This window comes from Malaclemys terrapin, chromosome 6 (assembly GCF_027887155.1).
Source record: "Malaclemys terrapin pileata isolate rMalTer1 chromosome 6, rMalTer1.hap1, whole genome shotgun sequence".
In the NCBI taxonomy this organism is placed as follows: Eukaryota; Metazoa; Chordata; order Testudines; family Emydidae; genus Malaclemys; species Malaclemys terrapin.
This window is the reverse complement of record NC_071510.1, coordinates 17,103,310-17,175,398: the sequence shown is the minus strand read 5'-3', so window position 1 is coordinate 17,175,398 and position 72,089 is coordinate 17,103,310. Positions and strand designations below refer to the sequence as shown.

The 72,089-nt window shown below is 43.3% G+C and overlaps 1 long non-coding RNA gene across 1 annotated transcript; it reads right to left on the bottom strand.

Annotated features, from left to right (window-relative positions):
• Positions 1–16,003: 16,003 nt before the first annotated feature.
• Positions 16,004–55,595, bottom strand: LOC128839751 (uncharacterized). Its single transcript, XR_008445518.1, has 3 exons — positions 55,472–55,595; positions 18,897–19,002; positions 16,004–16,677 (listed from the first exon to the last, which is right to left on the bottom strand). It is a non-coding gene; the product is annotated as an uncharacterized LOC128839751 (long non-coding RNA).
• Between the last annotated feature and the right edge of the window lie 16,494 nt (positions 55,596–72,089).

Here is a 72,089-nt window from a genome sequence, read left to right as displayed (position 1 = left end):
AAAGATTAGAGTAGTGGGAGGCTAAAGGTAGAAAAATGGGATTGGGTTACAATTAAATGGAAAGTCCTGCATCCAGATAGAAGAAATGTAAAGCACTGATCCTATGGGAACATCCAAGCAGCCACCTACATCTCAGTAAAGCAAACTTATTTTATCTTTTTTTTTTTAAAAAAAATACTGCCCTTATATTGATCAGGAAAGCAGGCACTTCATGCTTCAGGGGAATCAGAGAATTTAGATTCAGAGGAGGAGAAGGAGGCAGTTCAGAGTTGGATCCAGCTCCCATTGAAATCCATGGGAATCTTTCCATTAAGTTCAGTGATGATGAACTCAGTTCCATGAAAGGATCCTTATTTTTGCAAGTGACCTTCTCTATGAAAAAAAACTGAGAATAATGGACTGAATAATGGACATAATGTATATGAATGTAGATAAATAGACAGACAGATATTTCCATGAATGTATATTAGGACCCGAAACAAGAGCTGGTCAGAGAAACTTCAGTGGAACCATATTCCATTCGAACATGCATTTCCAGCAAAACTGAAATGCTTCACAAAATGGGTCTATTTAAACAGAATTTTGTGTTGCACATTTTCAGAATGAACTGTTTCAATCTTTTGTTTTGAAATGGCTTTTCATTTATATTTTGTATTATATATATGAATGTCATACAACATTTTTAAAAACTCAAAATCAAAAGAAATGTTTTGAACAGCCTGTAAAGAATTTCCCCTTCCCCCCACCAAAAAGACCTTCCTTAGGGGAGAATTTCAAATGTTTTGGTTTTCGCTCTGATTCAGGGCAAAGCCAAATTTTGAAATCTCAAAATCCTTCACAAAATGGAATTTCTGGCCTCCACTCAGCTAACACAAACACGTGAAAGTCTTGCTAAAGATGCAGAAAGATTTTTGGGGAGGGAAACGGTGATCTCTCTGTTCTTCCCTTATGATATAACCTTTGATCATGAAGCTTGATCCTGCCTTTATCTTCAATATGAGTTTCCTCTATGTGAACTGATGGATGGGTTGGAGCCATTATTTAAATAATCAATCTTCATTTAATCCACTGTGCACTTGGAATCTTTTCATGCTTTCTGATTTGTCTCTCTACTGATTTATTCATGAGTATGTTTACCCCAATAGAACCTCTGGGCCCAATCCTGCAATCTTTGTGCATCCAGCATGGCCAGTGCAGAGCCACCATCATTCCTGTAGAAACTCAGGGCAATGGAGCACACAGCGGCTCCACCCCATTCATGTTAAGCAATGTTCATTTGGGGTGGGAGGGAACCAAAAAATTTCATTACTAGAAAGTATAAAACATCAGATGTGGTTCTAATCTCACAATGGAGTAAATCAGAGAGAACTCAATTTGAATCAATGAAAATAGAACAGTGTAAAGCCAGAATGAAATCAAAATTGGGCCTAATCTGCCTACTCTTAAAATGTGTTTTAAAATCTCCTCACATCCAGTAAGGTTAAATTAGCGAATTAAAAATATTTTATAATATTTTTGGATTTCAAACTTATAAATCACACACACATATACACACAAAGCTGGAAACAGAATAAAAGAGCTAAAGGTTTGAACAATATTAAACCATTAGCCTATCATCAGGGATATACAAAATGCATATTCATGTAGTAGATAATATTTTGGTGAATAGATTAGCAGGTGGAGATAGATGCTGGCTTTCATATTTAATTTTCACTCTTTTTCAAATGAAACAATAAACTCATATCTATTCAGGCTGCTTAGACTAGATTTCAGTTGCATTTGAATAGATGCAAATATTGACATCCTCGGTAAGCTTTGACTGAAACTTGGGCTGAAACTTAAAAGGACATCATTAATTTTGAAATCTAGTCATTTTTTAAAAATAAATTCAAAGTAGTTTCAGATACAACACCTACTTATATTGTAAGTCATTGTGGGCAGGGACTATTTTTAATAGATAAATAAATAGTATTAGTAATAATATGCCTGACCCTGAATCCTCCTAGCAATTTTTGTCATTTATAACCACATTCTCCTCCTCCCACTTTTTAAAGATATTTTTTCTCCCTAAAAAAAACAACAAAGGAAACTGACTACAGGAGAAACAGTGAAACTGACAATATACAACATCCAGTTGAACGCACAACACTAACAAACTGAACGAAAGAAAAAATATTGTTTCTCCAATCCCTTTAATTTCTAGGTCAGATTAGTCATTACCTGTAAAATAGTAGGCAAAATTTTTTTTCAGATAGAAGTGTGATTTTTACATTAGTGGTATCCCTTTAATTGTATATTCTATGACCAACTCCAGTGCAAACAGTTGTAGACTGCAGTGGTTACTATAAAACCATATATGATTTGACAATCATTTCATGGAAGATCAAGGAGAAGATGTAAATTATAATCAACTTTGGAGCAAGGATAAGATTTGTAGAATAGAAACATACAGAAGAATTAAATGTTAATTCAGAATGACCATGAGACATTAGAACAGTGGGCTTGATACAGCTAAGGGAAATTCAGTAGAAATAAATGTGAAATCACACACCTAACCATTGAGAATAAACATCCTGGATATAAATTAAAGGATGACTGTGTGAAAAGCAATATATCCAAGAAAAGTTTTAGGAGTGACAGGATTTATGGGCTGGATGTGGACTACATCTGAGATGGGCTGATAATTTCATAAATTGTTATAAATACTAGGGCCAATCTAGATGTTAGAATACCCTAGTGGAAATGGTGGCTAAGAAGGACAACCAAAGATGGACCAATTCCTCACCATCTACATTTACTGGTAAATCCCTTTCCTTATATCAGCTTTGTGCTTTTTAGACTGTAAACCTTCAGGACAGATATTTTCTAGGGCTGTCAAGTGATTACAAAAAATTAATTGCGATTAATCACGCTGTTAATAATAGAATACCATTTATCTTAATATTTTTGGATGTTTTCTACATTTTCAAATATATTGATTTCAATTACAACACAGAATATAAAGTGTACTGTGCTCATTTTATATTTATTTTTATTATAAATATTTGCACTGTAAAAACAAAATAGTATTTTTCAATTCACCTAATACAAGTACTGTAGTGCAATCTCTATCATGAAAGTTGAACTTACAAATGTAGAATTATGTAAAAAAAAACAAACAAACCTGCATTCAAAAATAAAACAATGTAAAACTTTAGAGCCTACAAGTCCAATCAGTCCTACTTCTTGTTCAGCCAATTGCTCAGACAAACAAGTGTGTTTACATTTGCAGAAGATAATGCAGCCTGTTTCTTGTTTACAATGTCACCTGAAAGTGAGAACAGGCATTTGTCTGGCACTGTTGTCACTGGCGTCACAAGATATTTACATGCCAGATTTACATGCCACCATTCCAGAGAGCATTCCTCTATGCTAGGAAGAGATGGGATCCACCTAAAAAAGAGAGGGAAGAGCATTTTCACAGGCAGCCTTGCTAAGCTAGTGAGGAGGGCTTTAAACTAGGTTCACTGGGGGACGGTGACCTAAATCCAGAGGTAAGTGGGCAAGTGGGATACCGGGAGGAAACACAAGGAGGAGGGTGCAACAGGGGAGGCCACCTTATTCTTACAGAGAAAGTAGGGAAATCGGCTATCTTAGGTGCCTGTACATGAATGCAAGAAGCCTGGGAAACAAGTGGGAAGAATAGGAAGTCCGGGCACAGTCAAGGAACTATGATGTGATTGGAATAACAGAGACTTGGTGGGGTAACTCACATGATTGAAGCACTGTCACAGATAGGTATAAACTGTTCAGGAAGGACAGGCTGGGGAGAAAAGGTGGAGGAGTTGCACTGTATAAGAGAGAAGTATGATTGCTCAGAGCTCCAGTATGAAACTGGAGAAAATCCTGTTGAGAGTCTTTGGGTTAAATTTAGAGATGAGAGCAACAAGGGTGCTTTTGTGGTGGGCATCTGCTATAGACCACCAGACCAGCAGGATGAGGTAGATGGCGCTTTCTTTGGACAACTAACAGAAGTTTCCAGATCACATGCCTTGGTTCTCATGGGGGACTTCAATCACCCTGACATCTGCTGGGAGAGAAATACAGCAGTGCACAGAAAATCCAAGAAGTTTTTGGAGAGTGTTGGGGACAACTTCCTGGTGCAAGTGCTGGAGAAACCAACCAAGAGGCCATGCTTCTCTTGACCTGCTGCTCACAAACAGGGAAGAATCATAGACTCATAGAATCATAGAATATCAGGGTTGGAAGGGACCTCAGGAGGTCATCTAGTCCAACCCCCTGCTCAAAGCAAGACCAGAATTGGTAGGGGAAGTAGAAGTGGGTGGCAACCTGGGCAGCAGTGATCATGAGATGGTCAAGTTCAGGATCCTGACAAAAGGAAGAAAGGAGAGCAGCAGAATATGGACCCTGGACTTCAGAAAAACTGACTGACTCCCTCAGGGAACTGATGGGCAGGATCCCCTTGGAAACTAATATGAGGGGGAAAGGAGTCCAGGAGAGCTGACTGTATTTTAAAGCCTTATTGAGGGCGCAGGAAGAAACCATCCCAATGTGCAGAAAGAATAGCAAATATGGCAGGCAACCAGCTTGGCTTAACAGAGAAATCTTCAGTGAGCTTAAACACAAAAAGGAAGCTTACAAGAAGTGGAAACTTGGACAGATGACTAGGGAGGAGTATAAAAATATTGCTCAATCATGCAGGGGTGTAATCAGGAAGGCCAAAGCACAACTGGAGTTGCAGCAGCAAGGGATGTTAAGGGTAACAAGAAGGGTTTCTACCAGTATGTTAGCAACAAGAAGGTGGTAAGGAAAATTGTGGGACCCTTACTGAATGGGGGAGGCAACCTAGTGACAGATGATGTGGAAAAAGCAGAAGTACTCAATGCTTTTTTTGCCACGGTCTTCACAGACAAGGTGAGCTCCACACTGCTGTCCTGGGCAACACAGTATGGGGAGGAGGTGAGCAGCCCTCGGTGGTGAAAGAACAGGTTAAGGACTATTTAGAAAAGCTGGACATGCACAAATCCATGGGTCCAGATCTAATGCATCCGAGGGTGCTGAGGGAGTTGGCTGTTGTGATTGCAGAGCCATTGGCCATTATCTTTGAAAACTCGTGGTGATCAGGGGAGGTCCCTGACAATTGGAAAAAGGCAAATGTAGTGTCAATCTTTAAAAAAGGGAAAAAGGAGAATCTGGGGAACTACAGACTGGTCAGCCTCACTTCAGTCCCCGGCAAAATCATGGAGCAGGTCCTCAAGGAATTTGAAGCTCTTGGAGGAGAAGATGATGATCAGGAATGGTCAACATGGATTCACCAAAGACAAGTCATGCCTGACCAACCTGATTCCTTCTATGATGAGATAACTGGCTCTGTGGATATGGGGGAGGAGGTGGATGTGATATATCTTGACTTTAGCAAAGCTTTTGATATGGTCTCCCACAGTATTCTTGCCAGCAAGTTAAAAAGTATGGATTGTATGAATGTACTATAAGGTGGATAGAAAGCTGGCTAGATTGTCAGGCTCAATGGGTACTGATCAAGGGCTTGATGTCTAGTTGGCAGCCAGTATCAAGCAGAGTGCCCCAGGTGTCTGTCTTGGGGTCGGTTTTGTTCAAGATCTTAATTAATTATCTGGATGATGGGATGGATTGTACCCTCAGCAAGTTCACGGATGACACTAAGCTCGGGGGAGAGGTAGATATGCTGGAGGTAGGGATAGGGTCCAGAGTGACCTAGACAAATTGGAGGATTGGGCCAAAAGAAATCTGATGAGGTTCAACAAGGACAAGTGGAGAGTCCTGCACTTAGGACAGAAGAATCCCATGCACTGCTACAGGCTGGGGACCGACTGGCTAAGTGGCAGTTCTGCAGAAAAGGACCTGGGGATTACAGTGGATGAGAAGCTGGATATGAGTCAACAGTGTGCCCTTGTTGCGAAGAAGGCTAACGGCATATTGGGCTGCATTAGTAGGAGCATTGCCAGCAGATCAAGAGAAATAATTATTCCCCTCTATTCAGCCCTGGTGAGGCCACATCTGGAGTATTGAATCCAGTTTTCGACCCCCCACTACTGAAAGGATGTGGACAAATTGGAGTGAGTCCAGAGGAGGGCAACAATAAGGATTTGGGTGCTGCGGCACATAACTTTGGAGGAAAGGTTGAGGGAACTGGGCTTATTTGTTCTGCAGAAGAGAAGAGTGAGGGGGGATTTGATAGCAGCCTTCAACTACCTGAAGGGGGGGGTCCAAAGAGGATGGAGCTAGGCTGTTCTCAGTGGTGGCAGATGACAGAACCAGAAGCAGTGATCTCAAGTTGCAGTGGGGGAGGTCTAGGTTGGATATTAAGAAAAACTATTTCACTAGGAGGGTGGTGAAGCACTGGAATGGGTTACCTAGGGAGGTGGTAGAATCTCCATCCTTAGAGGTTTTTAAGGCCCAACTTGACAAAGCCCTGGCTGGGATAATTTAGTTGGGGTTGGGTCCTGCTTTGAGCAGGGGCTTGGACTAGAAGACCTCCTGAGGTCTCTTCCAACTCTAATCTTCTATGATTCTATGCTGATGACAGGTTCAGCTAGATAACCATACAAAGCAGTGCAGACTGACGCATGTTCATTTTCATCATTTGAGTCAGATGCCACCAGCAGAAGGTTGATTTTCTTTTTTGGTGGTTTGGGTTCTGTAGTTTCCGCATCGGAGTGTTGCTCTTTTAAGACTTCTGAAAGCAAGCTCCACACCTCCATCCCTCTCAGATTTTGGAAGGCAGTTCAGCTTCCTAAACCTTGGGTTGAGTGCTGTAGCTATCTTTAGAAATCTCACACTGGTATCTTCTTAGAATTTTGTCAAATTTGCTGTGAAAGTGTTCTTAAAATGAACAACATGTGCACGCAGTATTCAAGATGTGGGCGTACCTTGGATTTATATAGAGGCAATATGATATTTTCTGTCTTATTATCTATCCCTTTCTTAATGATTCCCAACATTCTGTTTGCTTTTTTGACTGCTGCTGCATATTGAGTGGATGTTTTCAGAGAACTATCCACAGTGACTCCAAGATCTCTTTCTTGAGTGGTAACAGCTAATTTAGACCCCATCATTTTATATGTATAGTTGGGATTAGGTTTTCCAATGTTCATTACTTTGCATTTATCAACACTGAATTTCAACTGCCATTTTGTAGCCCAGTCAACCAGTTTTCGAAGATCCTTTTTAGTTTTTCACAGTCTGCCTGGGATTTAACTTTCTTGAGTAGTTTTGTATCATCTGCCAGTTTTGCCACCTCACTGTTTATCCTTTTTCCATATCATTTATGAATATGTTGAATAGAAGTGGCCCCTGTACAGACCCATGGGGGACACCACTATTTACCTCTCCCCATTCTGAAGGCTGTCCATTTATTCCTACCCTTTGTTTCCTATCTTTTAACCAGTTACCAATCCATAAGAGGACTTTTCCTGTTATCCCATGACAACTTACCTTGCTTAAGAGCCTTTGGTGAGGGAACTTGTCAAAGGCTTTTTTAAAATCTAAGTACACTATATCCACTGGATCCCCCTTGTCTACATACTTGCTGACCCCCTCAAAGAATTCTAGTAGATTGATGAGGCATGATTTCCCTTTACAAAAACCCTGTTGACTCTTCCCCAACATATTAGGTTCATCTATATGTCTGACAATTTTGTTCTTTACTATAATTTCAACCAGTTTGCCCGGTACTGAAATCAGGCTTTTACCAGCCTGTAATTGCCAGGATCACCTCTGGAGCCCTTTTTAAAAATTGGCGTCACATTAGCTATCGTCCAGTCCCTTAGTACAGAAGCTGATTTAAATGATAGGTAACAGACAACAGTTAGTAGCTCTGCAATTTCACATTTGAAATTTGGGTGAACAGCATCTGGTCCTGGTGACTTATTACTGTTTAGTTTATCTATTTCTTCCAAATCCTCCTCTAATGACACCTCAATGTGGGACAGTTCCTCAGATTTGTCACCTAAAAATAATGGATCAGGTTTGGGAATCTTCCTCACTTCCTCAGCCATGAAGACAGATGCAAACAATTCATTTAGTTTCTTGCAATGGCCTTATCGTCCTTGAGTACTTCTTTAGTAACTTGATCGTCCAGTAGCCCCACTGGTTGTTTAGCAGGCTTCCTGCTTCTGATATACTTAAACATTTTTTGCTATTACTTTCTGAGTCTTTGGCTAGTTGTTCTTGAAATCCTTTTTTGGCCTTCCTAATTATATTTTTACACTTCATTTGCCAGAGTTTATGTTCCTTTCTATTTTCCTCACTAGGATTTAACTTCCTTTTTTTTTTTTTTTTTTATATTTATTTTTAAAAGGATGCCTTTTTGCCTCTCACTGCTTCTTTTACTTTGTTGTTTAGCCAGAGTGGTCCTTTCTTGATTCTCTTACTATGTTTATTTTTAATTTAAGTTCAGCCTCTATTATGGTGTCTTTAAAAAGTTTTCAAGCAGCTTGCAGGGATTTCACTCTTGGTGCTGTACCTTTTAATTTCTGGTTAACTAACCTCCCCATTTTTGTGTAAGTTCCCCTTCTGAAATTAAATGCTATTGTGTTGGGCTGCTGCGGAGTTTTCCCTCTCACAGGGATGTAAAATTTAATTATATTATAGTCACTATTATCAAGCAATCCAGCTATATTCACCTCTTGGACTCGATCCTGTGCTCCACTTAGGACTAAATCAAAAATTGCCTCTCCTTTTGTGGGTTACAGGACTAGCTGCTCTAAGAAGCAGTCATTTAAGGTGTCAAGAAACTTTATGTCTGCATCCTGTCCTGAGGTGACATGTACCCAGTCAATATGGTGATAGTTGAAATCCCCCATTATTATTGAGTTTTTTATTTTAATAGCCTCTCTAATCTCCAAGCATTTCACAGTCACTATAACCATCCTGGTCAGGTGGTCGGTAATATATGCCTACTGCTACATTCTTATTATTAGAGCATCGAATTACTACCCATAGAGATTCTGTGGTACAGTTTGGTCCATTTAAGATTTTTACTTCATTTGATTCTTCTCTTTCACATATAGTGCCTCTCCCACACCAGAACTACCTGTTCTGTCCTTCCGATATATTTTGTACCCTGGTATTACTGTGTCCCATTGATTATCGTCTTTCCACCAAGTTTCTGTGATGCCTATTATATCAATATCCTCATTTAATATGAGGCACTCTAGTTCACCCATCTTATTATTTAGACTTTTATTATTGGGTCTTTTTTCATTTGACTGTTTCCTCATCTGATCCTACCTGTATTTTATCATCTTCCATCCTCTCCTCCTTACTCGGACATAGGGGAGGATCTATTAAGAGAGATTCTCTAAGGGATGTCGCTGTCCAAACCATGTGCTCCTCCACCCCTATCGGCTTTCCCCCAGCCCTTAGTTTAAAAACTGCTCTATGATCTTTTTAATTTTAAGTGCCTGAAATCTGGTTTCATTTTGGTTTAGGTGGAGCCCATCCTTCCTGTATAGTCTCCCCCTTTCACAAAAGTTTTCCCAGTTCCTAATAAATCTAAACCTCTCTTCCCTACACCATTATCTCAATATCATCCATGCATTGAGACCCTGCAGTGCTGCCTGTCTAACTGACCCTGTATGTGGAACTGAAAGAATTTCACAGAATGCTACCATGGAGGTCCTGGACTTCAATCTCTTACCTAACAGCCTAAATTTGGCCTCCAGGACCAATCTCCTATCCTTCCCTATGTGATTGGTACCTACATGTACCATGACCAGCAGCTCCCCCCCATCCCCCAGCACTACACATAAATCTATCTAGATGTCTCAAGAGATCCACAACCTTCGCACCATGCAGGCAAGTCACCATGTGGTTCTCCCGGTCATTGCAAACCCAGCTATTTATGTTTCTAATGATCAAATCACCCATTACTAATACCTGTCTCTACCTAATAACTGGAGTTCCCTCCCTCTGAGAGGTATCCTCAGTGCGAGAGAATAGTATAACATCATCTGGAAGGAGGATCCCAACTATGTGATCATTTCCGTCTGCTTCAGTTAGATGTTCTCCTTCTCTGAGGCTTTCATCCTTCTCAACAGCACAGAGGCTGTCACATCAGGGGTGGGACCGTTCTACGGTGTCTCGGAAAGTTTCATCTATGTACTTCTCTGTGTCCCTTAGCTCCTCCAGTTCAGCCACTCTGGTTTGCAAAGCCTGTACACGGTCTCTGAGGGCCAGGAGCTCCTTGCACCGATGCACACATACGCCACCTGCCCAAAGGGCAGGTAATCATATATGCTGCATTGGGTGCAATAAACTGGATAGCCCCCACTCTATTGCTGGACTTCTGCCTGCATTCTCTGTTAGCTCCTGAAGCTGGTTCCTTTGTTGTTGTTTTGTTTTTATCAGGGGCTGTTTTTGGCTTTAGGTTTAAGAAGGTTAAGGAATGTTAAGTGTATGTAGCCCCCCCACACACACTCCTCCTGTAAACTCCCTGCAAAACTCCTCTGTTAGCCACTCCTGGTCGCTAGCTCCTCTGGTTGCTTAGGAGCAGACTTTCTAAAGCCCTGGTCTTCCTGAGTAGCCCTGCCCCATGGTTAAGGGCTGATGGGGTGCTTAAGGGCTTAGGGATCAAAGCCTTGTTAAGAAGCTCTCAGGCTTACCTAGCAGGCCACTAGGCTCAGCACACAGTCCCCCAAACAAACAGACCATAGGGTATATGTCAGTCAAGCAGCAAGCACACCACAAACACGCACACATTACAGGCAACAAACTTACCCCAAGGGTCACGTAATCGCTCCTCCTCCACCTGGGGAACTCCCTCACAAAACTCCCCGCAAACCTCGTGTTAAGTGACTTATGATCTATCTAGCTTAGGGTTTTATACTGCTTCCATCACTATAGTATCTGAGCACCTCTGACCTTGAATTGGGTTCAGCTTGCGTGAGCTGCCTTTCATCTAAGAGCTGATTTCTTGTAGGCATTCTGACATCTCAGTGGCCGTGGTTGCAGCAGTGGCGAATGAGCTGTGTGACCGAGTGTCACTGGCTTACTGTTGGAAGCTATGCATTGTTATTGCATGCCTGGCTGTCCTTGAGTTCCTCAGGCCCAATTTCCAAAGGGCCCTTCTCCCAGCCCAGAAAGGTGCCCAGTGATCATTTTCACGCGCGGGTACAGTGCAAACGTTCATGACATTCTTTTTGTTTAAAAGACAAAGTTCTAAATGATCCCATTGAAAGATTTGTAAAACCACCCCAAATAGGACTAGTCAAGAAGGTGGAGGTGCCACTTGCTTTAGCTCAGACCTTGCCGCTGCTTTATATCCCCCTGCATCCCACACCAGCTCCCAGCCAAAGGCTCCATCATTAGCACATTCCCACTGTCTTTCTTCCCCAGCTCCCTCCACCAGCACCCAGGCAGATTGACTCCACCTCCCAGCTTAATCTCCTCCCTGGCCCCCACCACAGTGCTGCCTTCCCCCACCATCACCAGCAGGTGTGAGGGAAGTCTTACCCATACAAGGGAGGAGTGTCACAATTTGTGCCTCATCTCCATTACTTCCATATAGCTGGAAGCTCTGTGGACAGACGAGACTGTGAAGAGCCCTCTGCATCGCTAGCTACTGGCAGAGTCTCATTCCCCTTGATGTTGCCATGCACTGCTCCCAGCCTGAGAAGAATTTTGCCCTAAATCTGAGTAACTCCTAGGACAAATATAATGATAACCAGAAACACTGAGCCGTGCTAGTCCTGGTTTTATGGATCCCTGTAAATTGGTAGCCATTAGTGCTGCAGTAAAGCACTCACACAGAGAGGAATGAGTTTTGATTAAAAATGTTTCTTCTCCAGGAATACTAAGATTGGGAAAGTGCAATGAAAGTGAAAGGCAGGTTTTACTCTTGCAGACTGACAGTAAATCATTTTGAATTACATGCACCACGTGTACACTTGCTACAATTTTTACACCCTCAGTTTGCTCCATCAGCAAGTGCAAGTCCAGTGCTGCACCTGTCACTGATCCCCACATGCGGAGTTGTCATATGGAGAAAGAGCGTATATTTTTCTGTCATAGGGATCAACTCTCAAAATTAAATCTAGGAGGAAGGACTAAAACCAGAGCGTCTCTGGTAAAGAAGCAGTAAGGATACTGAAAGCTATTGACTCAGGTCACTTTGAATAATGAAATCATTTTAAAGATCAAGCTTAATTACTTACAAATTTGACATTTTTTTTTACCTTTCAGATTGGAGTCTTTAATGAGGAGCAAACTGAGAAGGGACAAGGATAATGTGTGATGAAAAATTAGGTTTATCTCTGAAACCAGCAGGGACATTTCAGAGATGCTAACAGAAATCTCAGTATTGAGCTAATAACACATTTAACTCTCACCTCTTCTCTCTCTTTTTCTTCCATATTTTGCTGTGGGTCCTTAATGCCTTTGGCCCATTGTTAATAAAAATACTTCATACTACACAGGAAGTGGGCATAAGGCACCGGTGAGCAGGGAAGTGGACAGGTCCTGGACTCTGCCCCCATCCCATGTTCCAGAACACTTCACATTCCCCATGGAGCAAGCAGGAAGCTGGCTTTGTATTGTGATTCTCTGTGTACTGCCCCTTCCTTAGACTAGATTGCAAGGTACAAATCCCACCCATGGCTCTTTCCATCCCAGTATCTCAAAGCTCTGCTTTATATATTTACAAACATTAATGAATGTAGTTTCCCAATAATGAGCTGGGGAGCATCATCATCTACATTTTATAAATGGAGAAACTGAGGCACAAAAAGTAACTGGCCTGCCCAAAGTCCTTCATAGCTTTCCTTATTTCATGTCTTTGTACCATAGCCACAAGAGTTCCCTTCCTCTCAACAGTTTCATGGAAGACTGTCTTTAAAATGATGCTGAAGAACAGCAGGTCACTTTATAATAGGGGTATTTTAATTACAGTGTAATTACATTGCAGTTACAGTGTAAGTCCACTGTGGCTTTGTTTTCTGGCCTGCAATTACCACTAAATCTTACAAGCAGAAAGTAATTATCAGACTGATATTTATTACTTAAGAACCCTTCAATGTTCTTAACACATATATTATCAGAATCCAGGTTTATTAACTACATTGTATTTACTTTTACTAGAAGTTCATGACATGAACTTATATGAATTAGTGGTAATTACATATATCAAAAAGCATAACCACAGCGTCATTATGGTGTAATTATAATAAATATATGGTAGTTACATTGTGGCTAGATTGCAAAGTATAACCAAACAGGATATTGTTTTCACTATCACCAACCTGTCTAGCCCTCTCATAGAGTGTTATGAGAATTAACAAGTTAGGGTCACACATTGGTACATGCTCGAATGACTGCATGTAGAAAGCATTCTCCTGGAACTCTGCACCATGCGGAGCTAAAAAAACATGTACAAAAAATCGACTAGCCCTAATTATAACATCTATTAATAATTTATTAATCTTTTATAAAATTATTTAGAGTGTGTCCTTACTATAAACAAAGTGAGACAATGAATGCTTACTCAGATATAGAAAGGGAGCTGTATGCAGGGCGATGAAAATGGCTTCATGGCTGTAGGTTGTTTATTAATTATTAATGTAGGCTGTTCAGCAGAAAAAGGAAGTTAAGGTATGTCTTCACTGAATTTTAACCCAAGCTCTTGCCCACACACAGTTCACACATTAAAAACTCCAATCTGGGTTTGGAGGTGTTTTAAACCTGGACTACCTTGCACACTGCTTTATCTCAGGCTGGAACCCATCCACTTTGCAGTGAGGATGCAGGCTAAATAACTCAAGTACTGTTAGTCCTCCAATGCCCTTCCCACAATTCCCCTGAAGGACTGACAAGTTCTCCCACAATTGACTGGGAAAGAGTCCTAGAGTATCACAACTCAGTGAACTCTTGGATACGTCCCGGATGCACACAGGCAAGTGCAGAAGCATTGAGGACACAGTAACCCAGGTAGGGCTTTGCAATGGGAATGCTTATACCCAGGCTAACCCAAATGTCAATCACTCCGGGTAACTCTGCAATGAAGATATATCCTTTGTTTAATTCCTTTTGCTTTACTTTTGTGTCCCACAAGGAGTTCGGGAACCATTTATAATATTAAAACCTGTTAAGTCCTGGAGAGTGGATGATCAGCAGCAAGTTCCAATTTGAACAACTTCTTTCCAGAAAACCCCAAAGTCTTCCCAATTAGGAGATATATATATTGCAATCTGAAACTTGGCCTAGTTGTCCTGAACGTCTGCAAATCTTTCAGAGAATTTAGGCCAACCTTCAAGCAAACACCTGATAATTTGTGAAAAACATATGTAAAACTAAGTTTTGATCTGAAGCTCAGCTAAACTTTGGTGTTTCAGCTGAAATGCTGTCTGAATGATACCCTATAAGCTGAAACTCTCAAACTTCATACACTGGTAGTCCTAACAAGGAAATGCAGGTTCATTGTCCCATGAAATCACAACAGAAATACATTGCATAAACCTTCAAAGACACAGCCCAATGGCAATTTAACAGGAATGAAATTTAGATTTGTTTAAACAACTTTTTCTGACTTTGAGGAAGCCGTGCAATTGTCACCCTTAGATTGTCCGGAAATTTTTCACTTGGAAGAATTGATGCAACTTCATATTTTTAAATAAAAAAGAAAGCCATACAATTTATATCTCTGGAGGAAACTTGATGGAGGCACGTTTATCACCTTACCCAATGATACCAATGTCAAATGATGAATAATGCCTGAAGTGACAGTGCCATTTACATTCATTCACTCTATGCTGGGAGCATCTTCAGAAGCTCCAATTTTCAAATTACCTCATTATCTTTAGTACATCATTTGTTATTGATGTCACATTATGAAACAGACCACCGCTGAAGGTCCTGTACAAGCTAGGAGCAGGGAAAAAACAACTGCTATTAAGGATTATTGGTGCATTTTTAGTATGGCAAAATATTTCAGCAGACTTCACTGTAAATTGCACATTAAGGTTCAAAAATGTTTCATCTGGAGGAAGAATGATCTCCTCCCGGGTTTTAACACTGCATTCCCCTCCTCCAAGATCTAGATTCAGTGTTATCTAACCTGGTACAAGAGTAATTTATGGTAAACACTTTCTCAGCAGCTGGAGTAAAGTAGACTATTGGAGGTGTATTCCACTAATCAAGATTCAGATCACATTAACAGTGTAACAGGGTGTTGAAGAAAAAAACAGTATAGTCAATCAATTACCTGCATGTGCAGTACAGTATATTAAAGACAGCCTCAAGCATTCACTTAAAGATGCTAGCATGGCTGCTGAGTTGACGCTTGGGAATTCCTCGCAACTGATCAAACCAAGTGGAGAAGTGTAATCAGTAAGGGAACAGACACCTTTGAAAAGAACCTACTGGAGAAACTCAGATGTGAAAAAGCTTGCTTATTATTAATCCAGACAGGCTAGATCAGGGATCGGCAACCTTTGGCATGCGGCCCGCCAGGGTAAGCCCCCTGATGGGCCGGGCCGGTTTGTTTACCTGCTGTGTCCACAGGTTCTGCCGATCATGGCTCCCACTGGCCGCGGTTCACCATCCCAGGCCAATGGGGGCTGCGGGAAGTGGCACGGGCTGAGGGATGTGCTAGCCGCGGCTTCCCACCACCCCCATTGGCCTGGAGAGGCAAACCGTGGCCAGTGGGAGCCAGGATCAGCCGAACCTGTGGACGCGGCAGGTAAACAAACAGGCCTGGCCCACCCGGGGGCTTACCCCGGCAGGCCGTGTGCCAAAGATTGCCAATCCCTGGGCTAGATTCACGTTCCCTACTTCCATCACATTACTGTTCTGCTTTCCTAAATAACGAGGGGAAATGATGATCATCATGCTCCAGCAATTCCTTAATGAATCAGTTCCACTCCTTAAATCAAATACCAATAAGAACAATTCAGAAAACCAAATCCTCACTTTTTACATTTCTGTTTATTACTCAGTTCAGTGAAAACATAGCAGAACAGGGGTTCTCAGACATCCTCATGGGAAGTGCATCTTAACAGAGAAAGATCATCTTGCAGACACAATCAGTGCTTTCCATCCTCAGTAGAGCCTGAAGGCTGCACTCAAGATCAGTCCCCACTGTGCAAACACATAGCAAGGGACTTTCATTGCACCAGAAAGCTTAATATCTAAATAGGTCAGACAAACAAACAAAGCATTGGAGGGGAGAAAGAAGCATAGAGAACTGAAGTGACTTGCCCAGGTTCACATCGGAGATTAGTGGCAGGGTTGGGAATAGAACTAAGGTCTCCTGAGTCCTACTGCAGTGTTCTTTCCAGTAGGCCACACTCCCTCTCTGTTGCAAGGATTCCATGAGCTTTTGCTGCCCCATAGATTTCCTATTTCTATTCCCACACACCTGGATCATCTCACCCTACTTTCCTAATGTAGGCCCAGAATTGGGGTAAAGTCCCTGTGGCTACTGCAGCAATTGCTTGCATGGAAAAGCATCATTAGTGATGTATGTACTTGTAGCTTCTTTTCGTGTGGTTTACCTGGTGGAATCATGCACTTATTGACAAGCCAGCTCTTCTTGGACCTTGTTTGCTCCATGCACCATAGTTTCAGAGCCTGATTCCAACACTCTGGGTTACACAAGAGGAAATAGTTCAAATAAACATGGCTTCCTCTTCATGTATCAGATACCTGGGAAGAACAAGGGGAAAACTATTTTAATGCATCATGAAGGCTGCACAGGTAAAAAAAATCACAGAAATCAGATCAAGATTAATTGATTCTAAGGCCAAAATGGACCACTGTGATCATCTAGCCTGACCCACCGCTCTCCCCCCCCCCCCCCCACACACACACACCCCGGCATGACACAGGACACACGACTCAGATGGGACATTTCCGTCTTGAGCCTGTCACAGCGCCATGTGAAAGGATGGGTGGCTGCATTCTGCCCCATTTCAGGCATCCTTAAGTAAAGAAAAAGTATTAAAAGGAAGTTATAGCTCCAAAGTGAAGCACCCAAAGGTCCATTGTCCCTTCACAACCATCCCTCTACCCCTTTGTGTGGGACAGTCTTTAATATGATCACATGCTATCTTGCCTCAACGTGGGCCTGATCCAACAGCCAGTAAAGTCAATGTAAAGAATGACAGTGGGTTTCAGATCAGGCCCTTGTCGGAAGGTGTGAAGTAAATGATGTGGGAGTCTTTCCTATGGATCGGAGACTTGTTTAGGGACAACTTCTCTTGGCAAATGTTGTGAACAAGGATATAATATGGGTAGTATATTTTATAAATGCTACAAGCCCCTCGGGTTACCCAGGTACTATTATCCTGGCTGAGTACATAGAGTTAAATCAAAGGAGGCTGTAAGGGAGAAACCAACAGGAAATTTAACAATAGCAAAGATACAGTGCTATGAGACGGTATACCAAGATTCATGTTGTGATGACTGGGCCTACAAATGTACCCCAATACTAAGCTCAACTGTGAAAAGTGAATGAAAGATAAGATGTCACAATAATCTACACTAAACGTAACAATAAATGTTGACGGGAAATGGTGCAAAAGAAAGACAGAAAAATTGACAAGTTTCAGAGTAACAGCCGTGTTAGTCTGTATCCGCAAAAAGAAGAACAGGAGTACTTGTGGCACCTTAGAGACTAACAAATTTATTAGAGCATAAGCTTTCGTGGACTACAGCCCACTTCTTCCAAACCAAAGGCCTAGTGGTATAATTCAAGGGCGGTGTTAAGATCATGCCTGGAGAACAACCCAAGTGTGGGACTGGCTATCAATGAACAAAAATGGATGCCTCAGTTATTAGGCCTAATTAGTGAAGAAAATAATAAGTGAATCATAGTCATTATAACAACAAGGAGTCTGGTGGCACCTTAAAGACTAACAGATTTATTTGGGCATAAGCTTTCGTGGGTAAAAACCTCACTTCTTCAGATGCATGATCATCTAGTCTGACCTCCTGCACAACGTAGGCCACAGAATCTCACCCACCCACTCCTGTATCAAACCTGTGTCTGAGCCATTGAAGTCCTCAAATCATGGTTTAAAGACTTCAGAGTGCAGAGAAGCTTTCAGCAAGTGACCCGTGCCCCATGCTGTAGATAGGCGAAAAACGCCCAGGGCCTCTGCCAATCTGCCCTGGAGGAAAATTCCTTCCCGACCCCAATTATGGATGGGCTATTCTGCCCTTCATGCCCTTTTGGGGTCCTCAGAAAGAAGCTTTGGGGGAAGGCTGGCTAGCACCAATGCTGGCTGACTAAAAGAAGAGGAAAGAGTGGGCTTCATCATCATGGCTGCCACAGCCAGCCTCTTTTGGATCCCGGATGTTCTTCGTGCTAATCCTGAGACGCCTTGATCAGACCACACCGAGAGAGGGACCCAGATGGCATCGCTACCTCCACTAGCTTTTGCTAAATCACGAACAATACCTGGGATATGTGTGTGTGTGTGTCTCTCTCTCTCTCTCTCTCACACACACACACACACACACACACACACACACACACACACACAAAGTGTGTCCTTTTTCTTCTCCACCTTATTTCTTCTCTTTCCTATCTCTCTTTTTTTACTTTCTGTCCAATAAGAGTCTGGCTTTGCCAGCTACAACTGTATATTTTGCAACACTGCTGTGACCAGAAAGGGACAACTGAACGTAATGTCCTAAGCAGCCTGATGTTGGTACTAGTTTGCCAGGTCTCAGAGTGGCTGATAAGAGCATGTGCTGTGCCTGTGTTTTCCCAGCAGTGAAGTTGCAAATGTGAGTTGACATGAGAGACAAAAGCTGAATTTTCTATTTTTGCTATTCTTTTCTTTCCTCTCTCATGTGTGTCTTTTAGGAAAAGGGATTAGAATTCAACAACAGCAGCAACAAGAACAGCTCCAGCTCACCTCAAATAATGTCTTCCCTTTTCCCAAGAAAGGACAATTATTGTCTTTTTTGATACCATCCTGGATGCCAAACAAGGGGTGTTTTTCCTTTAAAGACTCTTGACAGCTACAGGGAAAGGGAACAAGGGATATTGTTAAAACAAAATCCTTACTTAAGTCTTCACATTTCAAACATTTTCATTGTTTTTCTTTCTTTTCTGTACCTTTAGTAACAGGTTTAAAAGAATATTTTAATGGTGTTTGCCATGGTACTAAGCAGATTGAGGTCTTGGTATTCTAAATCACGAACCTTGTTTAAAATTGCTTGATGTTGGACAGCTTCAGGGTCATGTTAACACAGTTAACTCTTTGGGCCCCTTTATTCCATCTCAATTAATACAAGAGTCCTTGAGGAAATAATAGGGAAACCATTAAGAGGGGGAATATTCCCTTTCAGTCTCCAGCTAATATGTTGAGGTGTATTCTTCAGAGACCAAAAAACCTTAAAGATGCTGGCCTGAAGAAAGGGAAGAGGGAAAGGAGGTGTGAACAGACTGAGACACAAACAGAACACAAAGACTGGCCCAAACAGCTTGTAATGTAAATATAAGGCAAGAGACAACAGATGGATACCAACAGAGGGGGGAGTTCAAAGAAACAATGAGACAATATTAGTCAGCATGACAGGCAGTGGTCTCTGCCCACCAGCAACCTAACCATTGTCAAAGTTTTGTAGGTCTCACAGCCAAAGTGAGTTTTAAGGAGGGATTTAAAGGAGCATAATGAGGGAGTGCCTCCCAAGTGTGAGGGGCAGCATGGGAGAAAACACAAAGGAAGTTGTTTGAAAATTAACAAGTGGGCAATTGAGGCTGGCATCACAGGCCAATCAGAAGCAGGAATCAACATTTTGATAGTGATTGAGTGATGATAGGTAAGGTGGGAACAGGCCTCAAATGCCTTGGAAGTGAAGACAAGCAACTTATGTTTGATGCGATGGAGAAGGGGGAACCAGAGGGAGCATTCAAAGAGAGGGGTGACCTGGTCAAGGCGACAGGCTAGAAGAATGATCTTTGTAGCACCTATAAGAATGGACATGAGCAGCGTAAGTTTGCATACGTCAAGATCAAATATTTGCATTTGTCATGGCCCAGGTTAAAGTAATTGAGATGAAGAAAGCCTGGACAAGAGTTTTAACTGTATGAATCAATAGTAAAGGGCATATCTTAAAGATGTTATGCAGAAAGAATCTGCAAGAGTTAGACATAACCTGGCTGGGATTCAGTGTTGCTTATAGTAATTAGGAAACAGAGAAGGAATAACTGAAAAACAGGTGAACTGTTTTCAAGGCCTAGCATGTTTGAAGGTTATCAGGGTCTTTTTAAAGACCCTGAAAAGTTGGTGGTGTTTATCAGGTTAATATTTAAATTAACCATCAAATTCCTCTTAACAGTGTTCTCTAAATCTTCTGGCATCTTGTAAAATGGACACAGAAATAGTGATCAATAGGCTAACTAGAGAAATAGCGGTCTTAAAATCCTTGCAGGTGTCTTTAAAAACCAGAGGCTACCACAAACAGTCAAACGAGCACATACTGTACCATTTTCACTGAAAGAACTTTTGTATTCTTCTAAGCACTCCATGGTTCACAGTCTTAACGGAAATAAGATTGACCTGTCTAAAAGCTTTTGGCCAGATTCTGATCTCCCTAACACTTCTTTTTACACCCTGATTTCTTCAGGATTACAGCAGAAAAGCTGAGAGGAGAATCAAGCTCTTTAGGTTTTATTTCAGCATTGTTTTTATGAAGTGGCTGAGGCAAGCATGATTAGCTTGCTGAAAATGCAATCCTACCTTGATGTGGCCTACAGAGTCCAGTGTAAAGGAAAGAAATAAAGAGAAGGAAAAGTCTTTTATCTAATTAATTAGTGATACTTTGTGATGGCTGCTTCAAGATGAACTTTGTAGACTCATCCGATGAATACTGCCAACCACAATCAGTGCTAATGCCGAGGAGATAATTTCATTTCTGAACACATTCGCTCCTCAAGACTAAGTACTTGAGTAATGGTAAGCAGACTTCCCAGAAAAGAATAAAACTCATGTGCCAGAAATATTTTACTTATTAACTACTTCTTTCCATCTTTCCATTTTAAAATTCCCTGATGCTACTGAACAGGGTTTCTTCTAAGCCACAGCCACAATCCAAATGTGCTCCTCTCCAATAGCTTTCAGCAGAGGATCTCAAAGTGTTCTGCAAGACAAGCCTTCCTTAACTAAGCCTCCCAATGCCACATTTCCTAAGAGTTTTATTATCCCCATTTTACAGAGGGGGGGAAATTAAAGCACAGAGAGTGTAAGTGATTTGAAAAGTCACAGCAAGTGACTGAAAGAGTTGGGAATAGAAGTTCTGGGTGCAAGTCCCCCAATCTGATTACTAAAGAACATCGTCACCTCAGTGAAACCGGACTCCAATTTGGCACTGATTTCATTGGCCTGCTCAGCCAGGCTGAAGGAGATAGGGGCAGCCTTTGCTTCAGTCCGCCAGCAGCTCCCTTGGCCCAGGGTCCTTGCCCACTTACTGCCACCACCAAGCAAAGTCATGTCGGCCAGGGCCAGCGGGCTGCAGACACCCTGGGCTCTGCCCTCCTCCGGGACCCGGGCTCTGTGGGACATGCTGCGCCCGCTGGCTGCTCCAGCAGCGAGGAGTTGGCTGCAGAACTCACCTGTAGCCTAGACCTGCTGCTGCCCTGCAACTTCACTCACAAGGTAAGGTACGGCCTTGTATGTTTTACTGAATCAGGACCTTAGTGTCTGAAGAGTGAAAGATGCAAAATTCCCTCAATTCTCATTACGTTGAGTCCTCTGGGTGAAATATTGTCCCCGCTGAAGTCGATGCAAGTTTTGCCATAGAACCAGGATTTCACCCCAGGTCTTTAACCATTAGAATTGTTTAAAAAGAAACCAGCAAGCAAAAACAGATTGGGTCTTTTCCAGGAAACTGAGAAGTTCAACAAATTCTCTCTCTTATACCAAGTCTAGATTAGTAGACCATTACTGTGCTATGGAGGTGATATAGACACAACAGTGTAAAACAATTTAAAACCTACAGCTAGACCAGGGGAAAGAATCAGACCGGATACTTTTTCCAGTGTCATGTGAAAAATGCAGTTTTGCATTTGGAGCAGTTTGGCTGGCTTTGCTGTAAATTAAAAAGATTTTGTAAGGGTAAAATTGTGTCTTTTCTCCTGAGATCCAAATATGTATATCAGCCGTCACTACAAGTTGTATCATTTATTTCTGCAGGTACAGTGAAGGTAACTGCAGAGCTCAGCAGGGAATCTCCATTCCAGTGGATGGTTCTGCCTGGCAAGTGCAAACCAGACTCTGAAAGACTTCACAGCACCTGCAAATGTGGGCTTTGCTTTTCAGTGATGGCTACAGGAGAAGCCAAAGTTTAAATGAGGCACACAATTTGCCAAAACACCAGGACCTACCAAAGTGATCACCAGAGTTCACTAACGGTATCTTTACACTGCCATTAAAAACCTGCGACTGGCCCATGCCGGCTGACTCAGGCTCCCAGAGCTGGAGCAAAGGTGCTGTTTAATTGCAATGTAGACATTCAGGCTCGGGCTGCAGCCTGAGCTCTGGCACCTCCCATCTCACAGGGTCCTAGACCCCGGGCTCCAGCCCAAGCACAAATGTCTACCCCAGAGGTTCTCAAACTGGATGCATGCCACCCTGGGGGGCACGGAATGTATTCTGGGGTGCATGAGAAGGCAGAGCTGAGAGCGGTGACTGCTGGCCAGGAACCCAGCTCTGAAGGCAGTGCTGCCACCAGCAGCAGCACAGAAGTAAGAGTGGCATGGTATGGTATTGCCACCCTGACTTCTGCACTGCTGCTGATAGTGGTGCTGCCTTCAGAGCTGGGTGGCTGAAGAGCTATATATTATATACTTGAATGGCTCTGTTTAAATGAAGGGTGGTGCAATCAAATAAGTTTGAAAACCATTGGTCTACACTGCAATTTAACAACCCCTTAATCCAAGCCCCGTAAACCCTGACACGGGCATGGGCCATCCAAGGGGTTTTAACTGGAGAATAGATGTATCCTAAGGGACAGATTGTGAGACCCTTATTGAATACAATGAGTAATATCCTACTCCACATTGCTTCAAACAGAACTGCTCATGGCCTACGGTACTATTCACCATGACTAAGGGGATCCCAATCTGGTCCAAATTATCAAGGATGCTTGAAAGAGGAAATTCTTGTAAATTCTTGTAAATTGCAATAGATTAGATCAGAGACACACAGATATTACTTCTTGAAAAACAATACCAAAAAAGTGTGAAGTTTGAAATTAATTCTCCTCTAACGTGCTTTTAATCTCTGTCTTCTACAAACATGCAGGCAATTACATTTACCATCAGAAGGAACCACACAAGTCTTTACAGAAACCCTGTTTTACATTGTAATATGCAAGTATTCGAGCCAGAAGTGCTTGCTTATTCGGCCTGTCATGCCCCCTGGAGTGGCTCGTGACTGTGAATGCCCACCTCAGGGCAGACTGTCAGAAAACAGGGCAGACACCCCTAGCTGGTGGTGTGTTCTATAATTGGATTTTACCATGCCAGTAACAAATATGAACTCCTGGATCACTGTACCAGTCTTACCATGGAGTCACAGACAGTCCCCTTAGGCTCTCCAGTCTATCTTGAAACCCAGACAAACTGGACTTTGTGATAAAAGGTCACTTAAACCACAAATCACACCACATAAAGTTGCTCACAGTCTCAAAAAACCAGTCACTTATCCCAGATCAATTGGTACCCTAGATCTTACACCAAAGACAAAGCCAATTCTATAGTAAACTAACTAAAGGTTTATTAGCTAAAAAAAGGAAGTTATTGAGAGGTTAAAGCAGGTAAAGTATATTCATAGGTGAGTCACAGTTTGTAATTCCAAATGGTGGCAGTGGTGTAATAAACTGTCAGTTTCCCAACAATCTTTTCAGGGTGGCCAGCCTGTCTCAGGGGATCTCCACTTTGCATCCAGGAGACTTTTCTTTAAGAGTTCAAACAGTCCAGAGATGAAAGATCTTTCCCAGAATCCAAGCTTATACTTCTCACAGAACACAAGGGTCACTACATAGAGAGTGAGGAATGCATTTTGAGTCTTTGACCTCCATTCATCACACACAATGACCACTTGCTTTGAAATTAGCATTTTTCAGTTGAAGTTCTTCATTTGCATTCCACAAGGCTTCTTTCTCCTTTGATTGGCTATTTAGTTACAGGATATACACAATGTAAATGTTTGCTACCGATAAGTGAAAACAATGCAAGTAACATCCCACTAGTTTCAATGAAGTTTAAACACCAGATGCACTCTTACACATTTAACAATCGCTCTGATCTATACTAACACACAAGTGAGTTGGCCTGGGGCTCTGGTGTGGTCTACGAGCATCACACAGCCAATCAGGGAACAGAAAGAATAACGTAACTAATCAGAGCCATGCAATATGGCACAAATTTTGCACTTTTTCAGCCATTCAGCCAGTAATATAATCTGAAAAATTATTTATTGAGGGCAAGATTGTTACTCATCCTATGCATCCACGCAGGGGAGAAATGGTTGTTCTCACTTCTGTGAAAGAGTCCATCTATTGCTGATCACACACTGCAGTGGGCAGTAGACCAAATTTCATTTAGGAGTCACTCTTCTTCTAGCCAATTTGAAGGCAGACTGAGTCTTCAAGGAATTTTGAGACAACTGTGGCTGAGTACTTAAAACATCCAACCAACTTTCAGCTCATATTGATTGCTTTGGCCATGGACGGCTGCTTCAGCTCAGCATAGCTTATGCTGTAGGGTGTGTGAAGCATAATGATAAATGTTATCAAGTATCAGGGGGTAGCCGTGTTAGTCTGTATCTACAAAAACAACAAGGAGTCTGGTGGCACCTTAAAGACTAACAGATTTATTTGGGCATAAGCTTTCGTGGGTAAAAACCTCACTTCTTCAGATGCATAGAGTGAAGAAGTAAGGTTTTTACCCACGAAAGCTTATGCCCAAATAAATCTGTCTTTAAGTCTTTAAGGTGCCACCAGACTCCTCCTTGTTTTTGATAAATGTTATATTTGCTGGAAGCTTTTTTAATGTTTTGCTCATTTGCTCATAAATCAACATGGATGCTGGCTATGGCCAACTTTCTGGCACATTCAGAAAAGTAGTGGATATCAAGATATCCATGTGCTTAATACAGAAGGTCTTGCAATGCAGAAGAGCTGATCTGCTAGTTGATTTGCTGAGTAATCATAACTGGGAGTGATGCTCTAGGTTCCCTTACCTGATGAACATTTTCATAGAATTGTGATATATTTTACAGGAACATCTTCCTGGAAGGGAGCCAAAATCTTTAGCAGTCTGACAATTCTTTCTTCTTCCATAGGAGAATGTATCTCCTTGTCATCATCTCACCCAGATCTTTGTACATCCTAATTTAGGCCCAGATTTAGCAATAAGACTGTGCTTAACTTTAAGCATATGTTTAAATCCCATAATTTTTAATGGGACTTAAGCATATGCCTAAAGTTATGTAAGGCTGAGTGCTCTGCTGAATCAGGGTCTTTAGACCTGAACCTGCTTCCTTTGAAGTCCCTGGGAATTTTGCTGCTGACTTCAGTAGGATCAAGACTGGGTGCTTTCTGTGGTGATTCCAGCTTCCAGGACATCTTCTTGTCAGTCTCCTGTGCGATACCTGTATCTGCCTTGATCCTTTGGGGGTACTTTGTACAGCATTAGGTCATTCAAATTCCATCCTGTTTGTTGTAGTATCCCAAAGGCTCTCAAAGGCCAAAGGAATGCCAAACCAGGCTTCCTTCTCTCATTTAAATGTGCAAAGGAACAAGATGGAAGTTTTCTCATGTAATGGGTTGCACTGGAATGCTGACTGGCAAGTCCCTGCCCTCAAATGTGTCATATTACTTAATGACATGTCACCACTGAAAGATCACAGGAGATGACCTCACTCTAGGGGGTTGTATTGCACCGCACCTTGTCTGTGGAAGAGAAGCAAGGCACATGAAATTTAGTTTCACAAGACAGAATCACTCACACTCCTACAGTTAGGTGACAGCCTGGCAGTGGTATGTTATTCATTGTCTTTGCATGCTTATTAATTTCTTTGGTTTTTGGAATCTGACACAATTTTTTTTTAAGACTTCTTGGATGTGAAAGATGTCCTTTCAAACAGCATAGTGAGTTTCAAAACAAACTTTGACCTTTCTGTGTATGAGAATTGTGCCTGTAGTTATAGAATTGAAAGTATAAAGACACTCATCAACCACCAGGCTTCATAGAAAAAAGTTGATCACTGGCTGGAGTCAGGAAAAAAAATGTTCACTCTCCCCACTATGATTTGGTCTCACTTAGTTAGATGCAATAGAGGAGTGGAGTATGGTTATGACTTCCTATGACACATCAGATATGGACCAGTCAGCAATGGGATACTGTACTAGAAGGACTCTTAGCCTAATTGTGTCATCTTTAGTATTTATATAGTGCTTTATGGGCCCGATGTTTCTCTGACTTTCACCAGTTTTATAGAGGTGTAGCACTAGTGACTTCACAGACATTTTTTCTGAATTTACTGCACTGTAACTGAGAAGAGAATACAACTCTACATGTTTAAAATGCTTTATAAACATCAACTAACAAACATTTATAAACACTCATATAAAGCAGATAGATACTTCATGTGTTGTCATCCCTGTTTTACAGGTGTGGGAAAATGATGCAGACCAAGGTCACATGGAGAGTCAATGGCAGATCCGGGGATAGAACCCAAGCCTTATGTTTTTAGGGCTTGATTCAGAGCCCACCAAAGTCAATGGAGAGACTTAGCCCTGGTCTACACTACGAGTTTAGGTTGAATTTAGCAGCGTTAGATCAATTTAACCCTGCACCCGTCCACACGACGAAGCCATTTTCATCAAGGAGAAACAAACAGAACTTTCACACCATAGCCTGGCCAGTGATTAAACTGGTTTTCAAAGCTTCTCCGATGCACAGCGCACTCTGCTGTGCTCTCCTAACTGCCCTGGTGTCTGGCTGCGCATAATCACCGGACAGGCGATTTGCCTCAACCTCCCACCCTGCCATAAACATCTCCCCCTTACTCTCTCAGATACTGTGGAGCACACAGCAAGCAGTAGTAACGATGGGAATATTGGTTTCGCTGACGTCTAACCGAGTCGGTAAACTGCACCAGCGCACTTTTAAACATCCAAAGGCACATTCTACCACCATTATGCACTTGCTCAGCCTATAGTTGAACTACTCCTTACTACTGTCCAGGCTTCATGAGCCATGGGAGCAAGGGGTAGACGTGACCACACAGTGCTGCTGACTGGGAGAGCAGCCTGAGGCAGAAGCCTCCAGCTGGCATGCTATTCCAGGCAGGACTGAATCTCCATTAGACGAAACTTAAAGAAGAGAATGACCTGGAATCATTCCCATGTCTGCCCAAGCGCCCCCGACCAACATAACCGAGGTCAGCCAGGAGCACCCAGGGGACGACGATGACGGTTAGCAGTCGTATTGCACCATTTGCCGTCTGCAAGGCAAGGCAAGGCAAGGGGATGCTGCTGTGTAGCACTGCAGTACTGCATCTGCCAGCAGCACCCAGGAGACATATGGTGACAGTGAGCTGAGCGGGCTCCATGCTTGCTGTGGTATGTCGTCTGCATGGGCAACCCAGGAAAAAAGGTGAGAAATGATTTTTTGCCGTTGCTTTCACGGAGGGAGGGGGGCCTGATGACATGTACCCAGAACCACCCACAACAATGTTTTTGCCCCATCAGGCATTGGGAGCTCAACCCAGAATTCCAATGGGCGGCGGAGACTGCAGGAACTGTGGGATAACTATCACAGTGCAATGCTTTGAAAGTCGATGCTAACCTCGGTACTGTGGACACACACCGCCGACTTAATGCGCTTAGTGGGGACACATTCAATCGATTGTAGCAAATCGATTTCTAAAAAATCAACTTCTATTAAATCGACTAATTTTGTAGTGTAGACATACCCATACACTGTTTTCAATAGGCTTTAGATCAGGCCCTTAGACTGCCAGTTAAACTAACTAAGATTTAGATTATGATCATAGGTATGTTTCCACCAATCCCCATTACTGGATCTTAAAGAGAATGTTCTTTCCCCAGTTTTACAACAGGGATTCAATTTCTCACCTTTAAGTGGCCTGCATATACTCTGAGAACTATAGGAATGAGAAGCAGCAATTATCTAAATTATTTGCAACAAAGAGAATAGTCTCCAGCTCCTACTTTTCTCTTTAAATGCATGAACATAAAAGCTAATGGAAAGACGGAGGTAAAATATCACTACCCTTTAGCACTCCTGATTGTATCTGGAAACGTCTTTTGCTTTTTATGAACCTTTTAAAGCCCTTTCAGTCAGTAGATTTGAGTGTACAGTTATAAAATGCAGATACTGTCATTTTTAAGGGAAAGAGCAGTGGCTTAAAATATTTGCATTTGCTAGTTTTTGAATCACCTTACTGCTTTCACATTGGTGGGCCAGACTCTTTATTACGCTGCAGCCCCTTATGCTACTCCTGCAGAACAAAGAGGTTACAAAGGGGATAGAAACAATCCTGGGGGATTATTCCCAACATAAGGGGGAACAAAGAGCTCACATAATGATTCTACACTGACATTCCTTGCACCCATATTAGCAGAGGACAAGGATGAGGGATATGTGGCCAGAGTGTACTGCACTCCTGCTATTCTCAATCCTACAGCACTGGGAAAGACTGGCCCAATTTAGAGTAGTCCAAAGGCCACTCCAATTTCCACTGGGTGCTGGACAGAGCCTGGCCGGAACGAGAATACTGGAGGCCAACAATTGCTTCAAATCACCTTTCCCCACCTCCTCCATTCCTACAGGAATGGAAGAACACAGAATCTGCACCCACGCCAAATGTAAATACCCGGGGCGAGGGGCGGAGGGCCTCTGAGTTTCAGAGTAGGGGAGGCATCTTATTATCTGTATTTGTACCTTTTTAAGGAATTTCAGATAAAAGTTTGCTCTATTCAGATCCTGTTTCAGAACATTCCTGTAAGCTGCAAACATAACTTGCCTCAAACTTCAGCTAAGTGTCAAAGGATTAATGTTTGTCTGACAACCATTCTGCCTCTGTGCATATTGTATGTGGTGACAGAACAGGGCAAAGCTACTTCAGGAACGAGGCATGCCGATACACAACCTTCAGCTCCACAATCAGAGGCTTCTACTATGGTGGTTAAGTGCACTACTCCATTCATTGATCCAAGGCCCTGAATTTATAAACACTTGAGCAGGCTGATACACACACCCAATAGTGTCTAGTGATATACATGTACGGACATCAACATGGTATAGTGTGGAGTGGCAAACCTTTATTCTGTCCATATGATGGGGCGAACTCAAGAAAGAGATCTGGGAGTTTTTTGAAAACTTTAGTTCAGTGAATAGCAGCAATCAGAAAGACTAACGGAATATTAGGAACTATTAGGAAGGAGTAGAAAAGATTCATAGACTCAGACTTTAAGGTCAGAAGGGACCATTATGATCATCTGGTCTGACCCCCTGCATGCTGCAGGCCACAAAACCATCCCTACCCCTTCCCTGGACTCTGCTGTTGAAGTCCCCAATCCTGTGTTTTAGTGACTTCAATTGGCAGAGACCCTCCTGCTAGTGATCCCTGCCCCATGCTGCGGAGGAAGGCGAAAAACCTCCAGAGGCTCAGCCAATCTACCCTGGAGGAAAATTCCTTCCCGACCCCAAATATGGCGATCAGTAAGACCCCGAGCATGTAGGCAAGAGTCTCTAGCCTGACCCCTGTTAGCCATTATATTATTTACGTACCATTGCTTGGTTTTCCTTGGCTACTATGTTTTACCATTAAACCATTCCCTCCATAAACTTATCTACCTTAATCTTAAAACCAGACAGGTCCGTCGCCCCCACCGTTTCCCTCGGAAGGCCGTTCCAATATTTCACCCCTCTGACGGTCAGAAACCTTCGTCTAATTTCAAGCCTGAACTTCCCCACGGCCAGTTTATATCCATTCGTTCTCGTGTCCACATTAGTACTAAGCTGGAATAATTCCACTCCCTCCCTTGTATTTATCCCTCTGATATATTTAAAGATAGCAATCATATCCCCCCTCAGCCTTCGCTTTGTCAGACTAAACAACCCAAGCTCCTCTAGTCTCCTTTCATACGACAGGTTTTCCATTCCTCTGATCATCCTAGTCGCCCTTCTCTGCACCCGTTCCAGTTTGAGTTCATCTTTTTTAAACATGGGAGACCAGAACTGCACACAGTACTCCAAATGAGGTCTCACCAGCGCCTTATACAACGGAAGCAGGACCTCCTTATCCCTACTAGATATACCTCGCCTAATGCATCCCAAGACCGCATTGGCTTTTTTCACCGCCACGTCACATTGTCGACTCATAGTCATCCTGCGGTCTATAAGGACCCCTAGGTCCTTCTCCTCTTCCGTTACTTCTAACCAATGTGTCCCCATCTTGTAACTAAAATTGTTATTAGTCATCCCCAAGTGCATCACCTTACGCTTTTCACTATTAAATTTCATCCTATTTCTGATACTCCAATTCACAAGCTCATTCAAGTCTCCCTGCAGAATATCCCTATCCTCCTCCGAATTTGCAACGCCTCTCACCTTCGTATCATCCACAAACTTTATCAGCCCACTCCTGCAATCGGTTCCGAGGTCAGTTATAAATAGATTAAATAAAATGGGTCCCAAAACCGAACCTTGAGGCACTCCACTAGTAACCTCCCTCCAACCTGACAGTTCACCCTTTAATACGACCCGCTGCATTCTCCCCATTAACCAATTCCTTATCCACCTCTGGATTTTCATATCGATCCCCATGTTTTCCAGTTTAACCAATAATTCCTCATGGGGTACAGTATCAAACGCTTTACTGAAATCCAGGTATATTAGGTCCACCGCATTTCCCTTATCTAATAAGTCCGTTACTTTCTCAAAGAAGGAGATCAGATTCGTTTGGCACGATCTGCCCTTCGTAAAACCATGTTGTAATTTATCGCAATTGCCATTAACCTCAAGGTCCTCAACTAGTTTCTCTTTCAGAATTTTTTCCAGCAGCTTGCACACTACAGATGTTAAACTAACCGGCCTGTAGTTACCCGGATCACGTTTTTTCCCTTTCTTGAAAATCGGAACCACGTTAGCTATTCTCCAGTCTAACGGGACCACCCCCGAGTTTACAGATTCATTAAATATTCTCGCTAATGGGCCTGCTATTTCCCGTGCCAATTCCTTCAATATTCTCGGATGAAGATCGTCCGGTCCTCCCGACTTAGCCTCATTAAGGCGTTCAAGTTTTGTTTCTACCTCGGATATGGTAATCCCCCATCCTGTATGCCCCTCTGTATTGGTGCTAGTATCCCTAATACCTTCATTGGCCTCATTAAACACCGATGCAAAATATTCATTGAGATATTGCGCCATGCCTAGATTATCTTTAATCTCCTCTCCGGCTATAGTCTTCAGCGGTCCCACTTCTTCTTTCTTTGCTTTCTTCCTATTTATATGGCTGTAAAACCTCTTACTATTTCTTTTAATTCCCCTCGCTAGGTCCAACTCTACACGGCCTTTGGCCTTTCTCACTCTCTCTCTACATTCTCTGACTTCACTAAGGTAAGTTTCCTTACTGATCCCTCCCCTCTTCCACTCTTTGTACACTTTCTGTTTTTTCCTAATCGCCCCTTTAAGTCGGTCGCTCATCCAGCTCGGTCTAAATCTCTTGCTTAGTAATCTTTTTCCCTTTTTGGGGATACAGGCCTCTGACAGCTCATGCATCTTTAACTTAAAGTAATCCCAGGCTTCTTCTGCCTTTAGATCCATTAATACATTTGCCCAATTCACTTCCCTTACCAGTCCCCTTAATTTGTTAAAATTGGCCTTTTAAAAATTATAAACCCTAGTCTTTGACTTAATTCTGTTACTCCTTCCTACAATATTATAATGCCACTATATAAATCCATGGTGCACCCACACCTTAACTACCACATGCCGTTCTGGTCCCCCCTTCTCAGAAAAGAGATAGTGGAACTGGAAAAGGTTCAGAGAAGAGCAACAAAGATGATTAAGGCTATGGAATGGCTGCCATATGCAGAAAGACTAAAAACAATAGGGCTGTTCAGTTTAGAAAAGAGATGACTAAGGAGGGATATGATATGAGGTCAATAAAATCATGAATGGTCTGGAAAAAGTGGATAGAGAAGTGTCATTTACCCTTTCCCACTATACAAAAAGCAGAGGTCACCCAAGGAAATTAATAGGTAGCAGGTTGAATACAAAAAAGCGGCAATATTTTTTTCATACAATGCGCACACAACCTGTGGAACTCATTGCAATGGGATATTGTGATGGCCAAAAGTGTAACTGGGTTCAAAAAAGAACTAGATAAGTTCATACAGGATAGGTCCATCAATGGCTATTAGCCAAGATGGTCAGGGATGCAACCCCTGCTCAGAATGACCCTAAACTTCTGACTGCCAGAAGACATGAGGGGGAAGACAGGAGTGGATCACTCCAACTGCCTTATTCTGTAACCTCTCCCTAAAGCTCTGGTACTGGACTGTTGGAAGACAGGATACTGGGCTACGTGGACCATTGGTCTGGCCCAGTATGGCCGTTCTTATGTTCTTACCCCATCACATACCATAAAAGGGGAGAAACAATTAGAGACATGTGGGGTGACAAATTACCTCTCAGCTAGGGTGACCAGACAGCAAGTGTGAAAAATCGGGACAGAGGGTGGGAGGTAATAGGCACCTATGTAAGAAAAAGCCCCAAATATCTGGACTGTCCCTATAATATTGGAACATCTGGTCACCCTGCTCTCAGCCAGAGGAAGCAGAACTAAGTGATGAGCCATCAAACACCTGGACCTTATGAGCAGCCTGATGGAACTCACCTGGGGGATAGAGATGGCAGAGAAGGTAGGACTCTCCCTCAAGGAGAGAATCCTAGAGAACAAGACAGGCTCTTGTGAGTGAAGACCTGGGAAGGACCAAGAGTAAGACACAGGCTTTTATGAGAGACGTCCTGAGGGAGGCCTGAGACCAAGATAAGCGCTCATGGAAGAAGTCCTGAGGGATATCTGAGAGCAAAGCTGGCAATTTTGAGAGAGGCCTGTGAAGGACAGAGGACCTTTTTGTTTACCATTGCTTGAAGCTTATTCCACTGGACTTTAGATACCCCAGTAGGGAACAAGACAGGAAATGTGTCTTGGCTGGAAGGCTACACCACAGAACAAAAGAAAGGACAAGCCAGTACAGCACAGTGGAAGTAAGGGGTGTTAGAGGTGCAGATCCGTGCAGCACCGACTCCAGGAGGCACGATGACTGAAATTAGAGGTTCTTACAGTCTCTTTCCAGTATTCTACCTGCATTAGATGTGTGATTTCCCTTTATTACTATGGGCCCCACCATCAGCTGATGTACACTGGTGTAGCCCAATGCTCCTCTGCTGGGATTCGATAACGTGAGTGAGAGAAACAAACAACATCAGACTGTTTTGGAAAGCAGTCTGTCTCCTGACAATGTGAGGATCTGCTGCTATTCCACCAAGTACTTGGAAAACATCTGTAGCTGTTTCAGATTTGAATATGTTTCAACAATTTGTCACATCCCTAACATACAGAATAATTTAAATACATCTCAGTGTGGGTTTTCTGATGTAAAATAAGTCAGAGGGGAAAACAGAGTGACTAGGCGTAAGAGATCTCACAGGAAATTTTGTAAATATTTATGGTTCCCATCAAGCTTTTCAGGGAGATTTTCAAGTTGCCACGTTGGCTGGCAGATGCCTGCAATCATTGTTGCAAATATCCAGTGTAACGACACAGTCCAGTCTGCGATAGACCCTGAAGCTGAATGGAACTTTAAAATAGATATGTAGACCAGCTGGTGCAAATCAGTGTAGCTCCACTGACTTCAAAAAATTTACACCAACTCAGGATTTGGCCATAATTCCTATTGATCACCCGAGGGATGGTTAAACTGGTGGAGATAAAATTAAAAAACAAACAAAAACCACAGACTTTCTTCCCAAACTTTGAACCAAACACTCCTGGAGCCTGGGGGGAAAAATGCTTATTTTTTAAAATTACATTTTCATTCTGGTCACAACCAGAATCAAAATGCTGAAATATGACCAGAAAAGCAGTTCCGTAGTATATGCAGCCTGATTGGAATGGAAAACATTGGAAATAGAAAGCTTGCTGTCAGCAGACTTGCAGTCCAACCTGGGAGCCTCAGGAGGTGTGATAATTATCCGTGCAGGTGGATATTTATTTAAAGTGAACTTGTACCGCCAAACCTTTTGCGATACATCCATCAGTAGGCATCACAATATTTCATTCTCTTAGGTCTGATCCAGCTCAACCACTGACATCAGGAAGAGTTGAATCAGGGCACTTAGACCTTCAGCTGGCAATGTACCATGGAGAGGTGGCTAGGGTCCTGACCGAATTGCTTTTAAAGCGGACAGAAAGACTACTATTGGCTTTAATGGCAACTGAGTCAGGCACTTTGCTGTCTTTGTGCTATATATACACAAAACTACCTGCCCCTTACATCCACTAGGACTGTACATGGCGTTGGCTGCTCAAGTTAGTGATCTTGGTGTAAAAAGACAATTATAGTTGCAGAGCAGATGCAGCCCAGGTGCAGTGGTTGGCATTAACTTTCCCCTTGACCTGATCTAAACTCCATCACTTTTCCTAGTCTAAACAATGGTGTGTAGAGCTGTTCGGAAAATGGTGTGCAGAGCTATTCGGAAAATGGTGTGCAGAGCTGTTCGGAAAATGGTGTGCAGAGCTGTTCGGAAAATGGTGTGCAGAGCTGTTCGGAAAATTTCACAAGTCTTAATGTTTCATCCAAAAGTGTGTGTGTGGGCGGGGGAGGGAGAGAAGGAAATATTCACCAACATTTTTGCAACATATGTCCTTCCATTTTCCAACCAGTTCTAACACGCATGCTTATTCCAGTTGGTTGGTCCATGCATTTCTTTCCCCTTTAGTTGCATATTGGCTACCACACCAATTTATTTTCCCCAACAGAAAAAAAAAAAAAAAAAAAAAAGGCCCTCATCACTTGAGATGTGGGCCCAGATTCTCATGGAAATGAAAAATGATGGACAAGAGGATCTATATTTTTGTATAAACAAATATTTATTTTTAAAAACTCTGACGTCTAACAAAAGAGGGCGTGCCATCTGGCAAACAAACTTACATCAAATAGCCCTTGGTTGGAAATGCTTCTAATTTGTCTGCGGAAAAAATATACTGAGTGTATTGATTGTGTAGCACAAGTCATATAAATACGAAGAGGCAACTTGAGAGGAGCGTGTGAGAAGATTTTGTTGGGGATCCAAAAGGATCCTTCCCTAGAAATCTATTTGGAAAAGTCTGATCTGGGTACAATTTTGCCAGTTTCAGAGGCTAAAAAAATGTGCTCTTCAAAATTATTTCTATGCACCCTAGTGACTAACCATCTGTGGGGAATTATCTTGAGAAGGTGATTCCATCAAAGGCAAAGAAACAGTTGATGGTGGACTTTTACTAAGGGGTCCCTGAGATGACCTAACAGCTTTTAACTCCATGTATTTAGAATGCCATTGAGCTTCTCCAAGTCATTAGCATGTTATGCTGCTATTACAAATAAAAATGTTTAATCTTTTCCTTCTTGACTTTGACTTTCATTCTGAATTACCTGGTCTTATGTGCCCTGTTAAATTGATTTGTTATGCTAAATTTGTGCCAAATAAATAACGAGTTTCCAGATTAGCCTATGGTGTAACAAGGCAAGGATTAAATTACTTCCAACAGTATTCCTATCGGGGGCTTTCTACAAAAATATGGTATAGACTCTAGAACATTTACAATTCCCCAATATGTTACTTGTTATAATGTCACTGTTTCCTGTGCTCTGTTGCATTATTAAAGTAGCTTGTCTGAATGCTAGTGAGAACTGAAAGGGTTTGGTCAGTCCATATTCTGAAGGTCTCATCCACAGTTTTAAATTATACAGAAAGTCCAGAGAAAACCCCCCACCAGGAAATAAAGGAAAATGTGATTACTGACGTTAAATGACTCTTGGAATTGTTTTTTGCATTGAGTGTAACAAGTTGCATACTGCAGCAGTCTGAAACTAATTTATATCAGTGAGTAGAGGAAATTACAGTCCAGACTAAGTCAACTGATTGGGGCCATTCGAAATCACATGGCACCTAATATAAGCACATGGTGGATGAAATGCTGTCTCCACTACCATCAATAGCAAAACTCCCATTGACTTAAATGGGGCCAGGAGTTCACACAATATTCCTCATCACCAAATCATATTGGGCCATATCCTAGGGGCCTTACCCCCAAGTCAGTGTTGTTACCTTGGATTTACATTGGCAGAATATAGTCCTGAGCTTTTACATAGCCTTTACACAGGTTAATCCCCATGAGAGTTTACATGTGTAAAGACCATATAAAATTAAGTGTCCAATTCCACCAGGAGTTGTACCTTTGTAGGTGAGAATTGACACTGACATCAATTAAATCAATTGGACTACTCTCCTGATAAGGTGCTACTCTCGGTGACTAAGGCCTGGTCTACACTGGGGGTAGGGGGTATCAATCTAAGTTACACAACTTCAGCTACGTGAATAACATAGCTGAAGTCGACGTACTTAGATCTACTTAGCGCGGTATCTTCACTGTGGTAAGTCAACGGCTGATGCTCTCCCGTTGACTCTGCCTGCGCCTCTCGCACTGGTAGAGTACCAGAGTTGACAGGAGAGCACTTGGCAATCGATTTATCACGTCTAGACTAGATGCGATAAATTGACCTCCGCTGGATCAATCGCTGCCCATCGATCCAGCGGGTAATGTAGACAAGTGGAAGAGAATAGGGCTGCAAATAAAGTACTCAGACTGGGCCTTTTGTTTGAATGTGCACCCACAGGGACAGCACTCGAAGAAGAACTAATTTTCCTTTAAGGTTCTGTTTGAATGTTAGGTTTCAAATGAACCCAAAAACCTGTAGGTGAAACTTATGGAAAATAAAAGGATGCAAACCTTAAACACAGCTCTACAAAGGACCAGGAAGATCTCACTCTGCTACCTGCCTAACTAAACCATTTTGTAAATTACAATGTCTTTGCTGCTTTCACGTCTCCAGGTGAAGGTAGCAAATGTACTCCTCAATCCAGAGACCCTTACCAGTCCTGGAAGACATGGGCTATTATTTATTTATTTGAGCTTAGCATTTTAGAAGCAGTTAAGAATAGAAGGTCCTTATCCTAAGGAGTTTACACTCTTATTTGATTTTTCTTAACCTACCTCATTTGTGGATCCATTCACCTAGCACTGTGCTACCTTTTCGTCAAGTCTATCACTAAGAGTTGGACAAGTGGATGATATGTGAACTGGGATGTAGGATCCTGCAAAGTATAACAGAAAACTCCTCTATGGGTTTTACAAAGAATGGGCCACAATAATTGAGTCTTTTTAATGAGTATCTCTGAATCTGGGTACTTCATGGCCCCAAGTACCATAGGTATTTGGGAGTCTCACAAACATTAATAAAGGAATTCTACAACACCTGCGTGAAGAGGGAAGTCCTATTATCCCCATTTTACATTGCAGGGGAAGTGAAGCACAAATGATAAAAAATTTTAGTGCCTACGTGACTTAGGAGCCTAAATCCCACTTTCAAAAATGATATAGGCATATTGACACCTAGGTCCCATTGACTTTCAATAGGACTGAGGTTCCAAAATGCCTAATGACAGATGTTCTTGAAAATTTTGCCCAAATATATTAAGGGTGAAATCCTGGCTCAAGAGAAGTCAATGACAAAACTCCTATTGACTACATTCATACAAGATTTCACTGTCCAGGAAGTGCCACATTTCTAGAGTCCTATTCCAGTGCCTTAATCCCAAGACCATCTTCATCACTACTTGTTGTTATTCTTAAATTTTCAATAAATTACTCTTCTACCCAGAGATATTTTTATTTGGTGATATGTATGACCAGATGTAGATACAACCTGTGCTTCTCCTTTGTCAGCTGTTAGAGATGGTGAAAATAGTGCAAATGAAGCAGAACCAAGACCAGCAACTTTAATAGCTAAACCAATAACATACTTAATCAGCCATAGCAGGTAGCTTCTTCCTGCCTGGGAGAAGCATCATGGAAATAGAATATGAAATTTAATGAGACAAATGAGTTAATTCTTTTGTTAAGGCATAGAAGTACATCAGTGTTACTAGTGTACACTAATGAGATTAATAAAAGAACCATATTGCACAGTTAGTGATATAATGAGTCACCCAAAAGGGATTATCGTTCTCCAGATCATGACGGAGGCTAGTAACATCTCAGTGGTGGAAAAGAAGGCATTTATAATTAGGAGAGCTAGTTCCACATCTTTTCTGAGATCACAGGAGACTTGCCTGCAGTGGGGAGGGAAGTACAAACTCTTTGAACAAAAGAGCCAGTAATTTATTACAAGAATAGGGAGAAAAGTCTCCCACCCCAGTTCCTCTTGAAGTGAGATGCCATAAAAGGTTACAGTAATGGCAAGGAGTTGATCCCTACAGAGTTTTGGGTTTTGAATGCTCCCAGGGGTCACTGAATCTTTGGTAAAAGGGGTTACAGGAAGTTTTCCTAGAAATGTATTTCTTACAGATGGGGCGAAATGGTGCACTTTAGAATTAGACTCTTCACATTTCAACAAGAAAAGAGAAGGGCAACAGCAACTACCACTCAATGTATATTTCCTAAAAAGACTTTGTTCCTAAAAACAAGGGCACCTACAGAGTATTTTGCTTAAAGAAGTATCTTAAAGAAGGTGGGCGGCAGACCATTTCCACAGTGCACAGGGCCCCAAAAATCTTTAATTCAGCACCATGCACTATGATACAGACTTGAATTACAGAATCACATGCTATTTTTCAAACAGGACTGCAGCCTGATTTAGAGCACAAGATAGCTCTACTCTGAGAATTAAGCAGGGTTGTGTAGTAAAGGGGGCTGTTCTCTGTAGCTGAGGTTCTCAACCTTTTTCTTTCTGAGGCCCACTCAACATGCTATAAAAACTCCACCGCCCACCTGTGCCACAACAACTGTTTTTCTCCATATAAAAGCCAGGGCCAGCGTTAAGAGGCAGCAAGCAATGCAGTTGCCCGGGGCACCATGCCACAAGGGGCACCGTGAAGCTAAGATGCTCAGGTTTCAGCTCCAGTCCCAGGTGTTGGGGCTTGGGGCCCAGGTTGCAGTCCTGCTTAGCGGGGCTTTGGCTTTCTGCTCTAGGGAGTTTAATGCTGGCCCCACTTAACAGACCCCCTGAAACCTGCTCCTGGCCTCCCAGGTGGCTCTGGCCTCCTGGTTGAGAACCACTGCTCTATAGGGCCCTTACCTCATTTGTTGCAGAAGTTGGAAACTGTGCAGTGAATGAGGGAGGGGCGTGCAAGAAGAGAAAAGACAGACTCCGGGTTAAGGCAGTTGAAGGCTGCCCTGGACAAGTGGATTCTATTCCTGTGTCTGCCACAGAGTTCCTACGTGGTGCTGGGCAAGTCACTTAAACCAAACTTTTCATAGGTGGTCACTAATTCTGTGTTCTTCATTTTCTAGGTGCCTAACTTGCAATCCCGGGGTCTGATTTGTAGAAGTGCTGAGCACTCACAGCTGTAACTGGAGTCAACGGGAGCGGTGTTCTTAACAGATAAAGTGTGGCAGAATGCTACATACTCTGAAAAATCAGATACTAAGGCTTGGTCTACACTAACAATTAGGTTGACCCAGGTACATCACTCAGGGCTGTGAAAAATCCACACGCCCGAACAACATAGTTAAGCCAACCTAACCCCCCGTGTAGACAGCACTAGGTTGATACAAGAATTCTTCTGTCGACCTAGCTACTGTCTCTTGGGGAGAGGATGGGAGAATGTAGGTAGTATCTACGCTGAAGCACTATAGCGACGCAGCTGCAGCAATTCAAGTGTAGACAAGCCCTTAGTGTCTCAAATCGGGCACCGACAATTAGTGGATACTTTTGTGAGACTCAGCTTTCCATGTGTAAAATGGGGATAATACCACTCCCTCATCTCATGCAGGGGAGGGGCTGAAGATAAATTAATTAAGATTTGGGAAGCTCGAAGATGCTATAGTGATGAGTGCCATAGAAAAGCCCATGAGGAAATTAACAGTTGTGTCTTCAGAGCACGGTTTGAAATGAGCGCAATGAATAGGGTCTGGGGCCACACGCTGAACAATAAGAACAAAACAAAATATTGAATAGTTGCCCAAGCATCATCCATGCTATGCACCAAATGCAGCACATGGAAAAAAATAGTGTGTGATCATGTACTTAAAATCTCTATTATAATGCATATGTACATGGGGCTGAATGAAGGTTTATGGGCAGCTTTAATTCTGTCATTGCCTCACTTCTGAGTGCTTGGGTTTGCAACCTTAATAGTATTAGTTTAACTTGTTTTTTTTTAAACTGAGAAAAAAAACACTATTCAAACCAAAGCTGATGTCTTTCACTGACTACACTGAGAACTTTCCTGGCAGTTCAGATTCATGAAGCCCTCCATGTGCATCACTGGAAATCTCAAGGCACTTAACAGTAACATCGAGGTGAGCAAATACAAAATGATCTGTCTCCGCCAAAGAGACTGGAATTGTGAAGACAACCTTGTAAATGTTCCTACTGTTCTAGTGCAGTACTTGTACTTCCTTTATGAACAACTGTGTGACGTCTGTAGGCACCGAGCAGCACTTGGAAGCGGCATGTGTCATCTTCAAGGTCATATCCCAGAACAAAATGGTAAGGAACTGACAAGCAACGCACTACAGGCTTCACAAGCGGAAGTCTCAGTGCACTGGATGCATTTTAGGCCTGAGCTGATGAATACAAAGCGAATGCAAGTCTGATTTTAAAGGCATGTTCTCTTTTCTGCCCGCTTTCCCACTCCCGAGGGAGCAATCACTAACACCAAAGGTTTTGCTTAGAGCATTCAGAAGTGAAATGCATCCTAAAGCAGAAGTTCTGGGCAATTCTTTTATACCACATCAGTGCCAAACCCAGTCCTCAGCAGCTGGGCTGTGTGCTAGAGAGATGAGCATGGCAGGAAAGAAGGAGGGCGTCCAGGTGAGCTGCTGTTCTGTTGCTACTGCTGCCCCTCCACAGAGCTACGGGGAGGATCAGCAGCTTCACATAGCAGCATATGCCCCAGCACTATACTGTCACACAGGGATTCACTGTGAAACTGGATTCTGTGGCGGGCATGCAAGCTACACCCTCTGCAGAACCTCTCCCCTTATACAGGAGTCTCCTCTCACGCACAGCGTTGGGCATTGGGGTAGGATTCACCCTATAATGTGGGGCTGTGTTGGGGTGAGTACAAGGGAATAGCTGAAGGTTTTTATGACTTTAGCCATAACCTATGGCATTTGAAAGCATCCTATTATCCAAGCAGGAAATTCAGGCTAACCCTTTATAGTGTACGGGAGGGAGGAAGGTAAGGAAGAGAAATAGTTTTGTGTTAAAAGACTTTGACAGGACTAATGAAACAAAAGTCTTAGAGACACTTCTTATTATTTGAAGGTCCAACCACAGAAGTTTACAGGTTAGTAATTGCAGGGTTTTACTTTGGCAACGTGTCTATTTGTGCCACAACGCCAGCCAGGTCAAACCCACAAAGGCCGTCAGATGCTAGTGAATACAAACTACTACCACATTGCTTTTCACCCCTTGGTCACAACAGCTCTGCCACCAGGAAAAAGTTTGGCCTTCTTCCTGGCACTCCTTTCATTGTACAAAAACCAGAAACTAACCTCATCCACAAACTAGAGAAAACCACTGCGGCACAATACAGAAGAGATCTTTCCTAAACCACACCCAGGGCCGGCTCTAGCTTTTTTGCTGCCCCAAGCAGCAAAAAAAAGCGCCGCCCCCCAGACTCCCTGCCGAGCCGCGCCGCCCTCCCCCCCCCCCAGCCGAGCGCCGCCCCCCCCGCCGAGCGCCGCCGGACCCCCCCCCCCCCAGCGCCGAGCCCCGCGACGCCCCCTGCTGCCGGAGCCCGCCCCCGCCCCCGCCGAGTGCCGCCGGAACCCCCTTCCAGCGCCGCGCCCGCGCCGCCCCCCTCGCCAAGCCCCGCACAACCAGAGCCCACCCCCCAGCGCCGTGCTGCCGGAGCGCGCCCCCCCCCCCGCGGAATGCCGCACCGCGCTCCCCCCGCCGCCCCTTACCAGGTGCAGCCCCAAGCATGTGCTTGGGTGCCTGGTGTCTAGAGCCGGCCCTGACCACACCCACCTTGCTGTATCCTCTAGAGGAAGAAGAGGTGCTGGATTAAGGTATAAACTCAATAGGCCCAGACCTGAGACCCAAGCTCTTTCAGTCACATGATGGGAGTTAAATTTCAGCTTTCATTTTAAAATAATAAATTTCTAGGCCTCGTGGTTGCATAGAAAAACTTGAAAATATGACCACAGTGTAAAAGATGCAGGGACGTCTGCCTGAGTCTGCAGACAGCCTTTAACAATAGATCCGAGAAGGGTGACTTGCCCTCATGCATCTCAATGGGGTGTTTCCTGCAAGACCCCCATTGCTCCGGGGTGGAGGGAGGGAGAGCATGCCAATATCACCCCTGAGGAGTCTATGTATGGCAAGATGAGAAGAATTTAGTGGATCTGACTTACCCACCCAAGCTGATACAACCTGGTTGCTGGGATAAGTACTGGAATGCCAATCTGCTACTGTGCCTCTGAGGACAAAGAAGGAATTCCTAAGGCCACTTGGAGAGAAGACCCCATGCAGCTGCCCCAGCCACTTTGGCAGGAGAAGGGGCTCCCTGCACTGCTATTCCAGGTGGAGACAGGGACACAGCACAAGACGGCCATGTGTGCACGAGGCCCTTGACTGCCTTAATCTAGCCCTGGTTGCTAAAACAAGGCCAGGAAGGTGTGGTTCTTCATTGCAGAAGGCAGACAAACTTAATGTAATAACTGGGATGCTCAAAAGATATACTCAAGGAGTGTCAGTCCTCAATCAGATTCTCAATTACTGCAAGGTGAACCGTCTGTTTCCTGTTATTTGAATTACCTAGCCCAGCACATGAGCAAGAACTAGAACCTGGCACAGGATTTTCTCCAGTATAAAACTGAATACGAACTGAGGTTTTCTTTCTGCAAGCAGCAGTTCATAAAGATTTTTTTAAATTGTCCCATTACTCAGATTTTGACCAAATAGGTATCTAGGTACTTATGTGACATCATCACCAAAGTATCTTAGCTCCTCACATTTATTAATGGAGCTTCTCCACACAATGTCTTGGTGAGATAGGGAAGCCTCAATCCCATTTTATGGACGGAGACCTGAGGCGCAGGGCAGACTAAGTAACTTTACCAAAGTCACACAGGAGGTCTGTGGCTGAGCTGGGAATCAATCCCAGTTTATTCCCCTATCCACTACACCAGTGGTTCTCAACCAGGGCCCCCTAGGGGGCCACAAGCGGATTTCTGGGGGTCCACCAAGCAGGGCCAGGGTTAGACTCCTTAGGGCCCAGGGCAGAAAGCCGAAGCCACTCTGCAAGGGGCTGAAGCTCGGGGCCCGGAGCCCCACCACCCGGGGCTGAAGACGAAGCCTGAGCAATGTAGCTTCCCCAGGCAATTGCCCTGCTTCCTAGCCCCTAACACCGGCCCTGGCCTTTATAGGCAGAAAACCAGTTGTTGTGGCACAGGTGGGCCAGGGAGTTTTCATAGCCTGCTGAGAGGGGGCACCTCAGAAAGAAAAAGGTTGAGAACGCCCGACCTACACCATCCCTCTCTCTTTTTATATGAGGAATAAAGGCAAAATAGATACCCATGTGTTGAATTCATGATTACACAAAAGTGTTCCTGGATCACTCAGTAAGCCAGGCTCTTTCAAACAACCAGCATTTTGAATACTGTCAAATGCAAGTTCGTACAGCAAGGAGCAAAGAATGAATGTCATATCTACAGGACTGTATCTGAGCTGAAGCAGACGTAAGGGCCACAGTGAATAACCAAATGAACATGAACTCCCACCAGGGTTAATCCTGTCCCCTCTTCCACATCTACAAAATGTTCCCAGGATGCAGCAGGTCTAGGCCAGCGTATGAGGAGCCTGCTAGCAGTCCACTTTCCCCACGCGCCATGGAGCTGATCTCAGTCACAAAGGTAGGTGGTCTTTGGAGGCATCTGTGACTACTTAGCCCAAGCCCTGCAAGCCTGCATCAGCTGTCACAGGCCAGCTGTGGGTGTCTAACTGCAGTGTAGACAAACCCTGAGTGGCTCTACTGCTGCTGTGTACTCTCAGGGGACATTGTACTTGTCCTTGCAACAGGAAAGGTGGGGAAAATGTTGGCCCTTAAGAATGATGTCATGCAGTATGGTGTCCAAGAGCACATAGGTATTTACATTGAAGGGCTATTCAAATTTCGTGAGAGAGGATGTACCCTGTCAAGAGAAGTGAAATTCCAAATACACAGCTGCTTTGTAAGTCAGCAAACCCTGAACCCCTGCAACCCATAAATGATACATGAATTTGAAGCATGGAGATTTCTTTCATCCAATATTCAGGATATTTCCAGCTTTAGGTTTACAAGCAAAGGGTGAATATGGAGCAGATTTGCAGCCTCGCCATCAGACTAGCAATGCAGAGCTCTCAGTCAAGAGTAATGTTTAACCAATCATGTTGGGTTAATGAAGATAAAATGTTCAGCCAATCATATCTCCATTCTGCGCTTAGTGACATGAATCAAAGCTTTAGATAAACAGGCTCGTGCGTTCAAATCTTCATCAATCTAATAATCTTCTGCAGGGCTTTGTTTGTCATTTGCTACACGTGACCTCAGAAAAATAAGTATACACAGAAAATGACTTACTTGGAAAAAACATAAGCTTGTTAATGAGGGAGTCGGCAGGAAATACAATTTGCATGTTGCTGCAAGGGCAGGCGGGGGCTTCGCTAACACTGAAAGATAGATTTTAAAAAGTAAGAGTAAAATAATTAACACTTACTTGCTAGAAATCTCTTACTGTAAGTATGTGTGTTGTCTGTATGTACACAGTCCACTTGGCTTACGGGTTATCCATGTGAACATCCTCTGAATACACATTTGTGCTCTCCCCAGCTTAGAACAGTCTGGTTCATAATGGCTATCAAATTAGTAACATTTCAATTTTCTCAAAAAAATATTGTTTGTTTTTTCAATTTGGCAAATTTAACACAAATTGGTGAAAAGTTTCAGTATTCAGCAAAAATGTTCCAGATGAAAAATTTCACCCAACAATACCCAACAGCACTTCAAGTCCATCTACCCTCCCGATGAACACCAACAATTTCAATGAACAATTTAACATAATTTACATGAAGTTGTCGTCATCACAAAGGTCTTATTACAATCCTAACTGTATCTCTCTATGTTGCAATACTTACCTATTACAGCATTTTCTCTCCAATGATGCCTTATTTTCCTTTATTAGAGTGCCAATATTATTTTATTTTACTCAATCCCAGGGAAAAGATGTAGGGAGTGAAAGTATTAGATGAAAAGCTTTCATTATGTTAAGTGCTTAGGAGGAAGCTCATGTGAATCTGGAGAGAAAATAGCAATATTTCATTTCCATCCCTTTATTTCTGCAGAGTGACTGATTTCAATGTCAACAACTTAACGAGGCTGGACTATGAGTTGATGCTCAAATGCATAATAATGAGAAAAGAATGTGACTTGAGTTGCCTATATAATTTTGACTTATTTTTTGGCATTTTATTTAGATCCGTTTAAAAAAATAAATAAGGGCCCAAAGAAGTCAATGGAAAAAACTCCCTTTGATTTCAACGGGCTTTGGATCAGACACTGAGGGTCTATCTTTCTGGGGATTGTAGAAGCAGACTGCTGCCTTCTTTCCAACGGATTAGGTGTTACTTACATGTCTCAATTTCCATTTAAAAGTTTTCCTCTATTCTTATACTGGGGCTTTTTAAGACCTCTGGAGTAAAGATTGTCCCATACCAATGGGAAAACCAGACAATTTTACAGAGATGATTTATTTTCTATTTTAAAATATTAGCGTTTCAGTCACAGAAGGATTTTGCAGGGGTTACACACTGAATCAGTAAGCAGCAGAAACTCTCCTCATATACAGTATTCAGAGTTCCCCTATCATTCTCACCTCTCAACTCCCTTAGCTGTTATGCATTACTTCTCCCAGGATTCCCTCCTTTCCGCGCTGGACACTGTCTAGCTGAACTTTTAATTCATCTGAAATCCACTCACTGTATATGCAAAGCACAGCAGTTCTAGTATGGATTCATGTTTGTTTCAGTTCATGTACACTAGGGAGTTTACTCCAAGCTTCAGGTTTGAACAGAACCAAAAATTAAAGTAAAAACTGGCCAGACTTGTAGTAATTCATATCACAGTCCAGTTCACTGAGAATGAAATTCATAATACTGCATTTAGCCTGATTAATCAGACATCATGTGAGTGATGGGATTTTGGAAGGGAAAAATACAACCAACCCTCAACTCAGGGCATGGTGCTTCTATATGACCTCCATATCTAATGCTCCAGCTACAGCTCCTCTGCACAGTGTAATAGATCAGCAACAAAGACCTTATGGTCCTTCCCCCATTCCTGTCTCACTGCTGGTGTATGCTGGGCTAATGCAGAGATTCCTTCCACCACTGGTAAGGCCTCATTCTACTAACAGACCCCTCACCCCACAATTCCACTATTGGGTCCAATTGGTGCAGTGGGGCTTGTGCGGACCCTCCACGTCTGGGTGAATTTCATCCTTATTGAGTCATTCATTCATGATGTGATGCTAGCAGGCCAGATGCCAGCTCTTGTCCAGGCTGCAGGCATTAGCTAAGAACTAATAACCTCATACCTGAGGACCAGACCAGGTCAGCTGTATGTTAGTTTTGCTCAAAATAGGTATTAGTTACATAAGAATGCATTTAGTGGTTAGACTCTATGAAATGTTTGTACATTGCTGCATGTATTAATCTCACTGATAATATCTATATCCCATGTTATCAGGTAATATTTAAGTGTTTGCTCTGAAACTGGAAACCCCCAGTCAGGAGAGAAACATTACCAAGTGTGAAATACTAGTTTGCCACAGGAGGTGCTATCGTCTGCCTGAGAAAAGAAAGGCCACAAAAAGAAGAAAAAGACAACGTTGTTAATTGTTTCCTGTCGGCCCTTCCTTCCCCCCACCCCCATGAAGAGGAGACCTGCATGTGAACTCATCCCAACATCTTGAACTCTGCGGGGAAGAGAATAAAAAATCCCTGACAAAAAGAAACTGCATCTTTTTGGCTGTTTGAACTCTGAAGGACCAGAGACTCTAATCTGAAACCAGAGATCCCCAGGGTCTGCCTCCTTGGTCTGCTCTGAAAGATCTACGGTACTAATAGATCTGGGGTGACTGGTGTCTTGGGACTGGGAGCAACTGATGTGGTTTGATTAAGTGACCTTTTATCACAAAGTCCAGTTAGTCAGACTGTTACTGTGATCCAGGAGTTCACATTTGTTACAGGCCTGGTGAAATCTAATTGTAGAACACACCACCAGTTTGGGGTGTCTGCCCTGTTTCTGACAGTCTGCCCTGAGGTAGGCACTCATGGTCGTGAGCCACTCCAGACAGCGTGACACATGAGCTACTCACTAGCCGCGCTATAAATACATTATTCACGGGGGAGTCAATTTCCATCCATTTGTTCTGGGGATCCTTTCGTACACCATCTAATCACACTCTGACCTCTATTAACCCATATTTAGTGGGTTACCATAATTCTTTCCACACTCCATTTATAATAATTCTACACTCCAAACATCTCCCCGTCAATGTGAGCTCTTATGTTTTTCCATCTTTGCACCTCTAGGAGTTTCCTTGTATTACATTATCCTTCCTCTTGTCTCACGGATAGAAAATACAAACCCATCACTTCATACAATCTCTTGATGTTATTGTAATGCAAATTCTCAGACTCAGAGAGATAATATCAATAGCCAGTAAATAACACCCAATTGTATTCTTTTTCTAAAACCCACCTCCGGCACTTAAGGTGGTCTCGAGTATTAGTAGATAATAAGTTTTAAACAGTCATGCCTATTTTCTAGTCTAGACCCATGTTATTTTCATTATACCTTCTAGGAAGTTCATAGGAGCTGTAAATGCTTGGAAAGCGGGGCCATTTTTTTAGGTGCCAGAATATGGATTATGGCAGGATTTTCTCTAGTTAAGCTTCTTAATCTGTATCTAGACAGCTACATAAAAATGGCCTGATTTTCCAAAGCACTAACCACCACACAGCTTCCACTGACTTCTGCAGGAAAATCTAACCATTTTTATTTAGGGGCCTAAATGTGGATCCATATGTTTTCCTTTAGACACCCAGAGCCGTCCATAGCTATCCTGGGGCCCTACGTAGCACCCATGCAGGGGTGTGTGTGGGGCCCCAGGCCTCTGCCGGGGGGGGCGCGAGGAGCAGGTCCCAGGCCTCTGTGGGGGGGGGGGAGCGGGGTGGCTGGCCCCAGGCTCCGTGGGGGGGGGGGAGCAGGCCCCAAGCCTCTGCGGGGTGGCGGGGAGCGGGGCCGGTTTGGGGGGCAGGGGGAAACCACTCACCAACGGTGCGGCTGGGGCCAGGGTCACTGCACTTCCACCGCCAGTGAGTGCAGCCCTGGCCCTGCTGCAGACCTATGGGGAGTGGGCGCGGGACTGGGCGCGGGACTGGGCGGGGCGGGGCAGAGTAGGGGTGGGGGCTCTTTGGGAAGAGCCAGAGCAGGGGCTGGAACAGCACCAGGATTCCTGGTGCCCTACACAGCTGCGTACTTTGCGTATGGGTAAGGACGGCCCTGCACCCATCTTTGAAAATCCTAGTTTAGATGCCTAATTTCAAAAATGTCAGTTTTAACTTCTGGGGCTGGAATTTTCAAATGATCCTAGGGGAATCTGGTGTCCAACTCCCATTGTATTGTAATGGCAGTTGGGTGCACATCTCCCCAGGCAATGACACTTGCACACTTTTGTTCCTATGTATTACCCTGTGCCGGCTAGAATTATAAAGAGGTGTCTTCTCCCATGTGTATATCTGAGCTAGTCTCTTTTCCAGGTTTTTGTTTCTGTCATAAAATAATGAGGAATTTGTCACCTTACTTCCTCATCATTGTCTAAGCCCTGATCTACACTAGGGGGGGATTGATTTAAGTTACACAACTTCAGCTACGTGAATAATGTACCTGAAATCAACATACTTAGATCGACTTACTGTGGTGTCTTCACCGCAGTGAGTTGACTGCTGCTGATCCCCCGTTGACTCAGCCTGCGCCTCTCGCGGCAATGGAGTACAGGAGTCGACGGGAAAGTGCTCGGGGGTCTATTTATCGCATCTAAACTAGACACGATAAATCGTTCCCTGCTGGATCGATCGCTGCCCGCCGATCCAGCTGGTAGTGAAGTTTCAATAACACGTCACCCTTATTTTCCTTTTCTGCAGGTGTCTGGAAGTTTCTTTATCCAGAAGGAAAACTAACCACTAGCACTGTGATTTGAGAGCCAACCAAAAGTCTTTTTAACAGGAGGTTGGGATTAAGAAAAGCCATGTTAACAGAGGTTTTAAGGTCCAGCCATTTATATCTGATATAAAGGTCCTAGCTGCGTTGTGGTGAGTGCCTCTTGAAAAGTGCTGAGCCCCCTCTAACTCAGCCATCACCATTGTAGAAACATTTTTTTCCTCTTTGGTGGCTAATGCTTTTAAAAGCCATAACTGTCCATCTCTGCTGGGGTTACCACCCATCAATAACTCATTGCTGGTGTCAGTAATCAGACAGTGGGTCAGATATTCAGCTCTGGCTAGTAACTTCTGAGTGCAAGAGAGGAAAGAGTCTAAAGGGGGCATGGAACATGTTCAGCACCAGCCTAGTCCACAAAATAGTTAAGAGAACTTTAGAACAGCTATAAACCATGTCAGCTGCCCACAGCCACCAAAGACATTTGGGCATTGATGGAGTATGGAGAGTCCACCACCCAATGTCCCGAAGCAGGGAAGGGAAGTGGCCTTTGTTGTTACTGTGGTAGCATCTAAGTTCTCCAATCAGGGTTCAAGCCCCATTGTACTATGCATTCTACAAATACTTACTTAAAAAAAGACAGTCCCTTCCCAAAGAGTTTACAATCTGGGGTACCAGATAATGCAACAGGTGGATGAGACAAACACATGAGGGAGAGAAGAGACAGGGTAAGAGTAAAGCAAGAATATTTTAGCACAAGGAGCATTGGATTCCATTAAGAGACTCTTCCAGTAGGCAGATCACTGGATTTGAATCTCCTTTGTACAGAGGGACCCGGGAAAAGCAAATGGAGCTTGGAATCAGGCCCTGTAGACTTACTAAAACATTTTCAAAATGGACTTTCAGCATTCAGAAAACACCTCTCCCTTTTGCCAGAAAAATATCCCAGTGGAAGTCTGTAACCCTCTCTAACTTCAAAAGGAAACCTCCTAAGATATCTGTTGTTGGAACACATTTTCTGGCTGGCTTACCATATTATAAATTTTTCTGACCTCTGGTTTGAGCAACGTACTCTTTTCTAAATAGATTCTGCCTGCAAAAAGTTGCTAAGCAACTAGTCCCATATGATCTATTGTCGTTTCAGTAAATGAACCAGGCAGATAAAAGAGAGTTTAGAAACCTAATGGGTTGTAAAAAAAAAAAAACCACAAAAAAAATCCAGTAATGCAAATACATCAATAATGTGTTTTATCTGAAAATAAATAATTTCTGGAGAAAACAGAAAAAAGAATATTTGAAGGGACATTTAGCAGAACTGAACAGAAAGGGGAGGATCAAATCCTGTCATAAATGATGGTTCTTATCAGACCTAGAATCTCCATCATTTTTATGTATGATTGGTTTCAACCTATATAAAACAGACCCTTTATTGGTGTAGTATATTCTTGTGTGATCTGTCATGCAGTTTTAAGAAGCCACACAGAAGCCATGGTTCATACTTTAGAAGTCTGGCATGATGATTTTTTTCTCTAAATTCAGTAGAGAATGGTGCAATACTTTTCTGATCCTCTTTCTGTTGCACTGTATCTCATGGTGCATTACTGTCACAGTCTGTTTTGCAGGGCAGGATAGTTCAACCAGAAGAATGAAATGCCATAGCCCTTTGCATTTTGATCACTAATCTGAGCTTTGGTAGGAAGCAGAATCTCAAAATGTACCCCATGCACTTTTTAAAGATATGAGCATCTCCCCAAAGTAGATATGGAATTTGCATTTACAAGTGAACTGTGTCCACTTCATTCACTATTTAGTTTACTTAGGGCTTGATTCTCCTCTGACTTACACCAGTAATGGTGTAAAGACAAAAGGCTGCTCTCATTGCAGTCAATGGGAACTTTGCCATTACTTTCAGTGGTCCTGATTCTCCCATCCTTAATCTTGCTGAGTATATGCTGCAAGCAGTCCCCTGAAGTAAGTGCTACTTATACCAGGGTAAAGTACAACTCAGAATGAGTTGGGGGTGGCAGAAATGGGCCTAACAGGAATAGAATTGGGCCCTATATCCAGCGTCACTCCACTGGAATTAGTAAGGTTATTGTGGTGTAAAGCTTTTGCAAGAACAGGGTTAGGCCCTCTTCATTGGTGTGAGCTGTCCTAGTCAGGCAGTATCTGGAACACTCCACTCCATGGCCTGTGGGCTTGTCATCAGACTCCCTTCTGACCCCATCTAAGCTTGCTCTGTTGCCGGCTCTAAAGATTTTATCCATAGCCATCATTTCGGAGATCCCCTTCTTTCCTCCCATTTTAACTCTGTGTCCACCTGTATTAGGCTGTCGTTGTTGGTCAGAAGGGTAAGATAAATGGTAGACTCTTTTGGCACTGAGAAAGAGACCGACACTGAATGCGTCCACACCCTGCTAACCTATGGAAACAAAGTGCTAAGGTTGAAGTCTCATGGTCAGGCATGCCATATGCCAGTTTACCACTGCCAAGTCACCAGAGGCCTGATCCAAAGCCCACTGAAGTCAGTGGGAGTCCTTCTATTGTCTTCAATGGACTTTGGAGCAGGCTCCATAGCAACTCAACTGTTCCGCCTATGTACAATTAAAGACATCAAACTTCCTACACTCCAGTCATTTTAAATTACAAAGGAGCAATGGGCTATTCTGAGCTAATTACAGACTTATTGCCGCTTATCATGGGTCATTGCCTCTTTAATAATATAGCAAATGGTTTTTTTGTTTTCATTTTGTATCAACCAGGCGCTTACATGTTATTTTTGTACTTGCATTTCCTTCCTGTTTGCCTCTTCCTGTCACTCTGGCTGATTTTGTTTTCTCCAGATGCAGGAAGGAGATTTCTGCAGTCATGGGGAAGCTCCAGGGCTAAGAAATGAACTTTCTGTAGAACATTTGCTATGTGAAATAAAGCAGAATATGCAAAATATGTTCTTACCGCATGCAAGGGCCATTGGTTTAATCCAGAGATTCTCAACTGTAGTTAGTGTAGCACATGCTGAAGAGAGGTAGCTGGTCACCTAGGGCAAAATCCTGACCCTATTGAAATCCAAAGGAGTTTTGCCATTGACATCAATGGGGCCAGAATTTCACCTGTTCTCGTCCTTGTTTCTCACTCTAAATCACACTAAAAGAAGCGAAGCATGCCCCAAATGCTCTCCTAATGTTACTTTTCCATGTCAGCAGTAGCTGTTGTTCCTACAGAGATGTTATGTGATGGGTGGGGAAATGATGAATGCAACTGGGAATGTCAGGGGAGATGAGTCCACAACCTCTTTCTATTCAGATCTGGTCCATGCTATGAAAACGTTGAGAACTATTGGCAATTTAATAGCATGAGAACTGATGTGCCTGCAACTGTTCACACCAGGCAGAATTTTCCAAACCACCCATACTCATCTAGACACCAAAATACGGGGCTAGACTTTCCAAAGAGTTAGCCATGCATGTATGTAATGGGAGTCCTTGGCCGCTGAGTAGCTTTGAAAATATGGCCCTTATTTAGCCATATGGGAATTGAGGTCTTCTGGAAATCTGGCCCAATAAGACTTTAATCCCATCAAAGGCTTTCTACTGACATAAAATGCCAAGTCAGATCTTGAGAGGTTTCTTTTATTTATATCACTACAGTGTTCTGAGAGGGAGTTTTATATCTGAGTACAGTTTGGGTCTGTATAGATTTGTATTTTCTGGGTCCCTAACCAGTTGTCTCACTCAGACACACACCCGCTCCACAGAATTCAGAGTAGTTTCAATAGAAGTTTATGGGTTTGGCCCATCTCTTGTTACATTACATGCTGGCTGTCAGCTGTTTTATCATGCACACAATTTTCCTACCTAAGGACCTACAGCAGTGAAAAAAATCTGTGCAAGTGAGAGCAGAATCAGGCCTTGAATCTTGAAGACTATTCATTGTATCTTTTGTTCTCTGCACAGCAAACATAATATGAAGGAACCACATAGACACAATTGGGTTCCACATAATAGTGGTTACTAACCATATATAGCATAAAAAGCCTAATCTACATTCTACAGCTCTGGCTGATTTCTAAAACATGGAACACAATGAGTGCCACTAGAGGGCTAACAACTATTTAAAGGGATACTACCCAATTACTGTACACTACAGGATTCTCAAAATTGTCTGGTGTTTTTCTCCAAGCAATCACATAGGCCTGCATGCACTAATTTCCCCTCCTCCCTCGACTTTGCAGGATACAATATAATCACATATAATGCTCCACCTGCTGACACAGCTTTTCCCCCTCCCACAATTTTTCTGAAATGATGCCCCTGGAGCTAGGTGGGAAATGCGTTTCCCGTTCCACGAGAAGTGTTGAGATTTCAATACATTTTCCCATTCTGAATCTGGATGAAAAAGTTCTCAAATTTTCTCAAACTGAGTATAGATTAAAAAGTGTCACTGAAAAATTTCCAACCAGCGCTAGTAGTTTACCTCAGCTGTAAAATATTTATCCATATGTCTTTGACTCTGTAACCTTAAACACAGCAGAGGGACAGATCTTTGGCTGGGGCATGAAAAGTGCAGAGCAGTGGGCTTTGAACCCGCAAAGCTCTTAAGCTTATTCGTTACCTGAAACATGTGATCTGTCCCAATGAAGTCAATAGGGGTACTCACGGGCTTAAAATTAGATACGTGTTTAAGCACCTTGCTGGATCAGAATTAGAGTGATCAGTACTTGGCAGGATCAAGCCCCTGGGGTAAATCAACAGCTCTATTGAACTCATTGGCGTTATGCTGCTAAAGACAGCTGGGGATATGGCCAATAATGTGTGTCAGATAAAAACAAACCCCTTTGCCACCATTATGATCAATTATTCTATAGCCGGGGTAGGCAACCTATAGCACGTGTGCCAAAGGCAGCACACGAGGTGATTTTCAGTGGCACTCACGCTGTCCTGGCCACTGGTCGGGGGGCTCTGCATTTTAATTTAATTTTAAATTAAGCTTCTTAAAACACTTTAAAAACCTTATTTACTTTACATACAATAATAGTTTAGTTATATATTATAGACTTCTAGAAAGAGACCTTCTAAAAACAGTAAAATGTATTACTGGCATGCGAAACCTTAATTTAGAGTGAATAAATGAAGACTCGGCACACCACTTCTGAAAGGTTGCCGACTCCTGTTCTATAGTAACACATACATGTCCCAATCAGGATCATGGCCGTATTGTGCTAAGCAATGTAAAAAAGTAGAATCAGAGAGGGTCCTGGCCCTGAACAGCTTCTGATAGAATTAATTTTTCTGGATGTGTGTCCGGGTAAGATTCATCACTGCGGTGCCACCTACTGGCTGTTTTGGAAATTAGCTCTGCGCCCTCATCTGGTGGTGTCTCATCCACTGTCACCTCTGCTCCTGGACCCACATCACACCCAGGACCACGGCGTCCTCTTCATGACACTGCCCTCCAGCTGTGCCACACTCTATGTTCTCCCCTTCCAGGGGACCTGCAATCTCTGTCCAGCCACTGCCTCAGTCAGAGCCATCCCTAACCATACACAAAGTACATAGCTGCGTAGGGCACCAAATTCTTCTTACCCCCCTGCTCCACCCCTGCCCCACCACCACTCCACCCTTTTCCCAAAGCCCCCACCCTACTCCTCCCCTTCCCAGCGGGAAGTGCAGCAACCCGGCCCCACCCGCACCGCCGGTGAGTGCTGGGGGGCAGTTCCTCCCTGCCCCCCCAAGCCAGCCCCCTCACCCCGTGGAGGCCTGGGGTCAGCCTCCCCTGGAAGCCTGGGGCCATACACACACACCCCCACAGGCCCCCAGAATAGCTAGGGACGGCTCTGACCTCAGCGGCAATTGCAGTCCTTTGTCCCAGGGCCACTTCCCATATGGCTCCAGCCCCCTTTTCTGCCCTTACCTCAGGGCCTCAACCTGAGGTCTTAGCAGCCCACCAGGAGCTCTCTCTAGCTCCCCCAGCCAGTCCCTGCTTGCAGTACTGAATTGTCCCAGGTGCTGGGGCTTCTTCACCCTGCTAGGAGCCTGATCTCCTCCCTTCAAGTTCCAGTCAGCTACTGAACCCTGCTCTGTCCTGCAGCTGTTCTTATAAAAGCCTGCCTGGCTATGATTGGCTACTCCTCTCAGCCCCTTTCTAATTGGCTTCCTCCAGTGCAGACTCCCTAGGGCTGCTTTTAACCCCTTTTCTGCCAGTGAGGGGCAGCCACCCCATCACAGGATGGAAAGTTATTTTTTTTTCCTTAAAATTGCAAACTTTAATGAAGATGTACAAAGTTCTAAGTTACCTGGGCCAGATCATTCTAACATACTATGAACACATGGATTATTCAAAGACTATTGTAGCAACTGAATAAATATTGCTATTTCTTCTTGGTAATGCATTTATTCTGAATAAATACTTTGCTTTATGAATGCTGGCTGCTCACTGGTAAAACCTGGTACGGCCTTGAGAGAACGGGACTGCAGGGGCTGAACTAAAATCAGACTTGCTAAGATTATTACAGTGGAGTACAGCCAAAATCCCCAGTCTCAAGGGACAGAGTCCTGGTACTCCACCCCAAAAAAGCTGACCTGAAACCTACGTGGATGCCTCAAAGAGGCCAGGAAGAGATCAGAGGTGCAGTTACCTCAGGAACTTGAATAATCCTCCCCTTTTTACATGACTGAATAGTTTTGTAAGTCAAATATCTTTGATAACTAATGGCAAATATTCTGATAGGAGCATCTGATGCCTCACTGCTGATACACCTGGAATATTTAGAATTCTAAGATGCTGCTAAATTGTAAAATAGGGATGGATGAGCCTGGTACAGGGCTGGAATCTTAAACTTCAAGAAAAGTGAAATAAGCGGAAGCCAAACTAGAGCTCCAATTCCTCTGAAATTTACATAATTAATGAGACATGATTTGGTGGCACATTTTCATACCTAGCATTCCAGGAAAAGCAGTTTCCTTCAGTGAGAACGCTCTGAAAGGTTAGCTAAATCCCAGAACTATTAGATAATATATACACAGCTTGTTACAGGTATTTGCTTAGTGGGGGTGGACAGCCTGGTAGAGCTCAGCAATGCGCATAAATTCAAGCCTGGATAGGTTTTTGGCAAGGCAGTTGCTAGTGGCAAGGATGTCATTAAGAGATTTCAATTTGAATAAAAGTAGTTATCTGTCTGCTCCAGATATTTTTTTTTTCAGGTGGTAATGAGTTAGAATGAAACCAAGAAAAAATACTTTTTAGAATGCAATACTTTATTGATAAGTACCCCAAATATTCACCTGGACAGAGGGTACAACACAAAAATAACATTAAAATGTATGATTATTTATTTATGCCACTTCATAGTTGTGCCTGGCAATTTGCAGATGAATAATATGCATGGGGTCCCTGCAAGAGGAGCTAATCTAAATAAGATGATGTAGAAATAAACAAAGTGAAGTGGAAGGGGAATATGGGGATCAGCAGCACATTACGATCAAGTGGGCTGGAAGCTCCAACAGTTCAAGATCCGATATTAGTATTATCATAGTGCCTATGATAGTGCCCGTCATGGACCAGGTTCCCATTGGGCGAGGTGCTGTTCTAGCACAGAACAAAAAGACCCTGCCCCAAGATGTTTGTTCTCTCTGCAGCAGCCATAAAGAGATCAACCATCAATTTCATCCAGGGTGTTGCCAGGCCTTGTCCCGTTCTCAAGTCTGACAGCGGAGGGTCACAGGGAGAGTGGCGTTTGGACAATTTTACCCAGGAAAGGGGGACTGGAGATGGTAGGAGTCGGAGAGTTTGTTGGCATCACGTATGTGTTCCCTGAGAAATATCCAGACTATTTCACTTTCCATGGAGGTCAGGAGATGGCCTTCTCAAAAATCTGTCAGCTATGAACCCAGGTTTCCTTCACTGGCTTTCACTCACCATCAAGGACTAGCTCAGTGGTTCTCAAACTGTTTTACTGGTGACCCCTTTCATGTAGCAAGCCTCTGAGTGCGACCCCCCCTAATAAATTAAAAACACTTTTTAATATATTTAACACCATTATAAATGCTGGAGGCAAAGCGGGGTTTGGGGTGGAGGCTGACAGCTCGCAACCCCCCAAGTAATAACCTTGTGACCCCCCTGAGGGATCCCGACCCCCAGTTTGAGAAGCCCTGGACTAGCTTCTTTCTCACATGTACACCTTTCTTGAAGCTTCCTGCTGTATGGTTAGGTCAAACCCCAACAAGAAACATGGAAGATGGATACTCTCTGAGCCAGACTGATTTCCTCAATTTTAGCACCAGAGGTGTTATGACGCCTTCCCTCCCAGTCCTCTGGAGTTCCAAGTCCGCATTCCCCCCCACACAGGGCACTAGTGAATCCTTAATTGGACTGCTGCTGTGAACAGCAAATTAGTTAACTGTTGTTCAGTTTACATTCTTGTTATTGATTTGTATTACAATAGCGCCAAAAGGCCACAGCTGAGATCAAGGCCCCATTGTGCCAGGCGCTGTACAAATGTATAGTGAGACACAGTCTGTGTCCCAAAGAGTTTACCATCTAAATAGACATGACGACAAAGTGTGGAAGAAAGGAAGCATTACTATCCCCATTTCACAGATGAGGACCTGAGGCACAAAGAGCTGTAGGGAGAGATGGGACTGGGCACCTATGTGCTATTCGTACGGTTGCAAATCCCCCCTTCCACCCCCAGTATCTTGCCGAAGGTCATACAGAAAATCTGTGGCAGAGCCAGAAATTAAATCCAGGGTCCCAGTTTCACCCAGTTTGCTTTTTTGATCGGTGGCTAATGATTATGTGCCTGACTGAGAGAAGTAAGACCCGAAGGCTTATTTAATAACCTGAATGATATTTACAAGCAGCAAGCATTTGGTGAGGAGGATCCTATGGCTTTAACTGAAAATCTTGCTCTCTGGACCTGAATCGAGGCACTCTGCTACTTTTAAAATATGAATTACTGATGTATTTGATATAAGATCAGAACTTTAATTAAAAACAGAGTTTTTACTTTTACTCCTGCTGCCTCCTCTTCCCCCTTTCCCTTCCCACCTCCCCCCAAACTGAGGTTTTAATCTTTCCCTGGTTTGGTGTATCTAACTGAGAAGCTGTTAGAGTTGCATCACATTTTGCATATTGCTCTACTAACATTACAGGCGATTATGAAAAGCATGTATCATCTGGCACGATAAGGAAAACATTTACAGGGCACATTTTATCCAGAGCTGATTATTACTCATCTGATTTGTATTGGTTTTTTTTCTTTTTAAGTGGAACTTAGTGCTTGTAAAGACTGTCTGCACTGGAGCCTGGAGTCCTCTGTTTATCAGCTAGATTCAGCGCTCCTAAAGCCAGAAGGGACTACTGTGATCACCTAGTCTGCTCTTCTGTATAACCCAGGCCACAGGACTTCCCTGAACTAACTCCTGTTTGACCTACAGCAGTCTTTAAAAAAACCATCCACCCTTGCTTTAAAAACTGCTGGTGCTAGAGAACAGACCATAGCCCTTGGTAAATTGTTACCAGCAGGATGGATGCAGTGCAGGGGGAGGCAGCAGCAACACTGCAAGTTTTTGCATCACCAGGCGGATGTGCCTTAGCCCTCACCTGCAGCAGCTGCTTCGAGGAGTGAAAGATTAGCTCAGTCTCCATGTCTGTTCATTTCTTGGCCTGAGATATTTTACCAATGAATGCCCCTGCTGGTGGTAGCTTTTTGTGCTGTGGAGTGGACACTGCTCCACAAGTGGAGCTAGTGAGGAAGGGCAGTGGGGCTAGGAAGATGAGCTGGGAGGAGGAAAAGGGGAGAGGATGAGGAGGAGAAATGGGCAGGCTGATGGAGGCAGAGCTACTTCTGATGTCACAATCCTGGCTGCCGGCTATCTAGATATCATTTTTCTTTTTAACGAAAGCTCCAAACTCCCGCCACATGGCCTATGTCTATTTATACTTTAAAACTGGGTAAGAATTGGGATGAAGATGGGCTGCCTCACCATATCCACCTGCGATGACAAACTGCTCATACCAGCAAACTAACTCACAGTCACTGTCCCCACTGCGGCTACTTAACTGCCATGTGACCTTGGGTATCTCACGGCACTTATCTGTCCTTTTGCTCCCCCCTCAGCCTTTGTCTGTCCAGTCTATTTTGAGTGTAAACCATTAGATTGTATCCTAGATCTAGGCTCAGAGACTGGTTCCCACGATGTGTTTGCAATACCTAGCACAAAGGGGCCCTGACTTCAGGCAACATCTCTAGGAGAGCTGTGCAAATAATGGATTTTCCAGGTCATTAGCATGCCTGAAAAAAATATATAGTTTTAGGTCAAACCTATAACCATTTTTTTGTAAATTTTTTGAGACTAAGAGTTAAAAATATCATTGCAGGTAAAATGAAACATTTAGGTCAATCCAACATGAAACATTTCATTTTGATTTTGAACACTTTGAAAAAATGATTATTTTAAATAACACTAAAGGATTTTTTGAAGTGAAAAGTCATTTCAAAAGGAAAAATCAAAATGTTTTGTTTTGAAAATATGGACACAATGTTTTATTACTTTTAAGAGTGTTTGGGGGCAGGGTTGGTTTTTTATCAAAATAATTGAGCAAACTCAAACACAAGTTCACAACATGTTTCAGTATCACCACATCTGCATTTTTCACCCAAAAAAGGTTTTGTACAAAATAATTTGCCCAGCTCCCGGTGCTGCTGTAATTGCTAATAGTACATCCTTCTACTTGGTCAGCAGGCTGTTCATTGCTCTCCCTGTGCTTTTCGTGAAATAAAACAGCACATGATCACTATATTGTTTAACCACGGATTACTTGGTCGCTCTGCTGACTGAGTGCAGTTCCTATTGCAAAAAGCATGAAGCAGTGCTCTGGTACAGCACATGGTCTTTTGAAGCAGCAGCACAAGTCCATGTGTGTTTTCCTGAAGGCTCTCCCAACTGCAAACAGCTTGCAAGGAGTAAGATTGTTCCCTTTTAGTTGATTGGTACTTTTGTTAATTACACGAGGATCACTGTGGAGGAGCTACTCACAGCTATCAATATATTTGAAATTAGGAATTAAAGAGTTAAATGGGAGTCATTTTTATCCCCTGACTTAACAGAAGAGTTGAGCTGTGTGTGCTACAAGTCTACTCAGTCCCACATCTTGTTCCGCCAACCAGTAAAACAAACCAGTTTGTTTACATTTACGGGAGAAAATGCCGCCCACTTCTTATTTACGTCACCAGAAAGTGAGAACAGGCGTTCGCATGGGACTTTTGTAGCCGGCATTGCAAGATATGCTAAACATTCGTATGCCCCTTTATGCTTTGGCCACCATTCCAGAGAATATGCTTCCATGCCGATGACGCTCGTTAAAAAAATAATGCATTAATTAAATTTGTAACTGAACTCCTTGGGGGAGAATTGTATGCCTCCTGGTCTGTTTTATCCGCATTCTGCCCTATGTTTCACGTTATACTAGTCTCGGATGATGACCCAGAACGTGTTGTTCATTTTAAGAACACTTTCACTACAGATTTGACAAAACACAAAGAAGGTACAAATGTGACATTTCTAAGGATAGCTATGGCACTTGACCCAGGGTTTAAGAATCTGAAGTACCTTCCAAAATCTGAGAGGGACGAGGTGTGGAGCATGCTTTCAGAAGTCTTTAAAGAGCAACACTCCAATGTGGAAACTACAGAACCCAAACCACCACCAAAAATTGTTCTTCTGCTGGTGGCACCTAACTCAGATGGTGAAAATGAACATGCGTCGGTCCACACTGCTTTGAATTGTTATCGATCAGAACCCATCATCAGCATGGACGCATGTCCTCTGGAATGGTGGTTGAAGCATGAAGGGACTTATGAATCTTTAACGCAGGGGTGGGCAAACTATGACCTGGGGGCCACATCCGGCCCTCTAGACGTTTTAATCTGGCCCTCAAGCTCCTGCTGGGGAGTGGGGTTGGGGGCTTGCTTCACACAGCTCCCAGAAGCAGTGGCATATCCCCTCTCCGGCTCCTACACGTAGGGGCTGCCAGAGGGCTCCGCATGCTGCCCCCACCTCAAGCACCACCTCTGCAGCTCCCATTGGCCAGCAAACGGGGCCAGTGAGAGCTGCAGGGGTGGAGTCTGCGGACGGGGCAGTGCACAGAGCCACCTGGCCACGCCTCCACGTAGGAGCCAGAGGGAGGACATGCTGCTGCTTCTGGGAGCTGCTTGAGTTAAGCGCTGCCCAGAGCCTGCACCCCAAACCCCTTCTGCGCCCCAACCTGCACCCCCCTCAAAGTCCTTATCCCCCCACCTGCACCCCAATGCCCTGCCCCAGCCCAGAGACCCCTCACACACCCTGAACTCATTTCTTGCCCCACCCTAGAACCCACACCTCCTCCCGCACCCCAATCCCCAATGTCATGAGCATTCATGGCCCGCCATACAATTTCCATACCCAGATGTGGCTCTCAGGCCAAAAACTTTGCCCACCCCTGCTTTAGCGCATCTGGCATGTAAATATCTTGCAACATCAGCTATGACAGTGCCATGCAAACGCCTGTTCTCACTTTCAGGGGACATTGTAAATAAGAAGCGGGCAGCAATATCTCTTGCAAATATAAACAAACACGTTTGTCTGAGCGATTGGCTGAAGTAGGACTGAGTGGACTTGTGGGCTCTAAAGTTTTACATTGTTTTATTTTTGAATGCAGGGTTTTTGTACATAATTCTACATTTGTAAATTCAACTTTCATGATAAAGAAATTGCACTACAGTACTTGTAATGGGGGAATTGAAAAATACTACTTTTGTTTTTTTACAGTGCAAATATTTGTAATCCAAAATAAGGTGAGCATTGTACATTTTATATTCTGTGTTGTAATTGAAATCAATATATTTGAAAATGTAGCAAACACCCAACAATATTTAAATAAATGGCATTCTATTATTGTTTAACAGCGCGATTAATCATGATTCTTTTTTTTAAATTGAACGATTAATTGCAATTCATTTTTTTAAATCGCTTGACAGCCCTAGTTTTTATATTTTCAATGAAAACCTGAAAACTTTTGAAGAATCGGTGATGAAAACTTTTCAATTTTCTTCAAACTTTTCCCAGGAACAAATAAACATTTCCCTACCAGCTGTATAAATGAAGCACCTCAGAGCTCTGTACAGAATATTGATGACACTGAAGGAGGGAAAAGGTTTTTCTATGGTTTCCTCGGTCTGATTCTCCTCTGCCTTGCACCTTTATGTGGGTGTAAATCACTATACGAGAGATGGTGAATGGCTCCCAGATCAAGGAGTTTTGCACTCACTTTGCACAGACATGAAGGACTGCAAGAGACACCAAGCAGTGGACAAGCCAATCAGGCCAATTGCATTTTTCTGTCTTCTAATAATGGTGGAGAACCATAAAGGTAAAATGAGGGGTGGGGAGGGGGAATTATTCCTTTACTAGAATGCACAGGTAAAGCCACCTAGCTCTCCTTGGCTGCCTAGTACAGGCCTGAAAAGAAAGAGGAGTGTAGATAATTAATTTCCAGAGAGAGTGCACTATTTATGAATAATAGAAGTTACCCTCTTTCTCTCAGGCAGGATTTCAGACTGGGATTTACATTATTCAGGATTTTTGAGACAGAGTTAATGGTAATTTTTCAATGGGAAAACAGAATTTCTTCAACATAATCATTCACAAAAATAAAAATCCACCGCTGATGTTTCATCATTTGAATTTAGCTGGCTTTCAGCTGGCTATTCCAGAACAAGGAAATAATATGACTACGGTGTGGTATTAAAGCATTTGCTGGGTAGCAAATGCTGTAGTTAATGCTGCAGTGAAGCTTTGCATACTTAAAACTTTCTGAAAGATTCATCTTCCAGGCGAAATTTTCCTAGCTCAGTCTCTGAATTATACTTCTGAAAAACCTGAGCTACATTTTTCCTATTGCTTTTAAAGGTAAAATATCCTTTGCTTCCCCCTCCCCCCCTTTTAGAAATTGTAAAAAGTGTCTAAAAGGGCCTATAAATAGTCCTCAAAGAGTGTATCACTTCCATTGACAGGTCTGGAAGCTGAACTGATCTTTTGAAAGACATCAATTTCAGACTAGCATATTGTGAATATACAGGCCAACATTTCCTGAAGACTACATGAAACACTGACTACCTGTGTGCACAGCTTCGGAAGTGTCCATTTTCCATAAAAGGGTTTGAGGCAGCAGTTAAAGTACATGGGCTGCTCCTTCACATGAACTCTGTCTTCCCCCATGGCCAGACCTCCAGCCATGCATGCAACGCAGTCAATGTTTATTAGACTTCATATTCATTTCAATCTTCCTGCGCTCTCAGACTTTACTTCCTAGAATGCACTGGGGGCCACAGATCCCAGGTAATTGGAGACAATGAATTGGAACATCTACTGTCTGAGTGGGACTCTTTCTTACATCATATATTTAGTTCTTGTTTTACCTGAAAAACTCTATGGATGACTGGGGAGGTTATGATATAAACAAACTTATGAATATGACACCCAAGGGGAGAGATTTTTATTGACACTGTTTACAACAATGAGGGGATTTTATTTCTTAACACGTATTTAACTCAAATGCCTGAGAAACACCTGGGATAAAAGATATATATCTTAAATATTCAACAATTCAGCCATTTAACTCAGGGCTAAGAAAGCTACCAGATCCCATCTCCAAGTCTTCCAATGCATCTTCCAGCAAAATGATGGGAGAACAGATATGACCTTTGTGATCATTTTAAAATAAAAACAAACAGAACCTTCCCTTCCCCTTATTAAAGAAAAGATTCCCAGGCCGCCTTATGAATCACACTGAACCAAAGGTTACCTTAGACCCCCTCAGATCCCTGGGATCTGTACTTAAACTGCCACTTCTTGTGGGGGCAATGGCGGTCTCTATGTCCTGGAGCCTCCCATGAAATTTCTCTTTAGCCACTTAGGTGAGTCCGTGCCTGGGACTTGCTAGAAAGAGGGTGTTTGGTGACTAGTATATTTTTTTTCCCTTCTCCTAGGACTGTATGCAGTGTGTTAGGCATAAGATTAAGTGGTATTAACCAGGATCTGATAATGCAGGAGTAAAAAACCCAAACAACTGTATGTATTGCAGAGTCTTACGACTCGGATATTTAATGGCTAAAGATCTTACATTTCATTCAAGGTGGAAGTCAGTGGAATGATGTCTGTTTGCAGCAATGGAAGATCTGGTAGCATTTGTCTTTACTGCACAGACATGGATTTTATACTAAATGTGGCTCTCACTGTATTCCTTTGTTACTAACCGCTTCCACACCAAAAAAAACCTTTAAAGGGGAGAAGAATGAGTTAAAGAGAATTAAGGAATATATTAAGGAAATATGGAAGAGGGCCTGCACTGGCATTAAGTTATATAACGAGAGTTGTCACAAACAATAAAAAGGGAAAGGGAGAAAATACTGCATAAATAAACAGCTGTGAATTGTTATGACAGCAGTGCTCTCAGCTGGAAAACTTGAAAGTCTGTGTATGTGCCCACACATAAGCAGCGCACATCAACCCTGTGCTTTCTGACTTTCAGCACAAGGGCCTAGGAATCTTCATCCAGGTTTGGCACCTGATTCGCAAGGAAATCCATTAAAGTCAGTCATCCGGTGTAAAATCTCAAGCTTTTAGAAGCAGTGAAAATGGATTGTGCACTATGTTTAGATTTGAAGCTCTTTAGGGCAAAGAATGTCTTTTTGTTCTGTACAGCACCTAGCACATTGGGGTCCTGTCCATGATTGGGGTTTGTAGGCATTGCCGCAATACAAAAATAAATCATAATAAATCACTAGCCATAGGCACAAGTCACAAACTGTGGGGCTGGATTTCAAGAAACTGCAGTCTGAGAGCGTTTAACCTGGAGTCTTGGTTCAGGCCAAATATGAAGACACGTTTTCATCTCAGTTTATGTGGGTGTAAATCAGGAGTAGCTCCATTGAAATCACTGATGGACACCAGGGGAAATGGGGTCAGGATCTGTCCCACAGACATTAACTGCAACCTTCAAGAGGTTTATTTATTGTAGGTCAAGTACAGCAGCCAGTTAGGAGAGAAAGGATGGTCTAATGGCTAGAGCACTACTGTGGGACTTGGGTTCAAATCCGTGCACCACCAAAGACTCCCTCTGTGACCTTGGACAAGTCGTTTGGCCTCTGTCTCAGTTCCCTGTCTATAAAATTAAGATGGCAACCCTTCCCTTCCTCATGGGAGTGTTGTGAGGATACATGCATTAAAGATTGGGAGGAGCTCAGATCCCATGGGAATGAGGGCCATAGATAGGCCAGCCCAAACATGAGAGAAGGCATGAAGAAGATAGTGGGAGGAAATGATGGGGTTGGGGATGACATCTATCTAGACGGGATACTTCATTACAAAACTTTTTAAAAGTCCAAATCCTTGGGAATATGTTGTGATTTGCTGCCTTCCCCTTACCCGTGATTTCAGTTTAAATCATTTCTTTCTTATTGGAAGAGGGTTTCTTTGGTTTGTGTTGGACTTGTGCTGTAGGAAAATACAGAACAGCAAATGTTCCATTCTGGCTTTTTCCTTTGGCTTCCTTGCCTTAGCCAGCACCTCTGGCTGTAGCAGTACTTTTCCTACTATGACAATGAGTCAGTGCAAGGAATGACTGACAGACAGTCACAGTGGGCTAATAAAGATGCACCATTTTAAGTGAGTAACCCTGCAGAAGAATGACTTTAGTCAACAACGTGAATGATTTTTTGTAGTACATTGAAATACCCTACTGACTAGCAAGACAGGGTGATGCTGACAGAATGCTGTGAGTTAGGAAAAAGAGGAGAATTAAATGCTGACAATGGCTCTCGTTACTCTTAAAAAACAGCCAGGTTCCGCATTCCATATGGGTGATATGTTTGAAATGAAGATGGAGAATCCAGGCCACATTCTCTGCTGGTGTAAACTGACACCGTTTCACCAATTAAACATTTTGGCAACTCAAAATGTGATTCTGCTGGTGCGGAACTAAGGAACACCCGAAAGCTATGAGACTTAAAACCCAAATCAAATTGTGATGAAGGCTAAGCATTATACGAATTTCAGTGACAAATGGGTATTTTACATTCTACAAATCTTTGGCACCTGGATCCTGGATTTCTATACTCTGCAGTCCTTACTCCGGCAAAAATTCCAATTCAATAAGACTGAAGGAGAAACTAAAGATCGCAAGGTTTGGTCCTGTGAGTATAAATAAGTGATGGGTAAACCCCAAAATGTTCAGAGGTTGGAAAGTCTCTTTATGCTTCTTTAAACATGTGGGCCCAAGTGCATTATGGGAGCCTAAAATAACTGAAAGTTGATATTTGGCTTTAGAAAACCACCCTCCCTAAGTTGGAAGGGAGATGGAAACTGTAAATTAATTATCAGACATCTCTGTTGAGAAATAGATAATATTGTTTTTACTCGACTGTATTATGAGCAGAGTCCCTTGAGCTTCTGTAGGGGAACTAAAGAGCATAATGCAAAGAGCCCTTATGTTCAGTCAATTGATATTTGTCCCAAAAGTGAAGGTCTAAAAGGAGCAGCTAATGACCAGGTTCCTTCTGAAAATTAAAGACACCAAAAGAGCAAAAGCCCTAGTGACTGAATATGCCCAATTTATATTAACAGGGTGGAACTACCTGAAGGGATATTACACAAATCCTACACATGGGTAGAAAAAAAAACTGTCCTCCAAAAATGTCTCTTTTTTCCAGACTACATTTTATGATTTTGTTCAGTGCGTGCTGGCCTCTTAAGGCAGCTGCCTTCATCTGTGACTCTCATTCTTCTCTCCCTTTGTTTCTCTCATTTTTCTGTATTATTGGAAGCCACTTGATCTGCCCTTTTTTAGATTACTACATAAGGCAATATCCTGACCCTACTGAAGTCAATAGGAGCTTTGCCATTGACTTCAAGACGGTCAGGAATTTACTCACTGTTCTGCAGGACAAGTGGAACTGTAAGGCTCCGTGGTGCAGGATTTCAAAAGTGCTGCTTCTGGACTTGGGAAAAACCAGGAAGAGCTGAGATATGTGAAAATGGAAAAACCAAACAGATTATCCATAGGTGCAACAACAAGTTATCTGTATGCGAAGGAAAGATAGAAAGAACAATAAGAGGCCAATGTGGCTCTATCAGGAGCTCTTCAATTACTTGAAAATCGGAAAGGAATTCTACAAAATATAGACACATGGACAAATTGCTAAGGATGAATAAAATCCTAAACAGGTTACGATTATGTAGATAAGTTCGATGTAATCAAATCGGCACAGCCTGATGAAATTCACCATTAGGGTACTTAAGGAACTATCTGAAGCAATCTTGGAACCATTAATTATCTTTGACCCCCACACCAGGGGTGGCAGGACTCGGGGGGGGGGGGGGGCCTTAGTCTTTGGTCCCCCTACAGCGGTCATGTAGTATTTTTTGTTGTCAGAAGAAAGTCACTGTGCAATGAAGTTTGAAAACCCCTGACCTAAAGGATAGTGGGGAAATAAGTAAGAGCCAACTTGGATTTGTCAGAATAAATCATGCCAACCCAACCCAATATCCTTCTTTGATGGGGTTACTGGGCTAGTGGATAGGGGAAGCTGTAGATGTGATATATCTTGATTTTAGTAAGCCTTTTGACACAGTCCCACATGACATTCTCATAAGCAAACTAGGGAAATGTGGTCTAGATGACATTACAATAAGGTAGGTGCATAACTGATAGAACGACCATAGTCAAAGTGTAATTATCAATGGTTTGCTGTCAAACTTGGGAGACATGTCTAGTGGGGTCCCACAGGAATCTGTCCTGGGTCTGGTACTATTCACTATTTTCATGAGCGACTTGGATAATAGAATGCAGCTTATAAATTTACCAGATGACACCAAATTGAGAGGGGGTGCAAGCACTTTCAGAGGGCAGGTTCAGAATTCAAAATGACCTTGACAAATCACAAAATTGGTCTGAAAGCAACAAGATGAAAGTCAATAAAGACAACTTCAAAGTACTACACTTTGGAAGGGAAAAATCAAAAGTACAACTACAAAATGGGGAATAACTGGCTAGGTGTTAGTACTGCGGAAAAGAATCTGGGGGTTATAATGGATCACAAAATGAATATGAAGCAATAATAGATGCAGTTGCAAAAAAGGCTAATATAATTCTGGGGTGTATTAACAGGAGCATTAGAAGTAAGACACAGGAGGTAATTGTCCTGCTCTACTTGGCAATGAGGAGGCCTCAGCTAGAGTATTGTGTCCAGTTCTGGGTGCTACATGTTAAGAAAGATGTGGACAAATTGGAGAGAGTCCAGAGGAGAGCAACAAAATGATAAAAGGTTTAGAAAACCTGACCTCTGTGGAAAATGTTAAAAAAAAAAACACACACACACACACCTGGGCATGATTAGCCTTTAGAAAAGAAGACTGGGAGTGGATCTGATAACTGTCTTCAAATATGTTAAGGACTCTTAAAATTAGGATGGTGAACAATTGTTCTCCATGTCCATTGACGGTACAACATGAAGCAAGTAACTTAATCTGCAATAAGGGAGAATTAGATTAGTTATTATGAAAAACTTTCTAACTCGAAGGGTCATTAAGCTCTGGAATAGGCTTCCAAGGAAGGTTATGGAATCCCCATCATTGGAGATCTTTAAGAACAGGTTGGACAAACACCTGCCAGGGATGGTCTAGATACCTGGTCCTGCCTCAGTACAGGGGACTGAACCAGCGGACCTCTCATGGTCCCTTCCAGCTTACATTTCTATTACTCTGTTTTTGAACATACACAGTAGCTTATTCTGGTTGGTACAAGAGACGGATAAAGACACAAATCTAGTCTTATTTTTTCCAATCTGATTTGCCCATCCCCAGTATAAATTATCCTGAGATCTGCAGTTGCTATTTGCATCAGCAAATCTCAGCGGGGGGGGGAGAGGGGGGAAGACAAGCAATCATAACTAGTTTCTATGAATGCATAATTAGGAGGCATGATCCTAGGAGTAACTGAATGCCCTGAGACAATGGATCAGTTTCTCCTATCACAGTGGTGTAAAACAGGACTAACCTCACTGAAATCAATGGAGACACAGTGACATAAAATGAAGGCGAGGCGATTCAACTGCTCAGCACCTTGCAGGACTGGACCACTGAAATTGTAATACAACAATTTGTTCTATTTTCCATTGTCATTATTTGTTCCAAGGAGAATATTGATTTTTGGTAAAAAAAGGAACCAACAGAAATAGTTGCAGGCAGCTCCAGTTCAGGGCTGTCATTGGCGTAAATTCCATCCAAGCTACATGCCAACATGGCAGTTTGTAATTTGCTGCTAGAATAGTGTGTGCGCTGAGACTATGCTGTGAAAATGGCTGGGTTTGTTAGAGTTTTAGGTCACTGGCTATAAAGCAAGTCATGGTTGGCAGAGACTTTTGCACAACAACAACAAGATGAAATTCACACTCCTGGTCCTAACATCAGCAACACCTGCATTTGCAGAGTGAACTGAGAAACTGAAAAAAAGTCTAGAATTTTGCAGTGTATTATTCCTCCACCACAGCCAGAAAGTTGGCCCAAGATCTTTTGTATTTTTTTACTTTCTTTTACTTCTGTTCCTTGTAATTGGACCCTTTGAGATTCCCATAACGGGCTTGCATACTCTAGAATATATTTCTAACAACTAGAACGCAACATAAAGAGCAGTGCAACCAATATTTTCAAATGTGACTAGTAATGCTGGATACATGTTTTATGCCATATCTGGTCATGATGGGTTGAAGAGCGCATCCTGGGGATAGATGGGAAGGTTTAATCCACTCTCTCTGCAAGAAGGACCTCAGTTGCCTGATGTGTCAGGATTTGCAGAGCTGGGTCCGTTGTGGGGAATTAACTGGACGTTGTCATGAAAGAGATGGATGATGGGGAGGTTAGGGCTGATTCTGGCAATGAGAGGCAAGACAGAATCTCTTGGAAGAGGGCTGCAACTGAGAGACATCCCAGGGGGTTCCATTGTCAAACGTGGCTGAAGTGAGGCACACTTTAGACTGCCAGTTTAGACTTGGCTGGAATCCTGCTGTAAATGTTGCGATCCTTCCCCATAATGGTCTCCAAGGTATGTGTGTAGTAAGGTTGCCAACTTTCTACTTGCACAAAACCGAACACCCTTGCCCCGCCCCTCCTCCAAAGCCCCATCCCTTCTATGAGGCCCCACCCCACTCACTCCATCCCCCCTCCTTCTGTTGCTCACTCTCCCCACCCTCACTCACTCATTTTCACCAGGCAGAAGCAGGAGGTTGGGGGAGAGGGGAAGAGCTCTGGCTGGGAGTTTGGGCTCTGGTGTGGCGCTGGGGATGAAGGATTTGGGGTGCAAGAGGGGGCTCTAGGCTGGGGGGTTTGGAGTGTGGAAGGGGCTCTGGCTGGGGGTGCAGACTCTGGGGTGGGGCAGGAGATGAGGGGTTTGGTGTGTAGGAGGGGGATCCAGGCTGGGACTGAGGGCGGGAGGGGGATTGGGGCTGGGGCAGTGGGTTGAGGCATGGTGGGAGGGGGGGATGAGAACTCCGGCTGTGGGTGTGGCTGGGGATGAGGAGTTTGGGGTGCAGGAGGGTGTTCCGGGTTGGGACTGAGGGTTTGGAGAGCAGGAGAGGGATCAGGGCTGGGGCAGGGGTCCAAGGGGAGTAGGTAATGGCTCTGGCTGCAGACTCTAGGGTGGAGCTGGGGATGAGGGGTTTGGTGTATAGGAGGGTGATCTGGGATCGAGAGGTTCGGAAGAGAGGAATGGGATTAGGGATGGGACAGGGGTTGGGGCACAGGAGCGAGGCAGGGGGGCATGCTCCAGGCGACGCTTACCTCAAGAAGCTGCTGGAAGCAGCGGCATGTTCTCCCTCCAGCCCCTATGCAGAGGCGCAGCCAGGTGGCTCTGCGCACTGCCCCATCTGCAGGTGCCATCCCCACAGCTCCCATTGGCTGTGGTTCCCAGCCAATGGGAGCTGCAGAGCTGGCACTTGGGGCAGGGTCAGCACGGTCAGCACGTGGAGCCCCCTTGCTGCCCCTACATGTAGGAGCTGGAGTGAGGACACGCCACTGATACCGGGAGCCACGGGGAGCCATGGCAGGCATGGAGCCTGCCTTATCCCTGCTGCACCACCGACTGGACTTTTAAAGTCTGAAAACCAGACATCTGGCAACCCTAGCGCACAGAAGGGACAGGAGTTTTGTCCTCAGCTCCCCAAGTCCGCACAGACTTCCATAAGGAAAGCGGGTAAACATAGAAGTGAGCACAGAAAATAGGCAGTCCTGTGTTGGGTGGAGGCAGGACTAGTAGGAGATGCTCATTATCTCCCCTCTAGCCCACCAGAGATTCCATAGCAAATTATTTTCTGCAGAGCTCCTGTGTGGTTGAGAAAACTCTCTCAAGGTGGATTGCAGAGGCAGCTGTGACTGGGAGGGCAGATCAGTGGTCATTTGGCTCAATTGGAGCAACAGTGCTAGAAAGTATGGTGGGACAC